This window comes from Amblyomma mixtum, chromosome 1 (genome assembly GCF_055824585.1).
Source record: "Amblyomma mixtum isolate Tamu chromosome 1, ASM5582458v1, whole genome shotgun sequence".
Taxonomy (NCBI): Eukaryota; Metazoa; Arthropoda; class Arachnida; order Ixodida; family Ixodidae; genus Amblyomma; species Amblyomma mixtum.
Window position 1 is genome coordinate 106,502,179 of NC_143012.1, and position 72,089 is coordinate 106,574,267.

At 48.4% G+C, this 72,089-nt stretch overlaps 1 pseudogene; it reads left to right on the forward strand.

Moving 5' to 3' along the window:
• The first annotated feature begins 6,290 nt into the window (after positions 1-6,290).
• Positions 6,291-44,953, forward strand: LOC149367450 (uncharacterized; annotated as a pseudogene).
• Positions 44,954-72,089: the final 27,136 nt, after the last annotated feature.

Genomic DNA, 72,089 nt, shown 5'->3' on the forward strand with positions numbered 1-72,089 from the left:
GCGGCAAGTATTCACCGGTGTTGGAAGCAACCGTCGTCAAGGAAGGCAGCCAGCGTGACGACAACAATACGCCGGTGACGTCGCGTCCACCAGGGAAGCGCCTGCTACAAAAAGGGCCGCGCTTCCACCGAGGAATCACTTGGCAGCAGCAAGGGCAGCCTGACGAGACCATCTACATCATGTCCGCTATCAATGCAGCATCAAGTGCGCGCCCAGTATTCACCGGTGTTGGAAGCAACCGTCGGCAAGGAAGGCAGCCAGCGTGACGACAACAATACGCCGGTGACGTCACCTCCACCAGGGAAGCGCCTGCTACAAAAAGGGCCGCCTTTCCACCGAGGAATCACTTGGCAGCGGCAAATGCAGTCTGACGAGACCATCTAAATCTTGTCCGCTATCATTGCAGCATCAAGTGCGCGGCCAGTATTCACCGGTGTTGGAAGCAACCGTCGGCAAGGAAGGCAGCCAGCGTGACAACAATACGCCGGTGAGGTCACGTCCACCAGGGAAGCGCCTGCTACAAAATGGGCCGCGTTTCCACCGAGGAATCACTTGGCAGCGGCAAGGGCAGCCTGACGAGACCATCTAAATCTTGTCCGCTATCATTGCAGCATCAACTGCGCGGCCAGTATTCACCGGGTTGGAAGCAACCGTCGGCAAGGAAGGCAGCCAGCGTGGCGAGAACAATACGCCGGTGACGTCACGTCCACCAGGGAAGCGCCTGCTACAAAAAGGGCCGCGTTTCCACCGAGGAATCACTTGGCAGCGAAAGGGCAGCATGACGAGACCATCTAAATCTTGTCCGCTATCATTGCAGCATCAAGTGCGCGGCCAGTATTCACCGGTGTTCGAAGCAACCGTCGGCAAGGAAGGCAGCCAGCGTGACGACAACAATACGCCGGTGACGTCGCGTCCACCAGGGAAGCGCCTGCTACAAAAAGGGCCGCGTTTCCACCGAGGAATCACTTGGCAGCGGCAAGGGCAGCCTGACGAGACCATCTAAATCTTGTCCGCTATCATTGCAGCATCAAGTGCGCGGCCAGTATTCACCGGTGTTGGAAGTAACCGTCGGCAAGGAAGGCAGCCAGCGTGACGACAACAATACGCCGGTGACGTCACGTCCACCAGGGAAGCGCCTGCTACAAAAAGGGCCGCGTCTCCACCGAGGAATCACTTGGCAGCGGCAAGGGCAGCCTGACGAGACCATCTAAATCTTGTCCGCTATCATTGCAGCATCAAGTGCGCGGCAAGTATTCACCGGTGTTGGAAGCAACCGTCGGCAAGGAAGGCAGCCAGCGTGACGACAACAATACGCCAGTGACGTCGCGTCCACCAGGGAAGCGCCTGCTACAAAAAGGGCCGCGTTTCCACCGAGGAATCACTTGGCAGCAGCAAGGGCAGCCTGACGAGACCATCTAAATCTTGTCCGCTATCATTGCAGCATCAAGTGCGCGGCCAGTATTCACCGGTGTTGGAAGCAACCGTCGGCAAGGAAGGCAGCCAGCGTGACGACAACAATACGCCGGTGACGTCGCGTCCACCAGGGAAGCGCTTGCTACAAAAAGGGCCGCGTTTCCACCGAGGAATCACTTGGCAGCAGCAAGGGCAGCCTGACGAGACCATCTTAATCTTGTCCGCTATCATTGCAGCATCAAGTGCGCGGCCAGTATTCACCGGGTTGGAAGCAACCGTCGGCAAGGAAGGCAGCCAGCGTGACGAGAACAATACGCCGGTGACGTCACGTCCACCAGGGAAGCGCCTGCTACAAAAAGGGCCGCGTTTCCACCGAGGAATCACTTGGCAGCAGCAAGGGCAGCCTGACGGGACCATCTAAATCTTGTCCGCTATCATTGCAGCATCAACTGCGCGGCCAGTATTCACCGGGTTGGAAGCAACCGTCGGCAAGGAAGGCAGCCAGCGTGACGACAACAATACGCCGGTGACGTCACGTCCACCAGGGAAGCGCCTGCTACAAAAAGGGCCGCGTTTCGACCGAGGAATCACTTGGCAGCAGCAAGGGCAGCCTGACGAGACCATCTAAATCTTGTCCGCTATCATTGCAGCATCAAGTGTGCGGCCAGTATTCACCGGTGTTGGAAGCAACCATCGGCAAGGAAGTCAGCCAGCGTGACGACAACAATACGCCGGTGACGTCGCGTCCACCAGGGAAGCGCCTGTTACAAAAAGGGCCGCGTTTCCACCGAGGAATCACTTGGCAGCGGCAAGGGCAGCCTGACGGGACCATCTAAATCTTGTCCGCTATCATTGCAGCATCAACTGCGCGGCCAGTATTCACCGGGTTGGAAGCAACCGTCGGCAAGGAAGGCAGCCAGCGTGACGACAACAATACGCCGGTGACGTCACGTCCACCAGGGAAGCGCCTGCTACAAAAAGGGCCGCGTTTCGACCGAGGAATCACTTGGCAGCAGCAAGGGCAGCCTGACGAGACCATCTAAATCTTGTCCGCTATCATTGCAGCATCAAGTGTGCGGCCAGTATTCACCGGTGTTGGAAGCAACCGTCGGGAAGGAAGGCAGCCAGCGTGACGACAACAATACGCCGGTGACGTCAGGTCCACCAGGGAAGCGCCTGCTACAAAAAGGGCCGCGTTTCCACCGAGGAATCACTTGGCAGCGGCAAGGGCAGCCTGACGAGACATCTAAATCTTGTCCGCTATCATTACAGCCAGACTTGAAGCTTTTACCGCTGCCCTTAAGCCTTATTACGAACGCTAAAGGACTCGAAGTTCGCATTCTACGTGTTTAATTTCATTTTAAAGCATCGAGACGATGCTTCTTTGGAAGGGGGGTAATGCCACGTATCATTGTAGTGTTTGTTCGTTCACCCTCAAGGCTGCAGGAAAGGGCTGTTATCATTTCTGTTCGTGACGCGAGAAGCGACCAGTCTAATCTCGATTGATCGCAGCCATGAAAGGCTGCATCTAGGTTTTTCCAGATTACTGTAGATGATCTTGTCCTGCTATCTGGAAGTTTCCTTGCCGGCTTTAAATTGAGGGATGCCGCGAGCGGCGGACATTCGTAGTTCGACGATTGACGAGCACGCTTGTTGCTTACGCCGCCACCGAGTGAGTTAGTTCTTTTGCGGGCGCAAGTCAGCCCAAATAAAGAGCTTCGTTTGCAAGTATTTCTGGGTTCTTCCTGACCGCTAGACTGCCGTCACTACAACGTGACAATATAATAGTTTCTTCCTAAAGAGACCTAATAAACAAGGTGGGGGGATTGAAATCCTCAGCAAAAGCAATCTAGAATGTGAAATCATTCCTGAACTGTCTCTGTTGACTGAGGATTTTGAATGCCTGTGCTTGAAATCGAGAAACTATATCTACTGGGTGATCTACCGACCACCAAACGGTCAATTCAATAATTTCATTTCCCACATTGAATTGCAATTCAACTACGTGAATGTAAATAATTTGGAATTATTACTTGCGGGTGATTTCAACATTGATGTGCTAAAATCTTCCTCTGCGCAGGAGACCTTTCTTTTGACAGTAGAAGCAAATGGTCATGGTATCTTTACTAAAACTGCAACACGTGTTACAATGCACACAGAAACTTTGACAGACCTTTTTATCACCAACATTGATGCAAAAAATGTAATATCAGGAATTATATGTAACGACATGAGCGACCACTTTCCCATATACCTTTTTGTTGAATGTGAAGATAAAAGAACGCATACGCAAACTTCGACGACAGTAATTGTCCAGAACATCACCCCTGTAACCTTGGAATCTTTCTACTCGAGTCTTGTGAATGAAAACTGGGATGGTGTATTCGACTGTGACACTGCAGATGAGGCGTATGAAACATTCATATGCATTTTTAAGCGAATTTACTGTGAACAATTTAGAGCAATTATTTTAAAGCCACATCATAACAACCGAAAGCCCTGGATCAGCCGTGAATGTTTAAGACGAATAAAAAAGAAGGCTAGATTATATAAAAAGTTTGTCAAAACGAGGTCACTTCTAGATTTAAAAATATTTAAGCAATATAGAAATAAGCTGAATTCCTTCCTGAGAAATGAAAAGCAGCGTTTCCTACAGCATGAGTTCCAACAGGAATCCTGTAAAGATAGTGCAGACGTATGGAAAAAACTAAACAAGTTGCTAAACAGAAACCAGTCGTCGCCAGTTATCAAAGATCTCGTTTTTCAGGGCCGCCGCATACATGGTAGAGAACTTGCCGAAGAATTTAACAAATTTTTTAAAGATGTTGTCAGCAGTTCTCAAAACCCTCAATCTCTGAGCAGCACAATTCCTAGGAATAGCCGCAGCATTTATTTTGATCCGACAGATGAACGCGAGGTATGCAATATATTCAACTCGTTGAAAAATAGCAAATCACGCGATATTGATGGCATACAAATTATTCCTGTTAAATATGTGCTGAACGTAATCGCCCCCTACTGACTTATATATATAATCTAGCGTTATCAACAGGTTGCTTTCCCAAATTAATGCAGATCTCCAGAGTAATTGTACTTTTCAAGAGTGGCGATAAAAACGATATGTCCAACTATCGACCGATTTCTATTCTGCCGATTTTTTCTAAGGGCCTAGAAAGAGTAATTCATAAAAGACTCATGAACTTCTGCAATAAACTTAACCTCATTAATCCGTCACAGCATGGTTTCCGCCCAAACAGGTCCACTGAAACAGCCTTACTAATGCAAAAAGAGGTAATCCTCGAGGCACTTGAAAATAGGGAGATGTGCATAGGTGTTTTTGTGGATTTCCCGAAGGCTTTTGATCGCCTAAACCATCAAATACTACTGAACAAGCTAGAAAAATATGGAGCCCGTGGCACTGCAGCTTGTCTACTAAAGCCCTACCTACAGCATCGACATCAATGTGTAACAATAGATCAGCATGTTTCAACTCTTCAACCTATAACCACTGGAGTTCCACAAGGAAGTATTTTAGGACAGCTACTGTTTATTGTATACATAAACGACATAACAAATATCAGTAACCTTCCAAAATATCTTCTGTATGCAGACGATACCAGTCTCTTATTTAGGGGCAATAACGTTTATGGTTTATGGCTTATGGCGTTTAACGTCTCAAAGCGACTAAGGCTATGAGAGACGCCGTGTGGAGGGCTCCGGAAATTTCGACCACCTGGGGTTCTTTAACGTGCACTGACTTAGGGGCAATAACATTCCATTGCTCATTTCAAACACAAACAGTGTGTTAGAAAAGTTGAAATCGTGGAGCGCAGCAAATTCCTTGATAATAAATAGTAAAAAAACAAAAGCGGTACTTTTTCATTGCCGGCAGAGTGTCGTTACATCAGATCTTAGGCTAAAAATAGACAATTCTATTATAGAGGTGGTAGAAAGAGTAAAAACGCTAGGAATTTTCTTTAACAAGAACATGAGCTGGGACCCTCACATTAGCTTCACTTTAACCAATTTATCAAAGTGCGTCGGAATGCTCGCGAAATTTCGCTCCTATCTAGCAGTATCGATTAAATTAATAATATACAACACATTATTCATGTCGTATGTTAACTACTGTTTCCTTGTCTGGGGCTCTACTACTCAAACTAACCTGCACAAGATGTACATGCTCCAAAAGAAAGCAGTACGTCATATAGCAAATGTTTACTACCTCGCACATACCGAAGAACTGTTTAAGAGATTCAAAATCATACCCGTTCATAAGCTATACGAATTTTTCTTAGCCATAAGATATAAAAAATCCATTTCTCACTGTGACAACTTCTTGACAGCATTGTCATCCCTCGAAACAAACTCAACGCCATACTCGTTTCGAAAACACGAACCTTGGACCATTCCCTTTTGCCGTACAGAACACGGTCGACAGATGATGCGTCATGCAGTTCCATGGTTACTAAACAGATTCATCTTTGAACGTTTTTTTCTTGAAACATCTAGTACACAAACTCTAAGAAATCATTTTTTGTAAGCCGCTGTATTCCCTTTGTGTGAAAAGTGTGACACGAATGACTTTTGCATCTATGTTAGCACCAATGTATTGCGTATTAATGAGCATGTACCAAGAGTTTATATCGATTGTTTGAAATTCCTGTATTATATTCAGTTAGGTAGCGTGTGTGGATTTTGTACTTTTTTTTAAATTTTTTGCCCTTGCTGTACGCCATGCAGGGGGGCTCGGGCTCCCTCAAGCGAAAATCGTTCGCTTTTTGCTTGAGCCTGCCCACATCATAATGATGTAAATAAAACTGACTTGACTTGACTTGTCTGTACAATTTTTTTAAGGAAGCTGCACAGATGAACTGATGGCTGGACCTCACTTTCTTTGTAATGCAATGCTTCAAATATCTGGCCCCATTTGCTGTAAATTCTTTGGAAAGAGACTAGTTTATTTTTCCTTCAGATGAAACATCAAGAGACCCCTTAACCAATGTTTCATCCGAAGGAGGCAAGATACGCATCCTAAACGCTGAATATCTGCACTGCTTTAGTTAATGGTAAAAATAACTTGCAAGATATACATTTCCAAAGGTAAAAACTTGCGCAAACAGTAGAAGAAGAAGGAGACGGTACAACATGACAGAGCGCAAACTTCCAACTGGTTTATTTAGGAAACTGTACCTACATATATAGACAGGTGAAATCATATCAGAGTGATCAAGCGTAAACACGTGTGCACACAACCAGCGAAGATCCGCTACCAAGCAGGGCAAAACTAATAAAATCTCATCATGTTATCACTGAGGCCAAAAGATGCTAGCTGTAAGAAGGCTGAATGAAGTATGCAGGGTAATACCAGCAACGCAGACAGATACACACACATACACATGCACGACTGCGCGCGCGCAAACAACACATGCACATACACACACACACACACAAATAGACAAGCACACGTAACCTTGTAACAACACATATCTTTGGCAAAGCCAAGTCAGACCTAAAAACAAAGTAAAACAGGCAGCCACAAACTAAAACCGATAAAACAGCCAAAAGGCTAAACCTGAGTGAATAAAATCAATTTTCTAGGCAAAAGCCGCGTCACTCATAAAAAACCAACAACAAAAAACCAACAACAAAAACAAGACGTATAGATTTCTAAGCAAAAGCCGCGTCAGTTATAAAAATCAACAACAGACAAGAAGGTATGTAACAGCAAGTAGCCCAACAAATCACACATGTCCTAAAAAGGCTAGCTCCTTATCAAGGAGTGTTAAAGAGGTGGAACTAATACATTTTTCACCGTTTTTCGTTATTAAAAAGGCCTCAGTGATCTCTCTCTGCATTTTGGTTTTGCTACGTGCGAGAATTATAGTGCCCTCATACACAGGTTTTCATTTATGGCAGACAATATGATCATACAGGTTGCCAGTTTTGTAACTTTCCACATTCCTCTTGTGTTCAATGATGCGGTCATTCACGCATCTACCCGTCTGTCCAATATATATGCACCCACAAGTGAGAGGCAGGCTGTACACAACATTGGTGGAACATTCGACGAACCTAGTGCCATGCTTCTTTTCACATCGCTGAGGTTTTTTGGCCAGAACGGTACATACGCTTGACAGCTTAGTAGGCGCGGAAAAAAGTACAGTCACATCATTCCTGTTTCCAATCTTCTTCAGGTTATGGGAAATTTTGTGCAGATAAGGGATGACTTGAATCTGCTGTCTTGGCCGAGGCACTGTCGAGGCTTCCTTACTGTCATTCCTTCGTGCTTTTAACCTCAGCGATGTGAAAAGAAGCATGGCACTAGGTTCGTCGAATGTTCCACCAATGTTGTGTACAGCCTGCCTCTCACTTGTGGGTGCATATATATTGGACAGACGGGTAGATGCGCGAATGACCGCATCATTGAACACAAGAGGAATGTGGAAAGTTACAAAACTGGCAACCTGTATGATCATATTGTCTGCCATAAATGCAAACCTGTGTATGAGGGCACTATAATTCTCGCACGTAGCAAAACCAAAATGCAGAGAGAGATCACTGAGGCCTTTTTAATAACGAAAAACGGTGAAAAATGTATTAGTTCCACCTCTTTAACACTCCTTGATAAGGAGCTAGCCTTTTTAGGACATGTGTGATTTGTTGGGCTACTTGCTGTTACATACCTTCTTGTCTGTTGTTGATTTTTATAACTGACGCGGCTTTTGCTTAGAAATCTATACGTCTTGTTTTTGTTGTTGGTTTTTTTGTTGTTGGTTTTTTATGAGTGACGCGGCTTTTGCCTACCTTTTGCCTAAGATATACATACATACATACATACATACATACATACATACATACATACATACATACATACATACATACATACATACATACGTACGTACGTACGTACGTACGTACGTACGTACATACATACATACATACATACATACATACATACATACATACATACATACATACATACATACATACATACATACATACATACATGCACACATACATACATACATACATACATTCATACATTCATACATACACACACACACATACATACATACATACATACATACATACATACATACATACATACATACATACATACATACATACATACATACATACATACATACATACATACATACATACATACATACATACATACGAGGGGGTACCCAAAAGAAACCGGACTAAATTTTTTGCTCGGCAAAACTTCTGTGGTACCGCGTTTTGCCACTAGGAGCGCATAGAACGAACATTCCAGAGTCAGTAAGCCGAGTGCCGTCGTTGAAGGAGGTCAGACTAGTTCAGGCAGAGTTTTAGAGTGACGACTGTTTTGTGTGAACGTCGTTTTTGCAATGGCTGATTTTCGTGAACAGCGTGCGCCGGTGACATTCTGATTTTTGCTCGGAAAAAGTTGAATGGAAACTCTTGAAATATTAAGAAAAACGTACAAGGACGATGCTATGGGGACAAGTCAAGTGTTCCTGAACCGAATCCTGAATCAAAGCAACAATCTTGCCAATGGACAACTTCAAATTCACCTCGCCTCAAGAAAGCTCGTCAGCTGAAACCAAACCTCAAACTAATGCTGATTTGTTTTTTCGACGTGAGAGGAGTCGTCCATTGAGAATTTGTTCCGCAGGGTCAGACAGTTAACCAGGCTTTCTACTTGGATGTTTTGAAAAGATTGGGCAACAGTGTGCGGTGGAAGCGGCCAGATTTGTGGCAGTCGGGCGGCTGGTTGTTCCATCATGGCAATGCCCCTGCTCACACAGCCCTGTCTCTACGACAATTTTGGACCAAAAATGGCATGACTCCTATTTCTCAACCCTCATACTCTCCCGACCTTGCCCCGTGCTACTTCCTTTGTTTCCTAGAATGAAAAAATAAGTGAATGGAAAGCGTCTCGCTGATGTTGCTGAGGTGAAGAAAAAAACGACGGAGGCACTGTCAAGCATCACAAAAGATGAATTTAAACAATGTTTTGAAAAATGGAATGAAAGATTCGACAAGCGTATCATTGCAAGTGGGGAATACTTTGAAGGAGATTGAAGGTCTGTGCTTAAAATGTGAAAAAATAAGTTCAAACAAAAATAAGTCCGGTTTCTTTTGGGTACCCCCTCGTACATACATACATACATACATATATACATGCATGCATACATACATACATACATACATACATACATACATACATACATACATACATACATACATACATACATACATACATACATACATACATACATACATACATACATACATACATACATACATACATACATACATACATACATACATACATACATACATACATACATACATACATACATACATACATACATACATACATACATACATCTTTAATAACTCTCACAAGGTTACATTAGTAACAGAGGAGAGAGGACGCAAGGCAAAAAGCTGCGTTGGTGCAGCTTGAGGGCCACCCTGCGCCCTCTGCCGGCGGTATCGCCTGGCAGCTAATCACAACAGCAGTGGAAGAGCGCACTCACAAGCGCAAAAGAAAATACAGCCACAAAATATATACATTAACATTTGCATGATGTTATGCCTCTATTATCACTCGACATTATTGGACAAAAGAAACTGCTCAAAATTTTTATGTACAGGAAACGCATTTATAATCAGCCGAGATACAAATCAAGTAGAAAGTAGATACACAAAGCTATATATATATGTTCTAATCATCATGTCAAAATGATGCACATTCAAACAAAGGAGCACATTCAAACACATTCAAACAAAGGAATAAGTGTTATTAATTTATGCCGTGAAGTCTTTTCAAGTATGATGTTCTTGTGCAGAATATTGAGGTAGTGTGGTAGACTATATGTCAGTTACTGCTTACCATACGTAGTGCGGCAGAAAGGTACGGACCATGACATTTTGTTCCGTGTGATATAAGATGGAATCGAATGAATGAGGTTGAAACTTGATAAGAGGAGATCATTCTTAGTTGAAATAGCATTTTTATACATAGAGATTAACTTGAATGGGAATAACTCTGAGATTTTCATGATACTGAACCTTGCAAAGTAGGAACCCGTATGAGTACACCACGGCACATTAGCTATTAATCTAATTGCTAGTTTTTGCGCCATTAGAATTTTCATTTGGCTTTGCTTTGTTGTTGTCCCCCAGACCATGAGACAATAAGTTATATGTGGCAATATAAATGCATTGTAAATTAATAATATAACTCTAGGCGGAAGTGTGTGCCTCTGGCGGCATAGGATGCCATTAATCTTGTTGATTTTAGCGCAGATATTGTCAGTATGTTTATCCCAATTAAGTGATTCAGTCCAAACAACACCAAGACATTTCACAGCTGGCACGACATCAATTTTTTTGTTTGCTAACCAAAGGTCAAAATTTGCACGCACAATTCTGTTTTTAGCTCGGAATATTATTGCTTTGGTCTTCGTGATGTTTACCCTTAGGTAGTTCTTAGAGGACCACTGACGCAGGAATTCTAAGAACTTATTGCAGTGTTCTAGCAGGTATGTTTCTGTGTTACCTGAGGAAAGCATTGTGGGGTCGTCTGCATACGCTATTACGTTGACAGGAAGGGGAGCAGAAAATATATCATTCATCTAAATATTAAATAAAAGGGGGCCCAGAATGCTGCCTTGTGGTACACCAGAGGGGATAGCTTGCGAGGTTGATATAGTGTTATTAAGGGAGACCATTTGTTTACGATATTTCAGATATGATTCAATTAAAGATAAGCTGTTACCTCTAATTCCATAGTTATTGAGTTTATGTACCAGTAAAGCATGATTAAGCAGGTCAAATGCTTTCGAAAAATCCACAGATATTCCTAGTACAAGGAGCTTTTCCTAAAACGCCTTTATTATTATTTCTTTTTGCGACTGTCTGATAGGACTGAATGTGTGACTAGAAAAGTATTGATTCTCACATAAATAATCTTTTCCAGACCTTTGGATAATATCGGAAGAATGAAAATAGGCCTGTACTTAGCCATAGCTGAGGTAGCACCACCTTTGTGAATGACAGCCACTTTTGCTACCTGCATTTCTTTTGGAAACACGCCAGATTCTATGGCTAGATTATGGATATGCATTAGTATTGGAGCTAGTATGTCAACTACAAATTTGAAGGGTTTGATCTGAAAGCCATCTTTATCTTCATCTCTGCTATTTCTTAGATTCTTAAACACTGTCACTATTTCAACTTCATCAGTGGGATACATGAACAGGGATTCCGGAATGCATGGTGTAATATACGCGTAACCCACAGGTGTGTCAGAGGGACAGCATAACGTTTTGGTTATGTTAACAAAGTAATTATTAAATTCATTACACAGTTCCTCCCCTCCTATTGGTATACCATCTTTCATTATTGTCGTAATAGTTGTCTTTGAGGTGCGATTTAGTAATTTGTTCAGTTGGTCCCACTGGTTGTGAACACTTCTATTGGACCCCACTGAAAACGCATTACTAAAATAGCTTAGCTTAGCAGTTCGCAATTCTCTATTCAGCTGGTTTCGGTACTTCTTATATTTCTCAAGCTCGCGAGGCTCCCGTGATTTCATGAATTGCGCAAACATTTTTTCTTTGGTCCTTATTTTGCGCAGCAGTTCTTGCGTAACCCACGGCTTCTTTGGATTGCGTTTGCGCGGACGGACTAGTGGAAAACATTTATCATAGACAGTTTTAACCTTGAACAAAAATGCATCATACGCCCTATTCACGTCTTTTAAAGACAGCACATCGTCCCAACTAGTTTCATATAACATATAACGAAAACGTTCAAGTGTGGTGATATCAACGCGTCGAAAATGTGGAGAGGAGCTGCGGGAACTCGATAAGGGTGTTCGGCTGGGACGAAGGCAAAAACAGGGAGATGGTCACTTAAGTCGGATAGTACTGTGCCAGCTTTTGTTTCGCATTTTTCGGTGTTCGTGATTACAATATCGATACAGGAAGATGTGGAGCACTTCGATAAGGTTTAAAAAGCCATATGCATCTAGTAGGCTTATGAATTCTTGTTGTGCTGCTGAATGACATAGCGTATCAACATTCAAATCACCCGATGAAAATAATACTTGCTGGTTTGTTGTTACGTAATCAAACAGGCTTTCGAGAACGTCTAGGCACCCTCTCAAATTTCCATCAGGAGGACGGTACAGAACGGCATATACATGATTCCCTCCTTCAACTGTCAGGATTTCAATATCTGCGGTAGAAACTGTGAATTGTTTGTTTTCTTTTGCATATATGTTTGTTCTATTTTATGCCCAAGTCAGCATTATAAAAATGGTGTGAAGTTTGTTTTAATTGCATCCTGCCATATTGTATTGAGATGCTCACTTGCCAATGCCAAAATCATTATAGGTCCTGGTTGTATCACAGTCGCTGCAGGAAATCAAATGTTACTTTTTAGCACATATCAATCTTCTCTGATATTGCATTACTTTCTTCGTTCAAATTGATGACAGAGCGCTTGCTTTCTGCTTATTTCTTATACTTTCAGGATATGATCATGAAAGCTTGGCAGCCTGATCAGAACTGAAATATCAAGTGAGGGCATTTCATTAGTGCATGCTCCCTGCTCTATTCAAGCAGTTCATTTAAGTGGCATGTGTAAGTTTGTTTTTGGCTAATAGTTGATTGTGTAACTTTAATGTTCTCACTTTTAGTAAATTCAATTTTCAGTTTAGGAGTTTGATAGGTCTTGTTTAATATGTTTAATATACTATGGATCTGCTGTGAAGCTCAAAGCTGTCAGCGAATTCCTCCAGGCAATTTTCCTAACCACTTCAAGCAAATTACCTAATAATGGCTGTATCACTTTTTTTGAGGGGCTGATTAGATTTTGATGTCAGTGAGGATAACTTACGTGATGAAAATAGTAAATTTGGTTGATGTGAAAAAGCACAAATAGCTGTCGGTAGGTCATACAAAGCTTCCATCAAAATTATTGTTGAAGTTGAGTAAACATAAACTGAAGCCTTCGAGTTTTGGTATGTTTCTATCAATAATCAACTTTATTCAGCATTTTTTGTCCTGAACAACAGAAAAGAAATGCTAGGGTAGGAGCAAAAAGCTACAAACTCAGTAGCTTGACGGGGTTCCCACCCCTAATTGACAAGGCCCAACAGACTGTCACGTTATTACATTATATATATATATATATACACACACACATGCAGGACAATTCAACGCACAGAAATTACGCACAGAATGTTTGATATGTATTTCAATTTTTCTTTTTCAATGGCAACACGTACAATCCTAAAAGAAATTGCATTTATAAAAGCACACAATGAGGTCATAATTTCATCATTTGTTCAGAGTGAGGTTGATGTTGAGGAGCCTGCAGGGCACAGTTACTCTTTGATGACTGTAAATGATGTGGAGGAGGTGGAGAAGAGCCTGAAAAATTCGGAGGCAGCTCGCATGCAACTACATCGGTGGCACCATTGTGCTCTACAGCAAATATGCTGAAGCATCTTCTCCATGACTCCGTGGGTGTTAACTACGGTTTGCATGGACAGAAGGGGAAGAAGGCTTTAGTGAGCATGGAGCTCTTCAAGGTTATTGTTGGTGAGTGTAGCGAGTCAAGAATAGAAAGTCGGTCTCAGCCATGCTCAGTTTAAAGAGAGTGTTTATCTGAAACATGAGTCACTATATTAAACATAGAAATTTGCATGCACTACCATGATTTGTTAAGACATCCCTGGTCGCATCTTGTGTAGCGGATAGTGATAAGGCAGTATGGTGCAGGTAATAAACAGAACACAAGTCCCAATAAACCTTTCTGGCAAGTGCACATTACATTTTAGCTTTGTGCACAAATGTTTTTAAAAGGCTTCTTGTAGGCTAGTTTATCTGTGCAATTGAGTTATTTACCTTGACAGCTGCTCATAGAAAGGAACATGTTATTTTATGGATATTAAGCAAGTTTTTACTGTTCACTTTGGGAGGTATAAAGCATTTTATGGATGGGAGCCCTACTTTCTATTAACCTGATTTAGTAAAAAAAATAGCAGGGTAACTAATCTAGGCTGAAGTATGCCAATTATTTCTGCAATATCTGACTACTGCAGAGTGAAAATGATTACGTGAGGAGCACTTGTTTCATCACTACAGATGCAAGAAGAGTGTAGCAGGACCAGCTAGTATTCCTTTTGTCTGACACTTGTGCAGTGAAGGTGAATAGTGGGCTTAGACATAGATATGGAAGAGCACAGCACAGCTGAGAAAAGTAGAATGGGGAGTTCATGACAGCTGCATGCAATCTACGTTTTGCCTGGTTAAAGCTGACTACAGGCATTTGTTTGTTCATTCATTCTTACTGTGGGGGTTAGTATGTTACACAAGTAAGCTAAACTGGGCTAGTCGGAGCAATTGCATCTTCGAAAAACGTAGCGCGAAACACAAGACACAGGTAAGGTGAAGACAGGACACGAGCGCTTCTCACGACTAAATTTTTTATTAGGAAGGATAACAGAATATATACCATAGATATGGAGGCGAAGAGAAAGAAGGAAAAAAAACAAAATAACAACTCAAAAAACAAGAACAAGACGAGGAGATAAGAGGCCGGCGATTGAAGAATGTACATAGCATAGCAACATAAAAACACGTGCACAGTTACTTGACAACCGATTGGAGGTAGACAATCTCACTTTTTGTTAAGGCGATCGATGCGTCACTAATACACTCCCCCCCCCCTTTCGCGATAGATATGGATATTTTATTTTGTTTTTTTTCCTTCTTTCTCTTCGCCTCCATATCTATGGTATATATTCTGTTATCCTTCCTAATAAAAAATTTAGTCGTGAGAAGCGCTCGTGTCCTGTCTTCACCTTACCTGTGTCTTGTGTTTCGCGCTACGTTTTTCGAAGATGTTAGTATGTTACGAGAGTAATCTGTCAATATGATTGGTTTTTCATGTTTATTTTGCCTTTCTTAAGGCAATATGAAGATATGTTACAGCTTATAATGTGACATACCTATTGTAGAGTCTGTCCGGAAAAATCCCAATACGTATTCAGCGTCAGACATGCGTGTTCGTTCTGCAGTTATGACTTGGCTCAAAAACTGCCAGGCACGTTTGAACACCCTAGCGAAGAGGTAACTGCTTCTGTGTATAGTGTTCAGGGCAAACCTGTTTCCAATACTATACATTTCTCTAAGTATGGGATATCTAGATAATTTATTATCTGTAATTACTGCAATCCCACGAGAAATTTTTGTAGGGTGGGGACAGGAATACAAGAAGAAAAAAATAGAAGTACAGGTGCCAAAGTTCAGGCACCACTCATTGGCAGTAAGCAAAGAAAAAGAAACATACTACAGCTACTACAACCAGTCAGTAGCAAATGCCTTTTAAACCAAATGAAAAATGTAACATAACACAGCAACGAAGTAGTTATTAGCAAAACTTAGACTTCTAGTGAGTGACGCCAGAGATTGCAGTAAACTGTGTTGTTGTTAGTTAACCAATTGCACTCTTTTATTGTGCTTGGAAAAAAGGAAACATTTAAAGCAAATATTACATGGGTAAACAGGGAAGGGAAAACTTTATTTACACTAACGGTTTTTCCTGCGGTTTGGGGGCATCTTCAGAGACGTCTTGGTTCTACCCCCAGGAGCCTTCTCTGTCGAAGTCGTCCGCCTCTAATCAGTGGTCGGTTGCCCTCAGTCCAGGGCTCCGCTGGCCACTGCCGCCCGTTGAGCTCGCTGTACCAGACCTTGTTGGTCTTCACAGCGGTCGCTGGACAGCAGAGTCTCCCACTGCTCCGCACTCGGGTTTTGTATTTTGGGGACCACGTCTATGTTTTGGCAGGCCCATGTGATGTGGTATAGAGTAGGTTTTTCGTCGCACCAGGGACATGCATCCGTGTATCGTAGGGTGCATTTTGTTTAGTATATGTAGGTTTGGGAAAGAGCCTGTTTGTAACTGTCTCCAAGTGACAGCTTCCTCTCTGCTGAGAGATTTGTGCGGTGGGGAATATCGCATTCTTCTGCCTCTATAGTTTTGTAGTATGGCCGAGTATTCCTTGGGTACTGGCGCGAGTTCCGCGGTCTCGTCGGATGCTCGGAAAGTAATGTATCCTCGAGCTATCCTGTCGGCCTCTCGGTTCCCTGCCACACCCGTGTGCTCCGGTACCCACATAATTTTGTGTCGGATCTTGTCGTTTTGTTCTTCCTGGTTTTTAATTCTGTCGCTCGCTGCGAGGAGTATACGGAGCGCGTAACGACCTATCCTGCCATTCATGTAATTTCGGCAGGCTGTTTGAGAGTCCGTGAGTATTGTTAGTGACCGCCCGGTTCTATAGCCCTCCGCCACCGCTAGAGCAACGGCTACTTCCTCGGACTCTGCAGCTGTGCAGCCTCGGAGAGACGCGCTGGTCATTTCGCGTAAAGACGAATTGACCGCAGCCGCTACAGAGATTTTGGTATCTCCTCCTCTCCAAGACGCGTCTGTATACACGGTCGTGGCTTGAGGAGAGTATGTTTTCTCGATGAATTCGACCCTCGCTTCTCTTCTGCCTCGATGGAGGTTGGGATCCATGTTTTTTGGTATTGGCGCTACCTTGAGGGTCTTGCGAAGCTCGTCGGGGATCGTTGCCGTCCTCGACATTTCTCGCATCTGCTCGCGGTATCCGAGCCTCTGCAGGCGCGCTCTTCCTGTCGTCGTTTTCAACAGCCTGAGTTTTTGCGACTCAAGCTGCGCCTCTCGTAGCTCCTCAAAGGTGTTATGTAATCCCAGGGCCATGCGTTTTTCTGTAGACGTGTTGCGTGGTAGTCGGAGCGCTGTCTTGTACGCTTTGCGTAGCAGGGCATCCGCTTGTTGTATTTCATTTTTGTTGAGGCACTGGTAGGGTAGGCTGTACGTGATTCGACTAACTACTAGGCTTCTGACTAGTTTTAGTGTGTCCTTTTCAAGCATGCCATGTCGCCTGTTGGTGATGCGGGTGATCATGCGTGCGACTTGTAGCGTTGTTGCTTTCAGTAGGGTCTGTCGTTGAAACGGCGTCGATGCTAGGCGTCGGCGTTGTCGACAAGGTTAGCGGCCCATGCTCTCACGATGTCGACCTGGGTGGCTCGTTAGGGTTAGCGGGCCGGCGCCCGCTTTATAACTTTCAAGTCCGGTAGAAAGCCGGAAACTGGTCCTACCGCTTGAAATTTCTATCCTGGGGATCCAGCACTTGAAATCTTTCCGTTCCGAAGAAAATCCGGTGGCGAGAATGATTCGGTCCGGTCGAATTTGGTCAAAATGTGCGGAACCGATGCGACGCGCGTCCGCTTGCTTGAACCGCCATGTAGCGTCTCCCCTGGGTAAACAGGGGTAATGAATCAAACACATCTCTTGTGTAGTCTGGTAAATAGACATTTATTTTCTTCGTGAGATTTCAACTTTATAAACTCAAAAAAGAACAATTGAGAAGGTAGGGTACCACATAGCACATCATTAAACTGCCATTTGCTACTGCATAAGAACAGGGTTAATACTGTTCACGGCAATTTAAGCGATTTCCAAAAAAAAAACTTTCTACACAAATTGTTGACTTTCGACTGCTCTCCGTCACTCCAGTTGTGTGCTGTACTACATTCTGATGAAGTAGAACAAAAGGCGGGTTTGCTTCTTCAAAGATGTTTCTTTTTTGTTTTGGTATAGGGAGCGTTTATTGAAGATAATTAAAAACGTGTCCTGGCTTTGTTTATTTTAGGTATTGCTGACTTAAAAAATAAACATCTAAAAAATGGCTCATTGTAAAATGAAATACAAATATAAAGAATATTACATCCAGTGCAGTCGTGTCAACCATTTAAACAGGGTGTCAGCAAAGCAAGATGCTTGTCTCGAGTTCCAGTTAACAGCAAAAGCTAGTTTGTGCGTGTATGATTAGCAATAATCAAGACCTGGCTACCTGTGATGCCCGCTGCTTTGCAGCTTCTGCCTGTGGGCTGTGCATACGAAACATCGCTTTGTTGAAATGCGTGCAAGTTGCCTTCCTACGATCATAAACACAGCGTTCCAACACAAAAAAAACGTGTCGGTCTAGTTTGGTATTTAATAAGTGTGGTGTTCGTTTGGGCTTTTTCAGTTTATTTTTAATTGCTTCCAGTTTCCAGGGGGAATAGGTGCCCGACAAAGATGTGCTGCAAGGCAGCGGCGTCACCGTTTGCACAAGTAGTGCGACTGCAATTCAGCATACTCTAGACCAAGTAGCACATTAATTGGCTCTGTTATTACCTCACATTCTATTCATATGTATGCAGGCATCTCGGTGAGAGTTGTGTCCTGCTCAAGGCCGAAGCAGAGAATGGCAGTCACGTTCATTGCTTTTCTGGTAAGCTGGTTCAAATACATTTCATTTTTATTTATTCCCACCCTTCCGCATCTAGGAAGGCATCGGGTTGCATAGTCGGATCTGTGCCTTCATTTCCCTGTGGCTAATGGTGGTCTGCACCATCGTACTGCTGTAATGAGGAGAGCTGCCTGCTAATTCTAATGAACATTTTATAACGATCCAGCAGTGAATGCGCAAAATGATAATCAAAATAGCCCTTTTTTTGCCACTTTGATATATGCTGTATGTAAATATTTGTTTGAGTGGCCTAGTGGCTGAACTGATTTTTCTGCTCTCTCGACCACAGATGGTTTTCCATGTGGTGTTTTAAGGTGTTTTAGAGTGGTGCTTTTCAGTTTCGTTCAGTTTGTAATGGCGTTTTTTTGTTGTCGTAAAACTTGGTTGCATAGTCAGTGGTCTTCATACTGAAGTTACAATAAAAACATTTGTGTAAGTAATTTATGGTACTGCGTTCTACATGTTACTGAAAGGGATTGGCAGTTTGAACTTTAATGCCATCGGCTTATTCTTAAAATTCTACTTGAGGTTGCTTTGGAAAGAGTAGGAGACGGGGGGGGAATTGGGCTTTTTAATCGGTACTAGACTTAGATACCATGTATTCAGAGGGGATTGGGGAAAATGGGCTGATGGTAGAGATAAAGCAGGACAAGATGTGGCACCCTCTGGAAAGTGGCGAAAATTCGTCTGCAAGTGATTGGGAACAAACGGACGTGGGAGAAGCCTCCACGAGGCGCCAAATGCGTCTGAGTGGCATGAGAGTGTTTGACAGCTGTCGCCATCTGTCGCATACGCCTGTCACTAACATCAACTGTGCATGCGCGATAGGAGCTGGTAGTTCATTTTCAACCAGTGGAGCTAGAGGAGGACAGGGGCGCATGCACAGGTCGGCCTTGTGAAAAAAGGCGGATTCCATCAGTGATTTCCTGCTTTAGATTTTTGTTGCGTCTGTTTGGGTTCCACCTCGTTACTGTGCGACTGTTGTCTATGACTATCGTGCCTATTTTTTAATGCAGGTATTTCGATTCTCCTAAGGCATTCCCTGCTTAGGACCATGCAGTGCAAGCCTCCAGGGTAATTCTGTTACATCGTGGACTGCTGGGGTGCCCAAGATACGAGCATCTCACATGAAGTGGAAGTCCGCATCTATTTCTGTTCAGGCTGGCTATTTCTACATCAGTGCTTTAAGTTAAAACTGCCGAACTTCTCCTTCTTGCCTAGTCTTTTAGGCAATAAAACCTTTGTTCACGGAAGTAAATGCGCTGTGTTAGGTTTCTTACACTCAGTCATGCATAGAACAATGGCTCCACTGGCTGTACAAGTCAAGTCATCAAGTTGCCATGTATTGGTCAAAGTTTTCAGTTACTTTGCATGTCTACATCAGTTGCGACTAAAGCTGTTTTCTGCCTTTGCCAGAAGCTCTCGTGACAACACTATTTTTCAGTCTAGCATATTGAAAGGCTCTTTGGCAAAATGATTTTAATTGGGTTTTTTAACAAGTTCCGATATTGTATAGCCACCCAAATCTAACTAGTTAACAGTTAACCTGTGAAGAGATCAAGACTAAGCAGAGGCTCACCAAGCTGTTGCCTAATTTTGACCTATCCACAAGTTTGATCCACGCAAAGGCGCAGCTAGGGCAAGGAAAATGGCCATCGTGCACGCTAGTTAGAGATTTGGGTGACTGTACGCGTGACTAAATTTCAAGGCGGAAGCCTTTAATGTCTCATCGTTGTAAGCAGCTGTTGTCGACAGAAATGTCACGCTTTTCAATTGGTCGAAACGGTCGTGACGTCACAGTGCGCGAATTTCAAACGGGGCCAATTGTACTTTGGCTAGTAACCATGCAACCAATTGAAGGGATCGTATAGTGATGCTCCAAGTAAGTGCGACTGAGTTTAGTTAATTGCTTAATTACCCAATTACCCTAATAAACATTTTCTAGTCGGGCCATATGAATAAATAAAACCGAGTAGGAAATTGGTCGAGCTCGGGAATCGAACCCCAGTCTTCGGAGTGCGAGACGAGCACGCTATCCACTCCGTCATGCCAGCTCAATGGTTTGGAGTGAACAAAGGTGCGTCTAGTGAATACGGTGTCTTCACTCACTTCCATCCTCCTCCCTTTCCTTCAAACAAGGTTTAGGTGTCCACCCAGTTATAAGAGACAGATACATTTCCTTTCCTCAAAAACCAGTTTACCGACGAGCGAGGCGTAGAACCGAATGGGCGATGGCGTTCTATGGACTTCCTAGCAGCGTTGCAAGACGCTGTCGCGTTCCACTCTTAGAGGCGAAGCTTAACATCTTAACCACACATCAGTGACCGCACATTAGGTCAAAAAAGTGCCCCCTTGAATTCTGACGGGTGTCCATCCAGATATGTGAGACAGTTACTGCGTAATTTCCTTTCCTCAAATAGAATTTTCATTTTCTTCATTACGGGCCCTCTTTGTCTTTCTTCTTTCACTCCTACTTCCTCCCTTCCTCTACGCTGCGGTTCAGGTGTCCGCCGAGATGACAGAATTACTGCGCCATTTCCTTTCCTCAAAATCCGTTGCGTTCAAAGGTCAAATCGCGTTCCGTGGACTCCCTGGCAGCGCTACAACACGCTGTCGCGTTCCACTCCTAAAGGCGAAGCTTAAGGTTTGGTTTATGCTTGCGGCGGCTAGAATTTCTTTGGAGGAGAAATTCTAGAGGCCCGTGTACTGTGCGATGTCAGTGCACGTTAAAGAACCCCAGGTGGTCGAAATTTCCGGAGCCCTCCACTACGGCGTCTCTCTATAGCCTTAGTCGCTTTGGGACGTTAAAACCTCATAAACCAAACCAAACCGAAGCTTAAGAGTCATTAATAAGCAGTTAATTAGTATTCAGGCATTCATCAGTAATTAACCATTAATTAGTGATTTGTCACCACTTAGTGAATTTTTATTAGTCATATGCCTGAATGGCCAATATTTATTTATTTATTTATTTATGTACTTATTTATTTATGTACATACTGCAGACCATTGTTAGCTCCAAGCAGGAAGGGCAGGTTCACAAAAAGCCAAATTATAGCAACAAAAATACAACAATACAGCAACAATAATGTAGTAAAACAACAATACAGCAGTGCAAGACAAAGCATAAAATACATAATACGCAATATCAAACATGGCTGAGGAACGCGTCTGATTTTTCATAGGTTCGGTTAATGAGTTCCAGTCGGATATGGTGAGTGGGAAAAAAGGAAAACTAGTACGAGTTAGTCCGGGCAGAATGTGGTTTCAAAAGAGCTTTGTGATAGTGTCGTGTATTCCATGTTGGTATTGGGGAAAGATAAGCAGAAGGGTCAAGTCTGAATTTATTGTTGAGAAGCAATGAATTAAAATCTAAACGAAAATTTCTTCTTATCTGTAGTTCTTCAATACCGTTAGCCCGCATCAAGTCTGAGGGGGAGTCAATGGGTAGATATTTTGAATATATGAATCTAATTGCTTTCCTTTTATGCAAGCATATTCAAGCTTGGGTCTAATTAGAGGCAGCAGTAGTGCACCAAAAGGTGTATGCATGGCTTACTGCAGTGATCAGGGATAGATTTAGCAAAAAAACTAATTCTAGGGGAGGGCTTGAATAGGGCTTCAAATGTTCTTGCAAGATGTTTTGTAGCCAACTTTTAGCGCCACGTTAGCACAGCTACAGAAAGGCTTCAGGCTTTCCACAGTAAATAACATCTTCAACTAGACTTTGTTAGGGATGACCGAAAAGGGAAGGGGGAGCGAGTAAGAACACTCCACGCACACACAATTTTTTGGGAATAAAAACGGATATATTGTAGTTACAATTCAAGTTCGCGCACTTCAAAAGGGTTCGCTCTGTCTTACGTCCGCTCAGGATAGGATAACTTTATTCGGCTCTAGCACAAGGTTTTTTTATGTGGTCAGATGAGTCCATCCGCAACGGTCGGTTGCCCCTATTCCAGGGCTCCGCTGGATGCTGCCGTCAGCTGAGCTCGCCGTATCAAACCGATCTGGTCATCGCGGCAGTCGCTGGAGAGCAGACCCTCCCATTGCTCTACACTTGGGTTTTGTATAACTGGGACGATGTCGACTTTTTGACATGCCCATGTGATGTGATACAGTGTAGGTTTTTCATGGCACCACGGACAATTGTGTGCGTAAAGTGTGGGGTGAATTTTACTTAGTGTGTTTAGATTTGGATATGACCCCGTTTGAAGTTGTCTCCATGTGACAGCCGCTCAGATCGCTCGCGCACCTCACACTCTCGCTGCGCTTCCTGCCGCCGACGCTGATGAGTCGACGCGCCGCTCGCGAAAACACGAACATCACAAACACAAACGGCGTCCTGACGGCGCCGGGAAGAAATGGAAGAGGATAGGCAGGCGACGCGGTGAACACCCCGGACCGACCAACGCACCGAGCCAGATTCACTGAGCCTCTTGAGTCGAGGGGACGACTGCCGCCGTCTCGACGGGGGTAGGCGCCCATGAGAAATTGCGTCGTACGATCGCTTACAACTTCTACAAGACTTGCGCATGGTCTTGCTGAGAGGTTTATTAGACCTTTCTACACTGCCTGCCAAGACACGAATTCTGTTTGAATACAACGGAAAATTTGTGACGGACTCCGCTCTGAACGGTTTAATCTGTGTGCAACAAAGCACCAAAGCTCCGAACTCCAACGAAGCGCACAGGTGCAGCAAGAATAATACGGAGCACGCGAAAGGCGGCCAAGCTACCAGAAACTGCATCTAAGCGCCACCTTTCAGCGCACCAGAGGCTCCCCTGGCTATCCGCGCGCAGCGAGAGTGCCTGCCGCCGAGCCCCCCTCTTTGCTGCAACCCTGCCGTTATCAGTGTTCGAAGATGCTGAGCTGGTTCGGGCAACACGTAATGCCAAAACGGCCGTCTTGCGCCCATTTACAGTGCGCGCCGCTCCTCGATGCGAGAAACAGGGCCACGCAGCGCATGGCGCTGTCAGCAGAGTATCAGCCGATCATAGAGCAAGGGATTGCATGCTGATGAAAAACTGTAGCGCTCGAGACGAGGACACAACGAAGACGACAACACATGCGCTAACTTTCAAATGAATCTTTATTCAATGCACAAACAGTTTTTAAATACTGCGCAAGCATCAAAATATCTTCCCACGAGCCTATCACACCGCAAGTCACTTTTCACATTTTGTACAAGCCATCAAGAAAAATCATCTCCTTTGATAAATATACAAATGGGATGCTTACACAGTACGGATTTGTCATCTTACATAGTTTTGCCAGTTTATCTGGGGCCGAAAACACTACCTGAACGCCTACTCGCTGACCTATCTTTTTTAGATTATGGGATATTCTGTGCATGTACGGAATTACTGCTATTTTCATACATTTCTCAGGCAGAGTTTGACATTTGGATTTATTCTTACGAATCATCCCCTCAGCGACTGACACCAAAATGGCGTTAAGATACCCAGCCTCTTGTAACCGTTTTACCTGTTCCTGAAAACTACTGTTCACCTGGTGCCCACCTGGTGAGGAATGTAAACCAGATGCCTGCATGCCGAAGTTCGATGAATGCCTGGTGATTAACAAAAGCAGGAAACAGCTAACACGGGAGATTGTTGAAGGAAGACGAATAAAAAACTTAGAAGATAGGTGTGTAAGCATCCCGTCTGTATCTCTATCAGAGAAAGAGATGATTTTTCTTGATGGCTTGTACAAAATGTGAAAAGTGACTTGCGGTGTGATAGGCTCGTGGGAAGATATTTTGATGCTTGCGCAGTATTTAAAAACTGTTCGTGCATTGAATAAAGATTCAGTTGAAAGTTAGCGCATGTGTTGTCGTCTTCGTTGTGTCCTCGTCTCGAGCGCTACAGTTTTTCATCATGAGCAACCAACTCGCCCAAACATCCACCCTGATTGCATGCTGCATGCTGTGATGTTGATAGGCCTGCGGAAAAAGTGGGTCCGTGCTACCGGCGCCATCTCGCCGCGTCCAAGCGGCAGCCAGGCGTTCCTCTCCTCCAATCAGGTCACGCCACTGGCCAACGTTCGGATTGGCTCGAGCCGACGCTAGTGAGGAGGAGTAGGAAGGGTCTGCGCCGGCGAGCCAGGATGACTCGTTGCAAGCCGTGCCATGGCGGCGAGTCTGGGCTTGCTTTGCGCAACGGCGGGCACACCTCTCCGGTTTCCAGAGAGGCCAGCGGAATGAGGGTCCAGGCACAACAGCACCCCCGCCGCCAGACAATGCGCCACGAAGACGAGCTGCTTCCGCGTGGCTCGGATGCGGGGCGCGCTCGAACACCAGGCCGCTCCAAGTTCTCGTCCAGCATTCAGCCGCAGGTGGCTCCAGGCTGCTTTCCGTGACCAGGCCCCGCTCGTCAGGACAGGTTCGCTGTTCCTCCGCCTTGTCGCCCAGGTGTCTGGACCAGCTTCGCTCACTCCTTCAGAAGAGCTTGCTTCTCAGGCAACACCCAACACGAGCAAGTGCCCTCTGTCACCCGTCAAAACACCAGACTTCAAGGTCACAAAACTCTGCTGGCTATATTTCTGGCCTTTTTTTGCTCCCTCTCCAACAAGAGACGTATGTGGGATACCAGAACTCTAAAGTAATAACTCAAACAAGTGTCAACCACACGTAACACACGGAATGAAATGTATTCAAAATAAATTTGGTCCCTTGAGATCACTGGGGTAGAAAAACACTCAGCTGAGGCCGCAAATGACAAATTTTCTCCGATCTACGAGCGAACATGACAGCTGTTCGCTAAGTCACGAGGAGGTAGAAAGGCTAACTCGCTTCTAACGGACGTCAAACAATACTAGCTACCTCTGTCTCTCCTCACTTCCAGTTTCTACGGGAGGGAAGACAAGAACGAGTCATTTTCTCTCACGGACAACTTGTCCCTCTCCTTACGCTTCTCACGCCGGTCGCGGCGTTCAACTGAGAGTGCGCAATGCTTCCGGTTGGACCCTCCTTTCGTTTTCTTTGCTCGTGGTAGCAAGTGAGACCTTCCACGAGTCTTTAATTCCTTGCGCGCCCATTTTCCTTTCAGCCCGATGTAAGATTCGCTTTTATCCGGCCTAGTGAATAGCGTTAACTCGACTCAGGGCTGTCCATCGCGATAACTATGCTTGGCCGAGCGCTTATACGGTTTCTCTTTGCCAGATCTTGGTGCGATGCCACTACGGCACCGCACTATCTTGCGCTCCATGAGCCATACACACGTTTTCTCTGCGCGCGTGTGCCGCTTTCTGTGGAACCGCGGTTTGTCTCCAGCGGCTGCAGTGGAAAGTGAGAGCCTTCCTTAGAGCGCGTGGCTTTGCGCGTCATGCTCTCTGTGTACTGGCACCAAGATTCACCTTTGTCCCTTAATTTTTCGCCTCCTGGGCAACGCTCTCTTGTATCCTTCCTTGATACTCTTTCCCCCGCGAATGCTTGCACGATTTCTTTTTCCCGTTTATCCTATTGCCCGAATTGATCTGCCTAGGCAGACTTATGCGCGAGGCGTCGGACTTGGCTGCAGTCATTTTGCCGGTGACGCTGATTCGTCCGGTAGCGGAAAACCATTTTCGCGCGCTTGCCCTTTCTCTCTCTTCGGCGGCATCACTCTTTCTTATGCCTGCCTCTCATCTTTCGGTGGCAACTCTCTTTACTGTGCTTGCCTTTCCTCTCCTTTCGGCAGCACCACTGTTTCACCTGTTTGTCGAGAACCTTGTGGTGATAGTTCACTTTCCTCAACCGGCGCTTCCTTTCCTTCAGGTAGCAGCTTTCTATCTTGAGCTTTCCTTTTTCTCCCGTGGAAGCGCATGCTGCTACTGTCGCCTAGGTTGCTGCTCTCTCATAATATTGCTCTGTCAGCCGATTCACGAGCACTACCTGGCTCACGTCTGTCTTTGGAGCCTTTACTACATTCTTCTTCTTCACCATATGAAAACGGCACATACCCACGCGGGGGGATTGGCCAAGATACGGTGGTGAATGCCAAGGAAAAAAAAAACAGGAAAAAAAAGCTAAGGGAAACAGTAGAATGTTTGAAATTAGAAAATATGTATGAATTGTTTAAAATCTTTAATAAAGAAACAAATTAGATATTTCAGGAATAAAATAAAATACGCTTTTTGGACATTCGGTGGAATTTTATATTTAACAGGGTAACCGACCAGTTGCGAGTATGTAATCATGAAGGTAGCCGCAAATAGTGCTTAACGAGAATCCCGTGTTGCTCGCACCAAACGAGAGTAGAACGGGTAGAGGAGTCCTAACCTCGAAAGAGGGACTTCCAAATACTGTTTTCTCTGAAATGCGAACCGCCAGCAAGAGAGGAGATAATGGTCAATTGTTTCAGCTTCTCTGCATGTGTCAATAAGGTTTGTCGTAGCGAACCCGCATCTGCATAAGTACAAGTTGAGGTGGGGGATTCTGCATCGCAAAAGCGTCATGGACACTTCACACCGCCTTGTCTTACATGAACGGGCATTGCATCGGAACTTTAAATGTTGAAAGTCCACGGTATTCAGCAACGGATCACCCAAGCTGGCTGATATATGTTGGAATCGCTGGAAACGGGAGGTCTCCAACATAATAAGGTGCGGTACGGGATATATTACAGGGGCAGTGAGAGCTGACCTTGCCAATAAATCGGCCACCTCGTTGAAGTAGATTCCCGAATGACCAGGTACCCAAGACAAAGCGGACCTCCCTTACTGTGCGCGGAACAAAAAACCTAAGGGAACGCATCAATAGAGAGGTGCCGGAAGTTTGGAGTGAGACTAAAACTGAAAGGCAGTCTGCAAGGATGAGTACCCGTGCTACATGCGACGGAATTTTAAGAAGAGCCAAACCAAGTGCCAAAATCTCTGCAAAGAATATGTAATCCGGGATACGAACGGAATAGCTGAAAGCCAGATCCTGTGAATATATCCCAATTGCCGCCTTCTCACAGCTCCCGGAAGCATCAGTGGAGAGAACAGCATGATGAGGAAAATGCTGTAAGCGCTCAGCCAGAAGACCATTTAGGATATTTGCGGTCATGTGTTTTGCAAGGGACGGAAAGATATGGTAGTAAAAGAAGACGGGATCAGCTTGCGTGTCAGCAACTCGTTGCAAGGAGGTCAGATCGACCTGAAGCGGGGCCAACAGGTTCTGCGTAAACCTAACTTGAGGGAGCTGATAACGTGGCCAATGAGAAGAGAAAAACAGGTGTGGGTGGGATAGGAAAATGGGAGTATTAACACCGCGGGCCGGGTCAAAGTACCTGAGGAAAGTACGCACCGTGAGTAGTTGGAAGAGGGAATATAGATCGGGAATACGGGCTTCCAGGTAAAGGAGAGCATTGGAAGGCGATCTTGGGAGCCCTAGGCATAGCCGTAGGGCACGCCTTTCCAGTAAGGCTAAAGGCTGCAGCTTATAGTTTGCGCCGACAGAGAACAAGACGCAACCGAACTCCAGAATTGGTCTCATATAAGCCTTATAGAGAAACAGTAAGGTGTCGCGACGCATGCAAAAATTTTTATTGCCTAGCCGTATCAGCCGGCCTAGAGAGCACGTTCGCCTTTAATAACAGTATTTATTCTTAATATGCTGGCGCCAGTCAAAACCTGGGTCGTAAGTGACACCTAGGTATTTAACCGACTCCACCTGCGGAATTGCGGTGGAACGGTAGACTAGCGAGATGCACAAAGGGGTGGACATTAAGTGATTTCAAGAGCAGACAGGTATGCCTGCAAAGACTGGTAAAGAGCATGAATATTCTTTTCTGAGGCGAAAAAAGCTATGTCGTCTGCGTATACAAATACTGTAATGTTGGGATGAATGGGAATGTCTCGAACCAATATGTTAAAAAGCAGCGGTGACAGAACAGATCCTTGCGGCACACCTCTGGATTCGACATAGGTATTAAAGAAGGACCGTGTGTTCCACGCTGTCATAAGCCTTAGCAACATCAAGTGTCACCAAGGCCGATACTTCCCTCTTGCGCATTGAAAGTCTGATTCGGCTTTCTAGATCCACATGCGCGGTCCAACTGGAACAACCCCGACGAAAGTCAATCTGCGCAGAGCTGAGGCCATTTACGGCATTGACATGTTTTGTGAGGCGACTATGTACTACACTTTCGATCAATTTGACTAAATTTGAGGTTAAAGCAATTGGCCGTATATTGTCTAATTGAAATCCTCTGCATTCTTCAAAAGCAAAATTATTTTCGCAATCTTCCAACTCTGAGGAATCCGCGTGTTTTCCAATGACGCGTTGACGATATCTAGAAGATGAGTGGTGAAGTCTTGCGCTAAAAAATCTTCAACATACCCACAGTAACCTCATCAGATCCCGGGGCAGCAGACTGCATTGAAGAAACAACTGGTAAGAGCTCCGACACATCAACCTCAGTATAGTCCGAGCTTGGGGCGAGTGTGTGTAACGGTTCTGTTTTCTGCATCTGAAAACGCAAAGCCAGCCCCTGAGCGATTCGCTCAAGGTTTTGCTGAGCCTCCTGAGGAGACACTATTGACTTAGTGCGGTTGGCGGCCAGAAAGTTCTTAATGAGCGCCATGAACCTATACAGAGCCTTCCTATTCTGGGGACTTGAGAGATACGTATTTAAATTCTCATTATATACCTCTTTGGCTTTTTTGACAGTTCGTGTGAAAAATGCAGAGAACTTATAATTTATCCAATTAGCTGGGCTCTGATTATAGGAAAGGCTTTTCCAGGCAGCTTTGCGACGATGATAAGCTTCTCACACTCCTCCGTCCACCATGGAGACGGCTGTCTGTCAGGGGCTGTAGTGTACACGGAGAATACAGAATGCTCAGCAGCATGTTGCAGAGAGGAAATGAGCTACTGAGCTCTTTCTGCTCGACTCGAGCTAACTATAGGAAGTGAGGCAGACATTAATTTTTTGTACGAAATGTGATTACCAATTTCATTGTCGCCCCACTTTTTCTGAGGGGAGATGTTAGAATGTTAGAAGTTACTGGAAAGTGGTCACTATATGTACCCGAGTCCTCTGTTGACCATGCAGATACCCCAACCCCACGAGTAACTAATGTTAAATCTATGACTGAACGATAAACTCCTCGCATAAAGGTTACAGCTCCGGAATTGCAGCAGCGCACTGCATGCGTGGCCATCCATGACCAAAGAAGCTGGCCGCAGGAGTCTGAACTATTACCCCAGGTACTGTGGTGCGAATTAAAATCTCCTGCGATGACTATACTGTTTGCGTTGCTAAGTAAGCTATCTAAACTATCTGTCCTGTGAACGCCTACAGAGAAGTAGACGTTTGCAATAGTACTTTGGTGCACTGTGGAAGTGAGATGGCGACCGCCAACAGTTCACAGTCACGGAGCATAATTTTGTGCGAAATAGAGGCCCGGTGACACATTTTGCTAGAGACCATAGTTACTAACCCGCCGCCCCTGACGGTAACGCGATCAACTCTGAAAACACTGAAGTTTTTCATTGAAAATGATTCAAGTGGAGAGAGCCACGTTTCTTGCGAAAGAACTATGTCTGGATTATGTTTACGAAGAAGTAGTTCAAGATCTGGAAGGGAAGAAAGAAGAGAGCGGCAATTCCACTGAATAACTTTGAGACCCGCCATGATTATTGACTGAGGAAAGAGGCAGCAACAGCCTGTTCCAGCACATCAGACCGGGGGATTACTTTTGAAGGTCCTTTCTTTGTTTTGGGTTGCGGAGCAACAGTCTTCGAGGGTGAGGAAGGAGCTCGACGCTTCTGGGTAGGGCATAGCATTTCAACATCCGTGGAGCAAATATCGACGCTAGAGACACTGCCTGGAGCGGTGGTGGCAGCACAAGTTGGGAGAGATGCAGACGTCGCCGCCTGAACAGATGATTGAGGAAGCGCAGATTGGCCTGCAACTAGATGCGATAAAGCTTCAACAAAAGTGCTCAGCATTCGCTCGACGACCACAGAAAGAGCCTGTTCTGCTACGGACACTATAGAAGCAGTCACACTTGACTCGAGTTCTGCAACAGAAGATCGCGCACGGCTAGCGTATGAGTTATTCTTGCGGTCAAGATGTGCATAAGCATCTGCTCTCGAGCATCGCTTCACCTGGATTATATCTAGTAGGCTTTGCTCGTCAGCGCGTTTCGAACAGTTTTCATCATCAGCTGGGTGGTTGGAGTTGCAGAGGCAACACAGGGGCTGATCAGAGGCGCAGTTGTCAGCTGAATGACCTTGACCACAAAGACGGCAGCGCATCGCTGATTTGCACGCTTTACCACTGTGACCGAATTGCCAGGTACGCGCGAACCATTTATTTCTCTACTGCACCTGTAGACAGCAATAACCCCCACACCTGCATCTTGAAACTCTTCAAGTATTTCCTGCGGGGAAGATGCCGGGTCGACGCCACGAACAATGCCTTTGGAACAAGCGAGCTGTTCCGGGATGAAGGCTTTAACCGGCAATGAGTCAAAAACTTTTGCACTGTAGCAGGTCTGTGGCGCAAGCAATGTCAGAGGACTTGCAGACAATGCCTCTACGGCCGAACGGTCGCACCTCAGAGATCTGTAAATAGTGCTTGGTTAGAGACTTGAGCTCCTGCTGAAGAATTTTAGAGCTTTTAATCTTGATCATGCCCTCATCGATCGGTACGAGAGCGACAGGGATGACGTCAACTCCATTTTTCTGCAAAGATTCCAGCGGCAAGCTTTGGGTGGGCCAGCTGGAAAACCAGGCTGCCGACCGTCCGCCTGGGGAGGTCAGCGACATACCTGAGCCAAACGCGCCCTCAAATGCGCATTTACCACGCCTACAGTCCTAACCTTAAACCTGGCCAAATCCCCCCACGTAGAAAGGCCTCACCAGTGATGAACACGCAGGCACCACCAAGACACCACAATTGATCTCGCAGCCAAGCACCAGACGGTAAAAAGAGCACCGCATGCTCAAAGCTGCGCTCTTCCTCCTCAGCGTCCCTCAGTGCACAACCGTCGTCATCTTTCTCGGATAGAATGACGTCTACAACCGCCATGTCTTCTGGATTGTTCTGAAGCCCACTGCCGTCCAGCACCCTAGCTTCATAACGCGCAGACGAACCAGCGTCCTCTCCCGACATGAGTGCTGGCACGCAGCTCTCGTCATGCTCCTGACGCGTTCCACCCTATTGCAGATGACAGTCTGCCTTGCACTCAGTTGCGGCGTTTCCGCTACTGCAGCTGCTTTCTGGAATGTGACTAAGCTCACAGCGCTGCGAAAGCACGCGACTCGTTTTCCATCAATCGCCGCAAACACTAACGTCCAACTCAGCGTCCGCAAACTCTATACATACGTTGACTGAAAGTGTCAGGTTTCTGCGTTTCTGCTGAACGCCATGCTCAACACGGTGTGTCATCCTCTTTGACTTCGAGTCATCAGTATGGTAAAACTAACCTGTCTCACGACGGTCTAAACCCAGCTCACGTTCCCTATTAGTGGGTGAACAATCCAACGCCTTCGCAATGATAGGAAGAGCCGACATCGAAGGATCAAAAAGCGACGTCGCTATGAACGCTTGGCCGCCACAAGCCAGTTTATCCCTGTGGTAACTTTTCTGACACCTCTTGCTTAAAACTCTTAATGCCAAAAGGATCGAGGGGCCCCGCTTTCAAGGTCTCGAATCGTACTGAAATTCAAGATCAAGCAGGCATTTGCCCTTTTGCTCTACGCGAGGTTTCTGTCCTCGCTGACCTCGCCTTAGAGCACCGGCGTTACCGTTTGACAGATGTACCGCCCCAATCGGATGTTGAACGGTTTCCATGTTAACGATCCCTATGGAGGGAAACCGTTCAACATCCGATTGGGGCGGTACATCTGTCAAACGGTAACGCCGGTGCTCTAAGGCGAGGTCAGCGAGGACAGAAACCTCGCGTAGAGCAAAAGGGCAAATGCCTGCTTGATCTTGAATTTCAGTACGATTCGAGACCTTGAAAGTGGGGCCCCTCGATCCTTTTGGCATTAAGAGTTTTAAGCAAGAGGTGTCAGAAAAGTTACCACAGGGATAAACTGGCTTGTGGCGGCCAAGCGTTCATAGCGACGTCGCTTTTTGATCCTTCGATGTCGGCTCTTCCTATCATTGCGAAGGCGTTGGATTGTTCACACACTAATAGGGAACGTGAGCTGGGTTTAGACCGTCGTGAGACAGGTTAGTTTTACCATACTGATGACTCGAAGTCAAAGAGGATGACACACCGTGTTGAGCATGGCGTTCAGCAGAAACGCAGAAACCTGACACTTTCAGTCAACGTATGTATAGAGTTTGCGGACGCTGAGTTGGACGTTAGTGTTTGCGGCGATTGATGCAAAACGAGTCGCGTGCTTTCGCAGCGCTGTGAGCTTAGTCACATTCCAGAAAGCAGCTGCAGTAGCGGAAACGCCGCAACTGAGTGCAAGGCAGACTGTCATCTGCAATAGGTTGGAACGAGTCAGGAACATGACGAGAGCTGCGTGCCAGCACTCATGTCGGGAGAGGACGCTCCTCTTCCCAGCGAGGAGGAATACCTCCAAGACATGGTCCGCGTATGGCGCGGACGCAGGAAGACTAAGGCCTCCAGGGACGCCAACACGGACGCCGGCCAGCAACGGGTGGCGGGACGCTCTGCACATGTGCAGGGCGAGAACGCTCAACATGCAGCTGTGCAACAAGCAAAACAGCCCCGGTGGCGGCCGCAACACACGCCCCGCATCGGGAAAGACGAAATCATTGTGGTGCTTAAGCCACGAGAAACCATCGACCTGAAGGCCACCTTAGGTCCCGGACAAGCCGGCGCTGCCGTTCGCAGCATCCTCGGGGACGCCGCAAGTGTGGGGCTTGCAGTGTGGCCCGTGTGGGAGCAAAATGTGCTCGTGTGCACACTGAAATCAGTGGAAGCTGCGGAGAAGCTGCTCCGGGACGTCATGCTGCCGGTCGGAGGCCGCACGCTGCTATTCCGGGGCCACCCTAAGCTCTCCGGCGAATTCTGCAAGGGCGTCATCACCGTCTCCCCGGACGAGACATCTGAGACTGTCAAGAAAAAACTCAGTGAGGACCCCAACGTACTATCCGTGCGCAAACTGGGCAAAACGCAGGTTGCTGTGGTCACCTTTGTGGGGACAAGGGTGCCGCGGACCGTGCTTTATAGTTGCGAGCGTCTCCCCGTCCGCTTCTATAAGAAAACGATCCCTGCCTGCCCTCGCTGTGGCACGGTGGGGCATCGGGCCGACGCCTGCCCGCGGCCGCAGCCTGGACGCTGTGAACGCTGCGGGGCTCAGGTTGCTGCTGCTCCTGACGGTGGCCCATCTGAACATCAATGCTCCCCGTGCTGCCTCATCTGCGGAGGCAGCCATCCCACCGGAGCGCCTGGCTGCGCGGGCAAGTACCGCAAGGTCGTCAAGCCGGGACGCCCACACACCCCAAAGCAGAAGCAGACGCCGGGACCCAAAAAGGCCCAGACGCCCACGGCCGGACCCAAGCAGGCCCCGGGGCCCAAGCCCGAACCCAAGAAGGCCCAGTCCGGATCGCCAAAATTTGTGAAGTCCGGGAACCCGACGAGGCCACCGGTCCTGAAAGCCGAGGATTTCCCACCTCTGGTACCGCGCCAAAATCAGGTGAGCAGTTGGAGTGGGTTAGTCTCTGGGCCCACCCCCCCTCCCTCCCCCACCGAATCCGCCCTACAGCGGCAGGTAGAGGAGCTCAGGCGCCAAAATCAAATTCTCGCCCGTAAAATTCAAGAATTAGAAGCTAAGCAGGCCGGGCAGTCCGAGCCCATGCAGAACGCTGAGCCCGAGGATAGTGATGACGGATCCTCAGTATCATCTTGCCTAACTAGCGTCTCGCGGCAAACCGCGGACACGGTGGTCGATTCGGCCCCCGCGGACGCCGGCCGCTTCGAGGCCCTGGAGCGTAAAGCCGAGCAGTTGGAGGAGCGGGTGGCAGCGCTCCCGAACCAAATTATGATTGCGGTCCGCGAGTCCTTTCAGGACATGTTCAGTTCCGCATTTGCTACAATGCTTCCCGACATTGCGGCCCAGGTGACTGACTCTGTCCTTAAGGCGGTGCAGCCCTGGGTCAGCTCCCAAATAAAAAATTATCTCTCCTGCGACTCCCCGCAGCTAAAACGTAAAATAGCTCCTCGACAGGCAGCGGAAGAAAGCTGTTCCGGGCCGATAGCCGCGGCGTTGATGCAACCCCTACCTGGGGCTGCGCTGGCCTCCGAACCGAGTGGCTACCCAGCACTGTAAAATAAAAACATCAATATGGCTGGCAAACCTTCTCAGAAAGCTAAAAAATTAGACCAATTCGAAATCATTCAATGGAACTGCAGGGGTTTCAGAGCCTGCAAAAAACGGTCACATCTCCAGCTCTACCTGCAGTCCCTTGGTGACATGCCGGCGCTTCTTGCTTTGCAAGAGCCCGGCAATGATGCTAAATTCTCTGGGTATAGCTCGTTTCAGGGGGGCCCCTCGACCTGCATCCTGGTGCATAAAGCATACACCGCGATTCAGGTCGATCTTGATCTGGAGACTGAGCAAGAATACACCATGGTGAGGGTTCTGCCTCTCAGGCGCCGCGACCCGTCAATACATGTGCTTAATGTGTATTGCCCCCCGCATAAGCCGCGTGTTACTTTCAGCGAAATTTTCTATCGTGCTCTCAAGTCGGCTGACAATGAACCCCTGGTGATCATTGGGGATTTCAACGCACCCAGTCTACATTGGGGCTATCACTTCGAGAAATCCAGGGGACGCAAGCTGGCGGAGCTCATCTCCACCCTTCGTCTTACGTTGCTCACGGATCCGTCTTGCCCCACACGTGTGGGCAACTCGGTCACCCGTGACACGTGTCCTGACTTATCTCTGGTTAGGAACACTACAAACGCCCCATGGGAGAACCTGGGGGATACCCTGGGCAGCGACCACTGCCTTCTCCGCATCACGCTTTTGGCGAAGGCAGCCCGTAAAAAATGGGGCCAGGCGAAAATAACCAATTGGCACCAATTTCGAATTCAGGACGTCCCTCCGGTACTATTCTCTGACGGCTATGCGGAGTGGGCAACACAGGTCACCAACATACAGAAACAACACACGCAAACACTTCACACCACCGACGAGATCCCCGCAGTGGACAATCACCTCCTGCATCTGTGGGAGGCGCGCCGGAGCTTAACAAAACGATGGAAGAAACACAAGACGAATCGCAAGCTTAGAGCTCGTATTGCACAACTTACGGAGCAGGCTGCGGCATATGCTGCCCAGCTCACAGACGCCAATTGGATAGAACGCTGCAACTCGGCAGCGCTCAGATGAGCTCGAAGGGGACTTGGCGTCTCTTGCGCAGCCTCATCGACCCTTCTCAAACGAAAGGGGAGACGCAAAAACAGCTCCGGCGGGCTCTACACGGGTACCAAGGTACGACGGTGCAACTAGCGGACACTTTGTGCGACAGGTATCTCTGCCGCACAAACGACCCGGTTGGGCCCGAGTACACGTACTCCGGCAAGCCAAATCAGGATTTAGACGCCCCTTTTGAGTTGCATGACCTTAAGGCGGCCCTGGCTAAAATGCGCCGAGGTGGGGCACCGGGTCGGGATCGCATAACAGTGAAACTGTTGGCGAACCTCTCCGACTGTGCATATCTCCATTTGCTACAATACATAAATCAGATCTGGGATGGGTGTCCGCTCCCACTCGAATGGAAAACATCCCTTGTAACGTTCATCCCCAAAGCAGGTAAAGCCGTGACTACGGACAACTTGAGACCCATCTCATTAACCTCGTGTGTGGGAAAGCTCATGGAGACGATGGTTCGGGATCGCCTCTCTCCATACATGGAGGGTAAGGGCCTCTTTGCAGACACTATGTTCGGGTTCCGCCCGCGCATGTCTGCACAGGATGTCCTACTCCAACTACACAGGGACATAATACGACCCACAGCCACGCAACAAAACGACAAGGCCATTCTCGCCCTCGATCTTAAGGGGGCGTTTGACAACGTTAAACATGCCACCATACTCTCTAACTTGAACACCACTAACTGCGGGGCGAAGGTCTTCGCCTATGTCAGAGACTTCCTCTCTGCGCGTCAGGCACTCCTCCGGATCGAGGACGAGGAGTACGGCCCGTACTCTATGGGTACACGAGGTACACCACAGGGGGCGGTGTTATCACCGCTCCTTTTCAACATCGCCATGATGCACCTGCCCGGCCGACTGGCTCAGGTAGATGGCATAAAACACGCACTCTACGCAGACGACATTACAATCTGGACCACCGAGGGGAGCATTGGGGAGATAGAGGACCGACCGCCTTCAGCAGGCCGCCACCATAGTCGAAGCATATGCTGCCGACTGTGGTCTCCAATGTGCTCCCGCCAAATCAGAGCTTCTACACGTCAGGACAAACCACAAGGACAACACGTCTCTACACATAACTCTGTCAGGCGGTCCCATCAGAGAAGTGGCGGAGCTCCGGATCCTGGGTCTGTTCATCAATAACAAACTTAGGCCGGACTCTACTATAGCGAAACTCAAGAGCATAGGTGAACAGGTAGGGCGCATGATCCGCCGTGTTTCCAACAAGCGGGGTGGTCTGCGGGGCAGGGACGCGCTACGGCTCGCCTATGCCTTCGTGACCAGCCGGATCCTCTACGCCGTGCCGTACCTACGCACCACCAAACAACAAGACGAGCGCATTGACGCCATCATCAGGAAGGCAACAAAGCGAGCACTGGACCTTCCGGTGGCTACCTCCAACGCCAAACTGAAGGCGTTGGGAGTGGTAAACTCCTATCAGGAGGCCCACCTCGTGAACCAATATACGCGGCTATCGCAGACGGTGCCTGGGCGCCGCCTGCTAAACCGCTTACACATCCAACACACATGCATACCAGAGGGGACGGAGAACATCCCGGTGCTGTGGCGCCACATGCTCTTGGTCGCTCCGCTCCCGCGTAACATGGACATGGCTTCACATGAAGGCAGACGACAAGCGCGGGTTCGCACGCTTGAGAGGCAATATGGGTATAAAGAGGGCGTCTATTACGTGGACATCACAGGGCCGTCGCCCTCAGGATTCTTCACGGCGGCCGTAGTCCACCGGGGAATGAATGTCGATGGGCTATCTTTTCGGGCCCCAAATTCAACACGAGCGGAGGAAGTCGCAATAGCTCTCGCTGCCGCCGATCCAAAATCGGATACGGTTATTACAGACTCTCGCCGGGCCTGTGAACATTATCTTGCAGGCGAAATATCACCTCTGGCCTCGCAAATTCCAAGACGCGCTCTCGCCGATCCAACTCGCACAAAAGTGATCTGGGCTCCTGGCCACCAGGGTCTACGAGGCAATGAGGCCGCTGATGCGGCCGCCCGAGCGCTCACACACCGGGCTCCTCATCCTAGCTCTCATGGCTCAGAAGCTCATAAACCGCTTCTGCGGTTCCGCGAAATCCTAATTTATTATTGCGACAGCCACCGTCTCTACCCGGCACCTGCCAAGGGGCTGAGTAAGGCGGAGGAGCGAACTCTGCGGCGCCTGCAGACAGGAACCCTTCTCTGTCCTGCAATAGCAAAACACTTCGATCCGAACACAGATGGGCGCTGCCCGCACTGTGGAGAGATCTGCGATATCTTTCACATGGTGTGGGCATGTACTCAGAATCCTCACCTTCCCCCCTCCCCCACCCCCACCCGAGAGGCATGGGAGACTGCCCTCCTCAACTGCTCCACACTGGAGTCCCAAAGGGCTCTGGTCAAGCGGGCGCGAGACGGGGCCTCGTCATGCGGTGTCCCGGACTAAGGATACCGACCATGCAGCAGGGTTATTTATTTTTTTTTAACCCTCAAGCTCTCTTGATTAAAGTTTTTCACCACCACCACCACCACCCCAATCGGAGTCTCATTCCATGCTGAAATCGAAAGTAACGGCAAAAATAAAGCGGAATGAGAAAGAGCCTCCACCTGCGGAGCATCAACAGGCTTAAACCAATCAAAAATAAAAGAACAGGGTCAAATTGGCCAAAAAAGGAATTTAGTGGAAAAAGCCAATTGGTTTGGTTTGGTTTATGGCGTTTAACGTCCAAAAGCGACTGAGGCTATGAGAGACGCCGTAGTGAAGGGCTCCGGAAATTTCGACCACCTGGGGTTCTTTAACGTGCACTGACATCGCACAGTACACGGGCCTCTAGAATTTCTCCTCCAAAGAAATTCCAGCCGCGGCGGCCGGGATCGAACCCGCGTCTTTCGGGTCAGCAGCCGAGCACCATAACCGCTGAGCCACCGCGGCGGCAAAAATTGGAAAAATAAAAAATGGGCACGGTAACAATAGTGGCCTAAGGGCTCAGCGAGCACAGAAAGATGACAAATCCTCGGTGAGCTTCTTTTATTTCCAAAATTCGATGAGGGTGCCAAGGAAAAAAAAAAGCAGGATGAAGATGTAAAAAATAAATAAATAAACAAATACACACATATTAACAAAATATTTACAGAAATATTTAGAAACACTGAAATAATTAGAAATGAAAACAGAAGAGAAACAAACAAAATTAGAAACAAAATCAAAAGATTGGTTTGTTTTGTTGGGGTTTAAGGTCCCAAAGCGACTGAGGCTATCATAGACGCCGCAGTGAAGGGCACCGGAAATTTCGACCCCCTGGGGTTCTTTAACGTGCACTGACATCGCACAGTACACGGCCTCTAGAATTTCTTCTCCAAAGAAATTCAACCGCCGCGGCCGGGATCGAACCCGCGCCTTTTGGGTCAGCAGCCGAGCGCCGTAACCACTGAGCCACCACGGCGGAGCCAGAATCAAAAGACAGAAGTGAAAAAGAGAGAAAAGGAAGGAGAAAAGGAATGCAAAGGAAGTAGAAAGTGAAAGTTATGAAAAAAAAAAGAGACAGAGGACGAAGACACAGGAATGTTATTTCACTTCAAATATTCTTCTGTCGTTTTTCATGAATACATTCTTCAAAATTCACTTTTGGCTCCGATATTTTGTCGTAATCCTATGAAAATTTCCTTATTTGTACCCCTATACCTAGGTCAATCCCCCCACGTGGGTATGTGCCATTATCAAGAGGTGAAGAAGAAGAAGAAGAAGGAGCAGGCAGCAGGAGGCAGAAGAACTTGTAGACAGGGTGGAAAGAGGAAATCTGAAAAAAAAAGCATAGACGAGTAGCAGAGAAGTGTGCCAATGTACAAATCATATATTAGTGTGCCTCTCCTGTGTAAATGTGTTGAGAGAGGCAAAAAGTAGAGGGAAAAAAGACGAAAAGGAAAAGAAAAGTATACACAGAGAGAAAGGAACTGTTAGATTGCTAGGTAGAGTAGGTGCATTGGAAGTGATATGGGAAAAGAGAAAAATGTATTATGTAAGAGTGCAGAGTGGCTGCGACTCGCCGCCACAGAAGGGAGGACACTGGAACATCCACCCATAATTGGGCAGAATGTCCCCCCTGTGGATGCGTTACACAGTCGTGTGTGTGTGGGTGTGTTTGTGGGTAGGATGTGTGTGTAATGTCTTAGTTATGGTGGGAATAATTGGGGAGCGACTGACTGATTAAGGCAACGATTCGGAGGAGCAAGGCGACGGTGTGGCGGTCATCCAGCCATGACCGCCACACCGCAGTGGTATTTTTTGGGTGTTTGAAGGTGGCAAACGGGTGACAACGTCTCGTGTTATGGGGCAATGTGATGACAAGTAATGGGAAACGTCACCGTTGGGGTGACCGCACGGACATGCTGATGATGATGCAAGGCCGAAGCGATGAAAGTTTGAAGGAAATCGTCCATGTCCTGTGAGTAGTGTAGTGAGAGGCTTCGGTGGAGAAAATGCGTCGGGAATGTTATGTATACTTGGAATCCAATAATATATTCCTGTTCCCTCATTATGTTCTTGCCACCACTCGTGCCAACGCGCGAGCACTGTGGTGTGTGTTTCCTGACAGATGAACGTGTTCATGTAAAAAGTTCTGATGCGCGTGGATCGGCTGGCGCGAGACGCGATGAGGTCGGCGAGCTCGTTACCGAAAACTCCTGTGTGAGATGGAACGTGATACAAATGAAGTGGTCTGATTTGTGACAGTGAAAGTAACAATTTCTTAATGTGGTATATTCGTTTGTCTGTTGTGATGTAGTTCTGTAATGTTTTCAAAAGCGATAAGCAGTCAGTGTAGATATGTACAGGTGTTGTACCGGGCAGTGTCAATGAATATGAGAGGGCGTCGTGGAAGGCAATGACCTCGGCACCGTAGGCGCTGAATGCCATCTCCACCCTGAAGCGGCCCACTGAAATGAGATGATCCATGGAAGTAAATGCGAAGTATGAGGCGCCAGCCGATGTTGTGGTGTATGAACCATCTGTGTATATGTGGTAGCCGGGTAGATGAGAGTGGGTGTGTAAATGTGACAGCAGAGGCCGGGTGCTCAAGCGTGTCATCAAATGGTGCCGCCACTTCGGAGGCGCGGTACGTTCTAGAACCGGACGCGACATCCAATCGGCGTGCGAAGAGCGCAAACTCCACATTCAACCGATCGAGGTCGAAATGCAGAGGAGGCGCCCGCAACAGAATTCGGAGCGCCCTCGTGCTCGTCGTGGAGTACGCCCGGACCAACGCCAGAAGCGGGGCCCGTTGGACGGAAACCAGACGCGCATGTAATCCTGAGTGAGGACTCTCGGTCCACCACACAGGGCACGCGTACGTGAGGGCCGGCAAGACTACCTGGGTGTGAAGTGCCCTTAGCTGGCCAGGAGCCGGCGTGCCACTGAGCCGCAGGAATGTGCTGAGGCGTGCAGAGAGCATCTCGGCGCGCTCCTTGAGCAAATCCCCGTGAGCTATGAAGGACAGGGTGCGGTCGAAGACAACGCCTAGCACTCGAACGGATGGCCTGAATTGCAGGCGGGCTCCATCGAGGCGAATGGCGGGAGGTGTCCCTCCCATACCCCCTCTGGGGGGAGAAATGAGAAGGCACACCGTCTTCTCCCTGCTGATGGAAACTCTCGCCCCTTTCGCCCACGAGGCTACTCGGCTGAGTGCCTCCTCCGCAAGAGCCGTGAGCTCCTTCCTACAGCGACCGGGCACAACGACGACAACGTCGTCTGCATAGGCCTGAAGCGACATGCCCTCTGGCATCGGCAGCTCGAGCAAACCACGCACAACTATATTCCAGAGGAGCGGTGTCAGCGGAGAACCCTGCGGGCTGCCCAATGTGGGACGCGCAACCGCGTCGCCCGCATTAGAGCGGACCACCACCTCGCGGTCCCATAGAAAGTACCGGAGCAGTGCGCGAAGGTTTCTCGGACATCCCCATTGTGCGAGAGAACTGAGCACTAGGGGATGCCATACACTGTCGAAGGCACCCCTGAAATCGATGGAAATTAGTATGGCGTGGAGGCCGTCTGCTCGGAACCCTCTTAATTTTGAGACCAAAGCGTAAAGCGCCTGTATGGCACTCCGTTGCCTGGTGAATCCGAATTGGTTCGAATGAAGCAAATTTTTGGTGGGCCATGAAGTGGTAGAGGCGACCATAGAGAAGACGCTCGAGCACCTTGCCTAGCACCGAATTCATTACTATCGGACGGTATGATGCGGGTGCGTTTTGTGGTCTGCCTGGTTTGTGGATGAAAATGATGCGACCCTTTCACCACGCCACCGGGAAATGACCGAAGCGGAGAGCCGACGAAAATAAAGTGATGAAAAAATTTGGATGTTGTTTCCAAAGTGTTGTCACTAGTGGTGTGAGGCCGTCGAGACCCGACGCCGTGCCCTGCTTTATGCGAGAGACCGCCATGTCGATCGCTCCGTAAGTGAAGGGCACGTCGTCAGGGCCGCCCAGCGCGGTGTCTCTCGCCAAAACTCTCGTGTGTGTGTGCTGTGGGAGGTCTGCTGTAGTGTCATTGGTAGCAACGTGCCGCGAGGAGAGTGTGCGGTGTCGAGTAGTGACGTTGTGAGTGTTGCGTCTGGCCTCTGTATTGGTGGAAGTGTGAGTGGTGAGCGGAGTTTTCCAAATGCAATTTTGAACGGCCTACCAAATACTCCACTCCTAATAAAATCGCGGGCTAATGACTGTGTATCTAGGTGGTGCGCCTCGTAAATGTGTTGGCTGAAGATGCGTAGTGCAGTGTAATAAAGGTGTCCGTAGTGTTGTCTGATGTGATTATGTTTGGAGCGTTGATATCTTCAGCGGAGAGCGCGCACTCGCGAACGCTGCGTGGCAAGGTCTTGAGTCCACCATGACGCAGGGAGATGTGTTCGTGTCGGTGTGGGTCTGAAAGATGAGTGTTTTTTGCGTGATTTTTCAATGAGGTAATGAAATTTGTTTATGATTGTGTCGATGGCGTCCGCCGAAGCCAGACGGACGCCGGCCACCGCATCGAAGAATGGGTCGTGTGACATGTCATTTAATAATCGTGTAGTGCCTCTGTACGTTAATCTGCGCTGTCTGGTCGTAGAGTGTGCTCCGAATTTCACTTCAATGTGTTTGTGTTCTGACAGTGTACTTGTTTCAGAGACTAGCCATGTGTACGGTAAAGTAAGCATGTTGTTAGTGGCTAGTGTTATGTCTATCCAGCTGTCAGTGTAAGGTGTCGAGTACGTAGGAGGGGATGCCGGATCGTTTAAAGTTAACAAGCCTGAGGACATAGCGAAATTTAGTAATTCCCCCACCCCTGATGTCACAAATATGTGGTCCCCAGGCCGTGTGTTTGGCATTAAAATCGCCCCCCAACACGACCCGCATCCCCTCTGTGAGGATGAGTGCTTCTCGTATGTCGTCAAATGTTCGGGTCATTGGAGTGCGCGGTGGTGCGTATGCCGAGATTAATAAAAAAGATGCGGTGGCCGCCGAGCAAATGACAGCTACTACCCGTGTGGTGACTGTGATGGGGAACATGTCGTAATGTTGTTGGCGTGCAATTATAGCCGATCGCGGTCCCGACTGGGCGGCGAAGACGGTCCACTCCGGGGTATACCTGTTATGATGTCTGCTCGTGTGTATGGATCTGATATGAGTGCAAAATGAAAATCTCCCTCCCTCAGTCTCTCCACTGGCGCCGGGGTCGCATTCCTGCAGTGATCGAGATTAACTTGGATGAATGAAAAGGTTAAAGGTGTCATTGCTGTTTTAAAATGTGAGGGGTGAAAGTGTGTACAAATGAAGCAGGAATGGCCCGTGCGGAGAAGAGGTGAAGCGTGGAAAATAAACACGATGAAAGCGAAGTGATTGGTTGGTTTATTGGGGTTTAACGTCTCAAAGCGGCTGAGGCTATGAGAGACGCCGTAGTGAAGGACTCCGGAAATTTCGACCACCTGGGGTTCTTTAACGTGCACTGACGTCGCACAGCACACGGGCCTCTAGAATTTCGCCTTCAAGAAATTCAGCCGCCGCGGCCGGGATCGAACCCGCGTCTTTCGGGCCAGCAGCCGAGCGCCGTAGCCACTGAGCCACCGCGGCGGGGCAAAGCGAAGTGAGGCAGAGGAGGAAATAGAAAATAATAAACAGTGATAATGGGAGGGAGGGAGTTGGGTAGTGCAAGAGTGTTTGACTAAACAACCGTGGATCGTGCCCCGCCCAGGTGTGTTGTGATTCGTGAGTGTAACAGTGTAGTGTACGTGTTTGGAGGAGCGGAGGAATCGTGGCTTCGCTTTGTAATGAAATAACGGACCGTATATGCGAAAGTGTTGCGAGAAAAGGGGAGTGCAGGAAGGAGAGAAAGTGAAAAGGGAACATGGGTAAACCATGTTCCTCGAAACAGAACGAAAGAAGAGGATTTTGATAGGTTGGGTGAGATGAAGGTATACGATCTGAAAAAGAGGAAAGGGGAAGAAGTGGCTGATGGAAAAATTGCCGGCGCCGTAAGCAAAGTGCTGGGCGCCGAGCAAGTTCCGTGGTTATGAAAACGTGCACGGTCCTCCGCCCCTCGTAGTTTGTGTTGGTGTGTTTAACTTGTCTCATGATCTGTCCTGAGCCTCATCCTCGCAATGCGTTCAGCAAGGATGGGTCACTCTTTCGCCCCGGCCCTGTGAGGAGGAACCTCCCGCCCCTCACGCCTGCACACCGCACAAGCCGCAGCGGCAGCGCCGCCAGAAGCAGCACAGGCGGTCACGACATGCGCTCCTGCGCAGTTTGTGCAGGCCGCCCTCGCCGGATCGGAGGCGAGGCGGCAGTTTCGTCTAGAGTGTCCGTATTGTGCACAGAATGTGCACAAGGGAACGTGAAGGTCCTCCTCGACCTGGGCCGAGGACCATATAGTCAGTCGCCCCTCTTCCTTATTTTAGTGAACGTCTCCGGGCTCACGGAGAGGACGTGTGTTTTGGCACTGTTACGAGACCGGAACGTGTAGCGCCGCATCATCGATGACGCGTCGATGCCGAGGTCGGCATTCTTTGAAACAATCTGCGCCACGACGGCGTCATTCGCTACATCAGGGTCGACGCCCCACACGCGAATGTGGGGCCTACGCCGCTCTGCCACCCGCACCGCCATCGCATTATTGGTGACCGCATTATTGCGGACCGCAGAAGTTAAATTACGGAGCGTGTCGCGATGTTTTGAGATCACCGTCACTCCGGTCGCAGTTTGTTTGAAATGGACGGGGCCAATGCCCTCGTCCTCCGGGATGATGTTGTTCTTAACGGTTTGTATTAGCTGTGCCGGTGTGGTCGCAGGTGTGATGGGCGTCAGAAAAGCGACATGGCTTACTGACTGCAGTCGCCGGGCGGCAGTCGAGAGTGAAGGAGCCATCGCTGACGCCGGCGTCGGTGCGGGCGCAGGTTGAGGGCCGCCGCGCACGACGTCTGCACAGCGGGCACAGCGGGTGGAGGCGGCCCAGCGCGCAGCCTTGTCTTCGCCACGGAAGCCATGGGACTGGGCCTCAGTAGCGTCGCGGCGCTCCGCGCTCCACATGGTCCGGAGGACCTCTGCCCGGCCCCTGGCGTCAAAGCCAGCGCCCGGTACTCGGCACAACGAAGACAAACTCGCCGAACATCCTTGAGATGCTCGTGCCAGCGTGTACGGGCACCTTGTTTTTCTCGGTGTTAAGGAACGCCGTGAGGCGCTCCTGAAGGGCCGTGACGGTCGCAAAGTCCGGCATTGCGGCGAACGCCAGGTCGAGCCTGGCCTCCGTGCTCGCAGGTTCCTCGGGAGAGAGACCCAAGTCGTCCGGTAGGGTCCCCGGCCCGGCACCGTCCGGGCGGGGTACCTCCAACGGTGGAACATCGCCCGAGGTCGGCGCATCGTCAGGAGCACCGCGCGAGCTCAGGACGGCCGCAAAATCGTTGTCGCCAACCGGAGGTGTCTCGGTCGGCCGCAGATTTTCTTCCGGGACCCCTGCAGGTAAAGTGTCTCCGGCATCAGAGAACTCCGAGCGGGGTGTCGTGGCACCCGCGCCCGACCGCCCGGAGCCGGAACTGGGGTCCGGAGAGATGCGGTGCCACAACAGGTTGATCCCGCCCTGAGGGCGAGGCAGCGGGAGACGCCCCCAACGATGACATCCCCGCGGACGCGGGCGACAACCAGCCCTGTAGCCAGCGGGATAGGGCTGGGCCGAACCGATGCCACGCTAGGACGAAGTCCGCGCGCAAGCCGCAAGGTCCGGAACAAATCCAGACAGGGCCACGCCCAGATGAACGGCCCGCGGGACCAGGGCCACGGAAGGAGTCCCGAAATCGCGGGGCCTCCGCAGGAACAGGTCGCATCCGCAGCGGGAGCGACCGGGACCGCGGGCCGCAGGCGGAAACCGCGACCGGAACAAGCCCGGGGCAGCAGGGCGGCCGAGATGATGATGATGTCCTCAGGCTGAATGGCACATACCCACGGCGGGGGATTGGCCAGGGTGCATAGCGGATACAAACGCACTCATGTACAGGGAATGGAGTATATTAAAATTTAAAATTTATGAACGCAGAGCTAGAATTTGTACAAAGCAAAAAATACGGAGCAAGAAAAGTTGTGAATTCACATTCTAGCAGAGGAATCTACCAGATGAAATTATATAATCGTGAATGGAATCGAACACTGGTTTCAGGGCATATCCCCTGGCGCTTGCCCCGAAGGATAAGAGAATCGGAATAGATAGATGAAGCCCAAGCCGAGCGAGGGGGATCTCCAAGTAAATTCTACGGAGATCTGCGAGCCGCCGGCAGGAGAGGAAAAAATGTTCTATAGACTCAATTTCGCCACAAGACTCACAAAGTTTGGATATCGAAAGCCCCGGTCGGCATAAATAAAGATTTAGCCGCGGTATCCTGCAGCGCAAAAGGGTCATGGACACCTCACATTGCCTCGAACTGCATATCCGCGCACTCCAAGGAAATGCCAGATGTTGAAAATCCGCTGCAGCGAGGAGAGGCTCATGGCTCAAGGTGTGGAAACGCTGGAATCGCTGAAAGCGTGCTAGAGTCAAGTAAACAGTATTTGGGACGAAAGGGACAATAGGACCATCAAGGGCAGACTTTGCTAAAAAATCAGCCCTCTCATTAGAAACAATACAACAGTGCCCAGGGAGACAGTGAAAGCGTACTTCTGTAACATGTGGAGGAATAAAAAATTGAAAGGAACGGCTCATAGGAGTATCACTCGAGGTTTCGAGCGCTGCCAAAACAGAAAGGTTGTCTGAGAGTATAATAACCCGAGTGATACTGCAGGGAATCCTTATTAAGGCCAACTCAATGGCCAGAAACTCAGCTACAAAAATAGGGGTATAGTCAGGGGCCCGAAATGAGTAGCTCCAATCAAGAGCCCTTGAGTAAATACCAATAGCGGCCTTTTCATTTTGCTGGGAGGCATCTGTATAGACGGCAATATGGTTAGGAAAGTTGTCTAGGTACTCCTCTATGAGCCCATTTAACATATTGGCGGGCAGGTTCTTAGCATTCCTTGGGAGGGTGTTGTCAAAGAAGACTGCCGTGTCAGCCCGCCTGTGGTTGACTAGTACTAAAGATCTCATTGATACAGAAATATTTGACAACAGTGAACACCACCTGAGGGAGCTTATACCGAGGCCAGGGAGTACCAAAGAAGAGAGTTGGGTTCGTTGTAAATATAGGGTTAGCCAATCCAGGAACAGGCTCCAAAAACCTTAAAAATGTCCGCACAGTGATCAGCTCAAACCGGGAATTGAGATCAGGTATCCGCGCCTCCAAGTACAACACAGCATTAGCTACTGATTTAGGCAGACCTAAGCAAAGGCACAGAGCGCGTCGCTCCATAACAAACAGGGGTTCACGCTTGTACTTTGGGCACCCAGAAAAGAGAACAGAGCCGAATTCAAGGATTGGCCGTACATAGGTCTTATAAAGCAGTAGAGTGTCTCGTCGCATACCGAATTTTTGTTGCTGATCCTCACCAACCGGCCGAGGGCAGGCTCACCCTTAAGCGCAATGCTTCTAATGTGTGGCCGCCAGTCTAAATGCGGGTCATATATTATACCCAAGTATTTTGTTGAATCAACTTGCGGGATGAGGATAGAGTGATACGACAGAGAGATGTAAAGAGGGGTTGCTTGTGGGAAAACAAGGACGGCACACTTGTTGACATTTAAAGTTAACTTTATGCTGTCTAGGCAAACTTCCAGAGCATTTAAGTACTCTTGCAGTAATTGGTACAGGATATGAATGTCTTTGGCAGAAGCGAAAAAAGCAATATCATCGGCATACACATAAACTTTGACGGCTGGGTGAATAGGGGTATCACGCATTAGTATGTTAAACAATAACGGTGAAAGAACGGAGCCTTGTGGGACACCTCTAGACTGGGCGTATGTTGTAGAAGTTAACGTACCCTTAGAACAAAAGAACGCTCTATTCTTTAAGAACTCTCCTATCCACGCAAAGAGGTACAAAGGGGGTTGTACATTAGCCAGTTTATGAAGCAAAATGCTGTGTTCAACGCTGTCGTAAGCCTTTGCAATATCTAAAGTAACCAGAGCTGATACCTCATTTTGCCTCATAGCAACCTTAATACGGCTCTCCAAGTCTATGTGCGCGGTCCAAATCGAACACCCCGGCGGAAGCCAATCTGAGCCTCGCTAAAACCTTGAAGACTCAGAATGTGACTCGTGAGGCGGTTGAAGACTACCCGCTCTACAAGCTTAACCAAATTTGACGTGAGAGCAATCGGCCGAATATTGTCGAGATCAAAACCCTTCCCCTGCTCTTTCAGCAGTAAAATAATTTTCGCTGTTTTCCAATTTTGTGGAATCCAGGCTTTTTCCAAAGACCAGTTCACAATCTGCAAGAGGTACGGGGCAAAGTCTTGCATTAGGATTTTAAGCATGCCAACTGTTACTCCGTCAATCCCAGGGGCAGCAGAATGCAGGCAATTAACTACAGACGCTAAATCAGATACAGATACCTTAGTGAAGTCACCACCTAAATGAAACGGGGTTGAAGGAAAGGTAGTGCGAGCACGAAAACGCACAGCAAGGCCTTGAGCTATGGACTCTAGTTTACTAATCTCTTTCGTCCCGAGGTGGCAATACTGTGGACTGAGAGATGTGAGAAGAGAGCAGCACATGAGTACGTTCCATGAATCTATAGAGAGACTTCCGGTTGACAGGATTAGAGAGATAGGTGCTCAGGCTGGCATTGTAATCATCCATAGCCTTAGATATTGTTAGATATCCAGTTTTTTGGGCACTGGTTGTGCGCTAGACTCTTCCATGCAGCTTTCCTTTGACGATAGGCTTTTTCTCAGTCGTCATTCCACCAACTGGAAGGAGTCTTATTTTCAACGCTTGACCGGACTGTAAAGACTGCTCGCCGAGAGGCGTCTAACACAGAATTTAATACTTGAGGGCCCCCGTCAGATTTATCGGAGGGGGCAACAGACGAGAGGGCCTTACCTAGAAGATTCTTGAACAGTGTAGAATTTATAAATTTTTGTGGCGAACAAGTCGCCCTGACTGGACTGCACGCAATAGTGAAAGTGATTGGGGAGTGGTCACTGGACGTGCCGCAGTCAACTGTACACAACGAAGATACCGCTGTACCATTAGCTGCTAACGTTAAATCAATAGCTGATCGAGAATTAGCCCTCATGTAAGTTATGGCGCGACTATTGTAACAGCACACGCCGTTTGCTGACATCCAAGACCAAAGTAATTTCCCGCTAAAGTCTGATCTTAAATCCCAAATTACATGATGTGAATTGAAGTCCCCAGCTAGAACTACTCGTCTGCTGTTGCTCAGTAACGCATCGAGCTCATCCGTCCTAAGGACTCCTGCGGGGAAGTAGATATTTGCCACCGTAACAGGGGCGCACTGCGGAATAATGATTTCAACGGGAAGTATCTCACAATAAGGTCTCATAATTTTGTGAGACACTTTAGCACGATGATACAGTTTCTTTGAAATCAATGTTAGTAAGCCCCCACCCCTGCCGTTTGGGCGATCATTTCTAAAAACGGAGAAGTTTTTAATTGCAAATGGGCGATTAGGATTGAGCCACGACTCCTGTATTAAAATAATGTCTGGACTATGTTTTAGTATAAGCTGCTGTAAATCGGGGAAAGATGATGATATACAGCGACAATTCCACTGGAGAACAGATATTCCCGCCATGATTATTGCTTTAAAAACGTTGCCGCAGCAGCCTCTTTCAACACATCTGTTTTCTTTGAAATTCCAGGCGAACTTTTCTTAGTCTTACCATGATGATGGTCAGATTTCGAAGGAGAAGAAGAAGCACGACGCTTCTGAGATGGAGTAGTCATTTCAACATCTGACTCACAAGCGTTAGAGAGGGGGACTTGCAGCCTGCGCGGAAATGACCTGGGACAAGGCATCGCTGAACGTACTGATCATGCGGTCAAGTACGCCAGCAACAGCCTTCTCCACCGCAGCAACAACAGACTTAGTTAAGGCTGCCTCCACATCAGCAGTGGTCGTGCGGGCAATACTTGCGTATGAGCACTGCCGTCTGTCAAGGCGGGCGTATGCATCAGCGCGCGAGCACCTGTCACGCTGAATAATGTCCAAGACGTTCTGCTCATCGGCACACTTCGGGCAGGTGGGGTCGTCAGCTGTGTGATCAGAGTGGCAAAGGCAGCAGCTAAGCGACTCAGAAGTGCAAATGTGGTGTGCATGATCACTGCCACAAACGCGACAGCGCGTTGCGGACTTGCAAGATTTGGCACTGTGACCGAACCGCCAGCAATTCTTACACTGTAAAGGACGGGGCTGCAGTGGGTCCACACGATACACAATAGGCCAAACTTTGATGTCGACGGACAATAGTACCCTGCAAATGTTGCAATAACCGACTCCGTTGGTGTTCGAGAGCCTCCAGCCTCTCTGCTGCAGCGGTACACTGAAAGGATGCCAACACCGGCGTCATGAATGTCTGCAAGAATTTCCCCTGGTGTAGCGGAAGGATCCACACCGCGGATAATTCCTTTTACGCAGGCTAGCTGCTCAGGAATGAATACCTTCACCGGTAGTGAAGCGAAAGAGGTGCACTGCAGCAAATCGGCAACGCAATACAAGTCAGCCGATTTGCATAGAATTCCTCTCTTGCCAAATGGTCGCACCTACGAAATCTCAAGATAGCGGCTGGTGGCTGCCTTCAGCTGCTCCTGGATCAATCGAGAGTTTTTTATTTTAATTACGCCATCTCCTACAGGGACCAGAGCCACAGGGATTAGCTTGACACCGTTTTGGCTAAAATATGTTAGCGGCAGATTTTCAGCCGGTAAACTGGCGAACCAGGTTACCGGACCTGAGCCCGGAGAAGACATAGCCATGGCGGAAACCTACAAAGCCTTCGAACCTACATCCAAAGGGGGAAAGACCTGGCCAAATCCCCCACCCACGGAACGGCCTCACCAAAATTTGAAGACGGCCAGAAGACGCAGAGGCAGGCCGTGGAACAGCAGCACCAACGGGGAGGAGAGCGAACAGCAGGACTCCGTGCAGCCGTGGCACACGATGCACACGATGTCACAAGATCTTCTCCGAGCCGAATGCCAGCCGTCTTTTGCTCAGTCCAGGTGCAGCTGGGCGGCTCCTGCGGCTTCTCGAGAAGGCCTTCTTCTTCTTCTTCTTCACCTCTTTATAATGGCACATACCCACGTGGGGGGATTGGCCAAGGTGTAGTGGTATACATAAGAAAAATTTCATAGGATTAAACGTGAATTTAGGCCGGGAGGACGACTTCCTCTTCCTCCTCCTCGACCGCGGCAAAAGGCTGCCGCGGCTAAGTCCGGGTCCGCGAAAACGCGGTCAAAATCGCAAAATGCGGTCGAAAATCCTCCGGCGGCTCACCCGGACCTCGATGGGGCGGTCCCGGATCTCGAACGGGGCGGCCGAGGGCAGCCCCGAAGTCGCAGGGAGGTGTAGGGACGAAAGCAATGGCCAGAGGCCAGCCCCACCTCCCAGCTGGTCGAAGACCGCGAGGCAGCCGCAGGAAGAGGTCGCGGCAGGTCCGGGAACGTCCGCGTCCGCGGGCCGCAGCAAAAAACGGCGCACCGAAGGACCCCGAGGCAGCAGGGCAGCCCAGGCAGCCGGTAGAAGAACTTTTTGAAATGAAATGAAATGAAATTTATTGAAATGAAATTTATTTCAGCAGAATCGGGGTACATATACTTGGGAATTTTTTGTTTTTATATCTGCTGAGGTTCACGAGGCAAAAGGCGTCCATATGGCGCCTGACGGGGCCTCGTGACCTTCACGCACGCTGTGCGGCGAACAGTGCCAGTATTTGCTCGAGGAGACCTTGTACATTAGAGAAATAACACCACATTCAAGCGCAGTCTTTTTCAATTCAAAACAAAAAGAAATAAACATAAGTAATAAAAGCAAACAGAGCATCGACAAGAAAACAGAGCATCGACAAGAAAAAGCCAATAAGAATCAAAACAAAAGAAAGATATATACATAAGTAATAAAAGCAAAAACAGAGTATCGACAAGAAAAAGCTAACAGCACAAAACAGTTTCACACATTCTTTGGTGACGTCTCAGGTAACATCAGGTTGAAAATGTTATCAGGGTATAACTCGCCAACAACCACGATTGAAGGCCAGTCCTGGTTCTGAGTTAACATTCGATATGAGCCAGCTCGTATTGGTTGCCTTTTTTGTTTTTTATTTCAGGTTTTTCTTTTGAGGTCACGATAAAATGAAAATATTATCGCGACATTTGATAATAATCTGCAACCTTCAGCAGTAGTGCTTCTTTCACTTGTTTCTTTAAAAGAATAGCGTGTTTTAGAGTCATTTGCGATGGAATGCAGTTCTGGAAACGTGTTTAGTAATAACGGTAGCTGATAATCTATTGACTCCTCGCCGTAGGTTGTTCTAGCGCGTTGTTTCACGTATTTTTCCTCTCTTAACATATGACCACAGTCTGGTCTTCTATATCTCTTAACGAAATTTTTTCCGTGTGCTTTTATTTTTAAATACAGGTAGTTTGCCAGACTCTGTTGGAACACATAAGTAATGGGTAATACTTTATATTTTAAAAACAAAGGGAATGCATGTTCATACCGCGATTTATTTGCTATAAATCTAATACACTTCTTTTGCAGGCCGTACAGTTTTTCTAAGTTACCCTTACCAGTGCTGCCCCAAACTAGTATGCAGTAGTATAGGCGGGAGAAAATCATTGCGTAATAGAGTTTGTTTAAACCAAGCTGGCAAAATAAACCTTAACCTGTTGAGGAGACCAAGTGTTTTTGAAACGTTTTTCCGCAGTTTTGATACGTGATATGTCCAGCTCAGATGTTCATGGAAGTACACGCCTAGCAACTTATGTACATCCACTATTAATTTGATGGCCCTCAAATGTTAACTTTATATTATTGTGAATTAACTTATTCCTTGCTCGGAATATTATATAATTGTTTTTTTCTACATTAAGCGCTAGTTTGAGGATAACCATGTCGACAGAATACAAAGCCACTCATTTGCCGTATCCATTACTTCCACAAGATAGGGACCACTGAAAAAATTCAGGGGGCACTTTGACTGTCTAAAGTGGGTAGAGGCGGAAGCGTTTCCCGCACCACCTTCGCTGTTTCTGTGGCACTGGTGGCGTCACATTGCTAATTAATGACGCTTATGCTTCGCCTTTAGGAGTGGAACGCGACAGCGCGTTGTAGTGCTGCCAGGGAGTCCATGGAACGCCACCACCCGTTCGGCGCGATGCCTTGCCCTTTGAACGCAACGCTTTTTGAGGAAAGGAAATGGCGCAGTAATTCTCTGTCATCTCGGTGGACACCTGACCGGCACCGTAGAGGAAGGGAGGAAGTGGAGTGAAAGAAGAAAACGGGGCCGTAATGAAGAAAATGAAAATTGTATTTCAAGAAAGGAAATTACGCAGTAACTGTCTCACAAAATTCAGGGGGGGCACTTTTTTGACCTACAGTGTGGTCACTGATGTGCGTCTCTCACGCCGAAGACCGGGGTTCGATTCCCGAGCTCGACCAATTTCTTAATCGGTTTTATTTATTTATATGGCCTGACTAGTAAAGCTAATTAGGCGAATTGGGTAATCAAGCAATTAACTAAGCTCAGTCCCACTTCCTTGGAGCATCACTATACGATCCCTTCAATTGGTTGCATGGTTACTAGCCAAAGTATAATTGGCCCCGTTTGAAATTCGCGCACTGTGACGTCACGACCGTTTCCACCAATTGAAAAGCGTGACATTTTCTGTCGACAACTGCTGCTTGCAACGATGAGACATTAAAGGCTTCCGCCTTAAAATACATTTGTGTCATCTGCGTACAAGATAATGTTAGGTGCCTGCGGTATCATTACAATATCGTTTGTATAGAGAAGGAACAGTAATGGTCCTAAGATCGAACCCTGTGGCACACCATATTTTATAACTTGCAAACTTGATTCAACGTTACCAAACCCAACGTACTGGAGTTGATTCTGCAAATAACTCTTGATTAAACGTAGCGAAGTTCCACGAACACCGTATCTTTCCAGTTTATAGAAAAGAATGTCATGCTTTATGGAGTCGAAGGCCTTCTTGAAATCTAAGAATATGCCTACTGTGTAAAGTTTATTTTCAATGTTTGAAATGATTTTTTCGTTCTTGTGTCAACAAAGCAGACTCTACTGATTTACCGTTCTGGAACCCGTACTGCTGCTGTTTGATGACGCCCTTGCTGTATAAGAATCTACCCAATTTACTGTTCAGTACGTGCTCCGCTATCTTTGAAAACACCGGAAGTACGGAAATAGGATGGTAGTTCCCGAAAACGTTCTTGTCGCCTCCCTTGTGTACCGCGCAGACGCGGGCAATTTTCGTTTTTTCAGGAAACAAACCATCACGCAAGATACAGTTACAGATGTGTGAAAGAGGTAAGCTTAGCAGGTTAGCCACCGCTTTCACTGTACGAGCTGATATTTCATCGTACCCGATAGCACAGTTGTCCTTGAAACCTTTCAGCACGGATTCAACTTCATACGGCGTAGTTGGAGATAAAAATATTGTATCTGCCAACCGATCATCAAAATACAATTCAGAGTGGGCGCTATCACAATTATGCGTACTGCCCGACGTTAGAAAATGAGTATTGAGTTTTTCAGCCAATGTGGAGCCTGAATAAGCAATGCCATCAATTATGAGTTCTTGTGGGGCAGTATGCGCATTTTGCGAAAGACCACTCCAATCTGTATTTGATAGCATGCTACCGAAAAGAATCATTCCATTTTCGCTAATGCGTCGTCGATGAAGCAGAGTTCGAGGCGTCTGATTTTCAATAGGGTGGAAACAGAAAAAAGGCATGTGGTCAGTAATACCAGTTGCTAGGACACCTGCACAGACATCTTTTAAACAGCTAGTAAAACACAGGTCAATGAGCGTTTCACTTCTGGCGGTCACACGAGTGGGTGCATCAATAACATTTTTCAGTCCAGCTGAATGCGCTGACTTCTTTGTCCTTCACGACCGCGGCGATGGTAGGCCGCGGTTGGGAAAAAAACCGCAAAAATGCGGCAAAAACCGCAAAAAGCGGTTAAAAAACCGCTTGCGGTCGTGGAGGACATCGATAGGGTCGGTCAAGTAGGGCTGCAAAAAACAGCCCCGAAATCGCAGCAGGGGCCTATGGGCCTGGTGGGTGGGGCTGGGGTGGGGGGGGAGGGGGGGGGGGGGGGGGCAGGTGAACCCTGGCCAGCGGGAGCTCCAAAAAAACACGTCCGTTCGCTCCGAGCGGCTCGGAGCGAACCTGCGTTACTGTTTGACAGATGTGCCGCCCCAGTCGGAGTCTCATTCCAAAGGCAAAAATAAAGCGGAATGAGAAAGAGCCTGCATCTGTGGAGCGTTAACAGGCTTAAACCAATCAAAAATAAAAGAACAGGGCCCATTTGGCCTAAAGAAGTAATTTCGTGGAAAAAGCCAATTGAAAAAATAAAATGTGGGCACGGTAGCAATAGTGTCTTAAGGGCTCAGCGAGCACAGAGGGTGAAAATAGCCTCGCTGAGCTCTTTTATTGTGAAGAATAATGATAATGTAGCAGTGGTGGTGCCAAAAAGGGCAAAAAAAAATTGAATGATGAAACGTAAGAAATGTGACAAGGAAGGAAGGAAGGAAGGAAAACTTTATTTACACTAATGGTTTTTCCTGCGGTTTGGGGGCATCTTCAGAGACGTCTTGGTTCTACCCCCAGGAGCCTTCTCTGTCGAAGTCGTCCGCCTCTAATCAGTGGTCGGTTGCCCTCAGTCCAGGGCTCCGCTGGCCACTGCCGCCCGTTGAGCTCGCTGCACCTTGCTGGTCTTCACAGCGGTCGCTGGACAGCAGAGTCTCCCACTGCTCCGCACTCGGGTTTTGTATTTTGGGGACCACGTCTATGTTTTGGCAGGCCCATGTGATGTGGTATAGAGTAGGTTTTTCGTCGCACCAGGGACATGTATCCGTGTATCGTAGGGTGCATTTTGTTTAGTATATGTAGGTTTGGGAAAGAACCTGTCTGTAATTGTCTCCAAGTGACAGCTTCCTCTCTGCTGAGAGATTTGTGCGGTGGGGGATATCGCATTCTTCTGCCTCTATAGTTTTGTAGTATGGCCGAATATTCCCTGGGTGCTGGCGCGAGTTCGGCGGTCTCGTCGGATGCTCGGAAAGTAATGTATCCTCGAGCTATCCTGTCGGCCTCTTCGTTCCCTGCCACCCCCGTGTGCCCCGGTACCCACACGATTTTGTGTGGGATCTTGCTTTGTTCTTCCTGGTTTTTAATTCTGTCGCTCGCTGCGACAAAAAAATATCTACATATATATGTACATATATATAAAAACAAATAAAACTAAATGAAAAAAAAATAAAAAAGAGAGAGGGAAGAAAACGACAAGTGCACCATGAGGAAGCAATGAGGGATATGATGTGAAGGAAAAAAGAAACAGGAGAAATAAGATGGATGCTTCCCAGGCTGTGTAGTGCAGACAGTATCATGATCCTGAAAAGAAGCGAAAGAGGGAAAAGAGAGGAAACAGAAAACAGAGTAGGAAATAGACAAACAAAGGAAGCACAGCGTGAAGAGATGATGAGGCTCGTGAAAAGATTAAGTGTGCAGGAGGGCTGATAAGTGGAAATTGTGATGCATAAATGGTTACGAAGAAAATAAGAAAATGATGAAATGAGTATGGAAACACCGAAACATGCATTGTACTCAATCAGTGGTGGGGCGGACAGAAAGTATCCACCTCGTTTGGCCAGACAGGCCCCACCCACTGAATGAATACAATGAGTGATGGGATGATCGTGTGTACTTAGGGAGTAAGGAACTGACTGTGGATACTATACGTAGAAGTAAGGCGAAATGGCGAGGATTATCATGCCACTGGCGCCAGTGTGCGGTTGAAGTATATGTACCGGTGCATGTGAAGGAAGCTGTGTTGTTATGTGTTGTGTTAGTGGACAATCTGTAATGTAATGATGAACGTCTCCGTTTGGGTGACCGCACGGACATGCGGGTGTATTTGTAAAGCCGAATCTATGAAAGTATGCAGGGAATCGTCCGTGGGCTGTGAGTAGTGTAATGAGTGGTTTAGAAGGAGGGAAAGTTTTAGGCAAATTTAGTGTGTCGGGTACCCATGTAAATATTCCCGTGCCCTCATGGTTGTTTCGCCACCACGTGGCCCCAGTGGACTCGAGCCACGCGGCGAAATGATGTGCGTATTGTTGTTCTGGAGATATGAGAAGTCCGTACTCTGGGTGAATTATGTGCGCGAAAGGCAACAATGTCTGCTAGTTCGTTACCCCAGAGGCCGGCGTGTGCAGGAACGTGAAATAGAGCGATATTTCTGACTGTGTTAATGGAGTGTAAGAGCTGTTTGATGTTGTGTATTGTGGTGTCTGTAGCGAGGAGTGAAGAAAGAGCAGTGAGGAGTGAAAGTGAATCTGTGTAAATATGTATGGGTGTCGACCCGGGTAAATTTTGGGCGTGGAGGAGGGCCTCCCTGAAAGCTAGAAGCTCGGCACCGAAAGCGGACGTAGGGAGCTCCACCCGGAAACGGCCAACAGATGAAATATGGTGTGATGGAGTGAAGATAACGAACGCGGCGCCTGCAGCCGTCGGTGTGTATGAGCCATCCGTGTAGACGTGGAACACCGGAGACGACGCCGCCGCCTCCGCCGCCGAACGAAAGCACCTCCGACGGATGCTGGAGCGCATCATCAAACGGCCGCGCCACATCCAATGCACGAAAGGAATTTTGTCCGAATGTTGTATCTAATCGTAGCAGAAAGCCTAAACTCCGCGTTCAACCTGTCGAGGTCGAACTGGCGAGGGGCTGCGTGCAATAGAATCTGCAGAGCCCTAGTGCTAGTGGTGGAGTAGGCACCCGCCAACGCCATTAGCGGGGCCTGCTGCGCAGACACCAGCCGGGCTCGGAGACCCGAGTGGGGACACTCAGTCCACCAAACGGGGGAAGCATAGGAGAGGGCGGGTAAAAACCTGCTGGTAGAGCTCTCTGAGCTGGGCCGTTGCCGGTGCGCCACTCAGCAGAAAGGTCCCGAGGCGCGCGGCAAGCAGCTCGGTACGCTCCTTGAGGTGGTCGCCGTGTGCCAAAAACGAGAGGGTGCGGTCGAAGAAGACGCCGAGTATTCTGGCGGCAGGCCTGAATTTCAGAACCGTGCCGCAAGACGAACGGTGGGAGGAGTGCGCCCCATGCCTCCCCTGGGAGGGGAGACAAGGAGGCATACCGTCTTCTCCGCACTAACGCTAACCCTCGCCGCTCGCGCCCACGTCGCCACCCGGCCGAGTGCATCCTCTGCCAAGTCCTGTAGGACCCTCCTGGACGGACCAGACACAAGAACGACAACGTCGTCCGCGTACGCCTGGAGCGACACACCCTCTGGCATCGGCTGCTCGAGTAATCCACGCACCACGACGTTCCAAAGCAGGGGCGACAGCGGAGAACCCTGTGGACTGCCCAGGGTGGGACGCGCAACCGCGTCGCCCGCTCTGCAGCGGTAGACCACCTCGCGGTCGGATAGGAAAGACCGCAGCAGCGCACAGATATTTCTCGGGCATCCCCAACGGCCTAGTGAAGCCAGGACCAGGGGGTGCCAAACGCTGTCGAAAGCCCCACGAAAATCGATGGAAACGAGCAGTGCGTGGAGACCGTCTGTCCTATAACCCTCTAATTTTGGTGACGAGAGCGTGAAGTGCATTCACCGCTCCTCGCTGTTTAGTAAATCCGAATTGGTTGGTGTGAAGCAGGTTCTTTCGTGCGAGGAAGTGATACAATCGACCGTAGAGTATGCACTCCAGCACTTTGCCCAGCGTTGAGTTCATGACGACGGGACGGTATGAGTGAGGCAAATCGGGTGGTCTACCGAGCTTGGGGAGAAAGACTATTCTCCCCCGTCGCCAGACCGTTGGAAAATGACCGAATTTAAGGGCCTCATTAAATATGAATGGAATGAAGTGAAGATGCATGTCCCAGAGGGCCCGAACAATCCTAACCGTTAATCCGTCCAGCCCCGACGCCGCGCCCTGGCGCAACCGGCCCACGGCCAGAGTTATGTAACCAACGGATAACGGCGGGTCATCGGGACCCCCAAGACAGATGCCGACGCAGCCGCCCGTATGTGTGTGTGATCGTTGTCATCTTGTGATGTGTCGTCTGTTTCTGTGTGTCGAGTAATAGTTGAGCTGTTTCGTTTGTTGATGATGTGAGCTCACCGTCGGGCCTACGAACGGGGGGCAGCACGACTGGTGATCTTAAATTTGAAAACGCAGATTGAAATGAACGACCGTATATTGTTGATCGCAATGATTGTCGTGCAGTGGTTCGAATGTTTGCGTCGCGGGCGGCTGGAATGTTGTTTCGATATGTTCTGAGTGCGTTGTAGTATTGTGTGGTGAAATATTTGCGGAGTGTAGGATCTGTAGTGCGTTGGTATCGGCGACGCATGGCTCTAACTTTGGAGCGCTCAGCAGTCAACTCTGGCGTCCATGTGTTGTGTCCGATGATGTACATGGAGCTGGATGTGTAGGAGTGTTTGTGTCTGAGGCGCTCGTATATCATGTAAAATTTTGTGACGACGTGTTCTAATGAGGATGACGAAGCCAGGTCCGCACCGACCACTGCTGTGAAGAATGATGAAGAGGCTAGCCCATTTAGCAATCTTGATGTACCGCGGTGCGTGAGGCGCCTCTCCTGGCTCGACGCATCCGCGGATTCGAAGTGAACGATGATATGTTTGTGTTCCGAAAATGTTAGTGTATCGGACACCTCCGACTGGGTCACCACCAACGCCAAAAGGCGGCGACACCAGTGTGACGTCTATCCAGCTGTTTGTGTATGAAGTGGTGTATGTCGGAGGGGACGCAGTGTCATTTAAAATTATGAGGCCGGAAGACATGGCGAAGCGCAGGAGCTCCCCCCCCCCTCTCCCCGCGCATCGCACACCTCCGGCCCCCAAGCGGCGTGCTTGGCGTTAAAGTCTCCCGCCACCACCGCTGGGATCCCCTCCATTAGTATGAGTGCGTGTCTAATGTCGTCTAAAGTGGGGTTCATGGGGAAGTGTGGCGGCGCGTATGCGGTGACAAGAAGAAATGAAGCAGTGGCCGACGTGCAAACCAACGCAACAACGCGTGTGGTAACCAAAATGGGAAAGAGGTCGAAATCTGGATGACGAGCAATGATGGCGCATCGTGGTTTTGATGTGGCGTGAAAGATGGACCATTCTGGAGATATCCCCTGCACTGTGTCCTGCCTTGTGTATGGATTTGTGACGAGTGCAAATGTGTGGTTGTTTTTACTGAGAGTGTCCACTAATGCTGGGGTCGCGTTCCTGCTGTGATCGAGGTTTGCCTGTATGAATGAAAATTTAGGTGTAGTGGCCATGTTTGTATAGGGAAGCCGATCGTGCGAGTGATGACAAGATTTCTGTATTGATGCGAGTATTGGAAGCGACCCCTGTGAATAATAACGTGTCAAAAATTGTGTTGTGGTTTGGGCTAGGAGAGGTGAGTGTGCAAGGGATAGCCGAACCAGCGATGGGCGAATTTTGTGGGATGTGTGAATTATGAATGTTATGTATGACTTGTGTGGCATTTGCAGCACGTGTTGTGCGTGTTGTTTGTGTGACACATGTGACTCATGAAACGCATGTGGCGTGTGCGGAGTATGGGGGGAGCCGGGTTGGAAAAAATAAGTGTCGGTAGGGTTAGTTTGGAAAAGAAAAGGAAGAGAAGAATGAACGTGAACAGGTGGGAGGTGATGATCGAATTTAGCGAAAAAGAAAGATGTAAAATCATGCAAGAGAGGGTAAGAAGAAAGGTGTGTAGCGTGACGGCGGCATGCCCACGTTAGAAAAAGAGGCACAGCACAGTACAGAAAAGTAACAGTGAGAAAGGAAAGTCCGGCTCCCCCCAGGAGCGCCCAAAAGGTGACGGTGTTAAGCGGCGCCATAGTCTGTGCGGGAGCGCAATCTAGCCAGCCGTGCAACAAGGACAGGGCATTGAGGCGATCCTGCCCTGTGAGGCGGGCCATGTCTCCCTGCACGACGGCAAACCGCACACGCCACCGCCGAATTGTCCGTCGACATGGGGCAATCGGCCACCGTGTGCCCTTCTGCACACTTGGTGCAGACCGCCCGTCCGGCGTCCTCACTCGCTCGACAGTGACGGCGGGAATGTCCGTAGGTGGCGCAGTAAGTGCACACTGGGACGTGCAGGTCCTCGGCCACCATTGCCGAGGACCAGCCGATGGTGAGACGTCCCCGCGCCAAAACCCTTTTAAAGGCCTCCCCGGGCATGGAAATGATGTGTGTCTTCGTGCCGTCCCTAGATCGAAACGAGTAGTGGCGGACGGTCGTCTGTGGGTCGAGGTTTAAATCGGGATTTTTTGCCATGATGTTGCGGACCAAGTCGCCGTCCGCAACGTCAGGGTCCACACCCCAGACCCGCACGTGCGGGCGACGACGCTCCGCAACCCGCACAGCAAGAGCGGCGCGCGTCACCGCATTGCCCTCCACCGCCGCGCGCAGGTTTGTGATAGAATCCCTGTCGCGCGCCAGTACCGTGACCCCAGCGGCCGTGGTACGCAGCGTAACGGGCCCAATGCCCGCCTCCTCAGGTATTATGTTGGATTTTAATGCGTGAATTAATTGCTCGGGTGAAGTTGTGTTAGGTGTTGTGGAAGTAAAAAAAGCCACGTGGTTGGCCACTTGCCGTTCTGGAGGCGTGAGCCGCGGGCCGCCGGGGTCAGTAGCTCGAGAAACCACACCGGACCGCGCGCCAGATGTCCCGCCAGAGCCCGCAAGGACCTCTGTTTCAAAGGTGGGTCGCGCCGCCGGTGGTGGGGCGACGTGCAGACGAGCGTCGGCTGTCGAGGCCCTCTCCCGAGCGTCAGCGGACTCCCTTCGCTCCGCGAACCACATCGCGCGGACGCGGCACGTCCGCGCGCATCCGACGCAAGCGCCTGGTAGCGGGCGCAGCAGGAGATCACCTCGCCGAAGATGCTGGTTATGGCCACCCTGTGGGAGACCGGGATCTTGTGCTCGGCCGCGTTCAGGTAGTGGACAAGCTGATCCTGCAGGGCGGTGACCTCCCCGAAGTCGGGCATCGCCGTAAATCCCAGGTTGAGCAGCGACCGTTCGACAGATGTACTGCCCCAATCGGAGTCTATTCCATGCTAAGATCGAAATTAACAGCAAAAATAAAGTGGAATGAGAAAGAGCCTGCACCTGCGAGGCATCAACAGGCTTAAACGAATCAAAAATAAAAGAAAAGGGCCCAAGTGGCCAAAAGGAGAATTTGGTGGAAAAAGCCAATTGAAAAAATAAAAGAGGGCACGGTAGCATTGTGTCCGCTACCGAAGGGCTCAACGAGCACAGAGGGATGATAGTTCCTCGGAGAGCTTCCTTTATTTACAAAATCGATCATGGTGCCAAGAATGAGGAAAAAGAAAATATATGTACAAGGAGATATGTACAAGATAATTACAAAAAAAAGATATGTACAAGAAGGTATGTACAAGTACATATGTACAAGGAGATATGTACAAGATAATTACAGAAAAAAAAAGAATTTAACACAATCAAAAGAAGTGAAAAGAGAGAAGGAAGGAAAGGGAAAGAAAAGAATATAGAAAATCGAGACGGAAAAAAAACAGGAATGCAGGCAGCAGGAGGCAGAAGAACTTGTAGACAGGGTGGAAGAAAGAGGAAATCTGTGGAAAGAAAAGCAGATAGACAAGTAGCGGAGAAGTGTGCCAATTTACAAATCAAAAACGTGCCTGTCCTGTGTGAAAGTGGTTAAAGAGGCAAAGGATAGAGCGAAAAAAGAAGTGGAATAAGGAAAAGAAAAGTATACGCAGAGAGGAATGAAGTGTTAGATTGCTAGGTAGGAGAAAGAATGTAGAAAGGAAAGAAGGTAAATGTAAGGAATGTGTAAGTGTAGTGTAGGTGTGTTGGTGTGTTTAGATGGGAGAGCGGAAAAGAGAAAAATGTATTTGGTAAGAGTGTACAGTGACTGCGACTCGCCGCCACAGAAGGGAGGACACCGGAGCATCCACCCATAATTGGGCCGAATGTCCCCCTGTGGAAGCGGTACACAGTCGTCTGTGTGCTGGTAGGATGTATGTGTAATATTCTAGTTACGGCGGGAATGATTCGGGAGGGAGCGACTGACCAAGGCAACGATTCTGAGGAGTAAAGCAACGGTGTGGCGGTCGTCCAGCCATGAACGCCACACCGCAGTGGTATTTGTTTGTGTATTTGATTGCGGCAAACGGGTGACAATGTCTCGTGCTATAGGGCAATGTGATGATAGATAGTGGGGAACGTCACCGTTGGGGTGACCGCACGGACATGCTGGTGATGATGCGAGACCAAATCGATGAAAGTAGGAGGGAAATCGTCCGTGTCCAGTGAGTAGTGTAGTGAGTGGCTTCTGTGGCGGAAATGTGTCATGAATGTTAAGTATGCTTGGAATCCATATATACCTGTTCCTTCGTTATGTTGTGTTGCCACCACTCGTGCCAACGCACGAGTACTGTGGCGTGTAAGTGTTTCCTGACCGATGAACGTGTGAGTGTAGATGTTCTGATGCGTGTAGATCGGCTGGCGCTAGACGCGATGAGGTCCGCAAGCTCATTTCCGAAAATACCGGCGTGAGATGGAACGTGATACAAGTGAAGTTCAATTTCTTAATGTTGAAAATACGCGTGTCTGTCGTGATGTAATTTTGTAATGTTTTTAGAAGCGATAGACAGTCGGTGTAGATATGTACAGGTGTTGTACCGGGCAGTGTCAATGAATATAAGAGGGCCTCGTGGAAGGCAATGACTTCAGCACCGTAGGCGCTGGATGTCATCTCCACCCGGAAGCCACCCACTAAAATGAGAAGATTCATGGAAGTGAATGCAACGTATGAAGCGCCAGCCGATGTTGTGGTGTATGAACCATCTGTGTATATATGGTAGCCGGGTAAATGAGAGTGAGTGTGTATGTCCGCAGCGTGTAATTATTTGTGAGTGAATGTGACGGCAGAGGCAGGGTGCTCAAGCGTGTCGTCAAATGGAGCCGCCACTTCGGAGGCGAGGTACGTTCTTGAACCGAACGCAACATCCAATCTGCGTGCGAAAAGCGCAAACTCCACATTTAACCTGTCGAGGTCAAGATGCAGAGGAGGCGCCCGCAACAAAATTTGGAGCGCCCTCGTGCTCGTCGTGCAGTACGCCCGGACCAACGCTAAAAGCGGGGCCCTTTGTACGGAAACCAGGCGAGCACGTAATCCCGAGTGGGGACTGTCGGTCCACCACACAGGGGACGCGTACGTGAGGGCCGGCAAGACTACCTGGTTGTAAAGCGCCCTTAGCCAACACCACCTAGAAGACTGAAGGCCCCCGCGTCGCCTCCTCGCACAAGCGTCTACGTCACCAAGCTCAGATCCTCACTCGGATCGACGGCGACAGCCCTCGCCCAGCAGCTGCATGCGAGGGAGCAGAGTGGACAAGCCCAGACAAGAACAGCTATGGATGGCTCGCATTGGCTTCAGTCGTGACTTTCGCCAGAACACAAACAACTGATTTTTTTTAGTTTTCTGGATAATTAGTGCCCAAATATTACCAAATACCGTAGCAATGAGCTAATCGGTTTTAATTATACAACTATATTTTGAATGAATATCACACAACATCGTTAGGCAGCAACATTTTCATGCGCCTCTGTCGGAGTTTTTTTTTTTTTTCACTAGTGCTGGCCACAGTGATCGGAGCTGTTTGCAGTCGTTTGCATCGGATGTTACCGGATAGCGAGCGTGTAAGCGTGCGTCCTTTTTACGTCTGCAAGATGCATATTTTCGATTCTGTGCTGTGTTAGTGCTCGTGAACAAGCTGTGAAAATGCCGGGCTGCTGTTGCGCTCCCAACTGCAAGTCCAACTATGCAGGAGAGCCGAGTGTGCGCGTGCACATGTTTCCCAACGACCCGGTGCGGCGGGCGGCATGGACAAGAGCGGTTCCCCGGAAGGATTTTACTCCTACGAAGAACACAGTGGTAAGCTATCACACAGTGGTATATCATATGACTTGTGAGTCGATTCGGAGGCTTTTTATTAACGCAATGTGTATTTTTCCGGCTGAACGTATCCAGCAAGAGCCGAATCGGAATGCTTGCGTTGTTGGAGCCTGAAACGTGCTCATTCTTCTTTTTGTAGTATTGAAAGCCGAACGGAGCCGTTTATGTTTCTGGCGGTACAAAACGTGTTCGTACATAATTTCTTTTTGTCATTTCAGCTCTGCGAGAAGCATTTTGTGGCAAGCGATTACGTCAAAACATCAAAGTACACAGATGTGAAGACGGGGAACGTTATTGAAGTGCCGCTGAAAGTCTTCAGGCTGAAGACGGGGAACGTTATTGAAGTGCCGCTGAAAGTCTTCAGGCTGAAGCCGGATGCGTTACCAAGTGTCTTCCCGAATTGCCCCCAGTATCTTTCTCGGCAACATGCATGCACTCGGGAGGCTCCGGAGGAGAAAAGAAAACGTGTTGAGGACGAATCACTCCGCATTGCCATGGAAAAATCTCTGGAACCAAAACAACAACAAGACAAGCAAACAAAGTTACAAGCTTTTCTGAATTCCTTCTTGCTCTACCAAGCTTTAACACTTCGCCGTTTTGGTCTGTGATCAAAATGGAGTCCAAGGTCCTATTCCTGGATTTGACTGTTGAACAAGGCGCCTCTGTACGTTCATCGGTGGTAGTTTGTGACAACATGTGTGTGGAAGTGTACTATGGGGAAACCCGCATTGTGGAACTTCGTGGTGTCACTGTACCTGCAGAGTTGCAGGATTTGCGACAACTAGGTGACATCCATCCTTCAGCATGTTGAGTGTCTGCGCACTCCTCATTCTTCCAAGAATGACCAGCGGACTCAACATCTGCTTGCAACTGTGGCGGTACTGTTGGAAGAGTTGATATGCAATGATCAGCCCCAGCTACACGAATGGCACATGGAAGTCGTGAAGTTCATAAAATCCCAAGTAGACCTCATCCTCAACAACGCAGCACGCTACTCGTCAGACCTGCTGGTGTTTGCAAGTCTCCTTTACACCATTTCGCCGCATGCGTACAGATTCCTCAGAAGTTCACTGAAGGTGAAGTTGCCTCATCCAGAGACAATAAGACGTCTCTGCTCCGCTCAACAAGTTAGCCCAGCCATAGAACAGCAAGGCTCCTCTTTCCTGTCATACGCTAAGAAGGTTGCTAACACATTGGAAGAGCATGAAAAGATAGTAACTTTAATGATGGACGAAATCCACATTCAGTCATACTTTGATTTTAAAGCTGGGTCAGTAGCAGGTGCAGCAGTCAACACTGCTAGCCCGGCAAAAACAGCGTATGTCTTTATGACTCAGAGTCTGCTTTCAAACAACAAGTGGCTACAATTGATGCAAAATGCTTGCATGTTTTTCTGCGAATGCTGGTCGTCAAGCTTGAAGATGCAGGATTTAAAGTGATTGCCATCATCTCCGACAATAATTCCATCAACAGAAAGACGATGTCATTGTTTTCAGATCCTCCGAGACTAAAGATAGTTTATCAGCATCCAGCTGACAAATCCCGACCTTTGTTTTTTGTCATAGACCCTGTCCACGTGTTGAAATGTGTCAGAAATAACTGGTTAAATCAACGCAATGCAGGAAGGTGCATGTACTTCCCTGATCCAAAAAGTACAGACCCCAAACCCAAAATCTTGGCAGCATCATTTAACACTTTATGTGAGCTGCATGAGTCCGAACAGAATGAGCTTTTGAAGATTGCTCCGACATTGTCATTGAAGGCGTTGAATCCTTCAAACATGGAGAGGGAAAACGTAAAGTTGGCATTGAGAATATTCAATTTATCAACTGTGGCAGCACTTCAAAATAGCAACCTTCACCTTGCTGATGGCACGGCTCAATATATCAGCATGGTGCTAACGTGGTGGAATATTGTTAATGTTAAAACTCCCCGAAAAGGCCAGCGGCTTTCAGACGACCTGCAGAAACCTATAACGTTGACACCTTGTCCTCAGTTAGAGTTTTTGGGGAAAATGATGCAGTGGCTAGACTACTGGGAAAGTTTGAAGCACGATGCAGGACATTTGACAAGGGAAACGCACTCAGCTTTATGTCACACAACTCATGCGCTCCATGAGATCACTATCTACTGCCTTGAAGAACTTGGTATGCAATATGTTTTCCTAGGCAAATTTCAGACAGATTCCCTCGAGGATCGCTTTGGTCGGTACCGTCAGTTGTCTGGTGCCAACTATCACGTGTCCATCAGACAGATTTATGAATCCGAGACAAAGCTGCGGTTGCAGAAAGTGCTCGAGTTACCAGACATTGACATGGTGTGCGATGTTCCTGTCATTAGCTCCAACTCACTCTTAAGCCAGTTTGATGTCACAGTTAGTGACAGTGATATTGAGAGGAAAGTGGCAAGGCTTCCAGCTGTGGTTACTGCGCTCATGCAGCTCTAAAGAAACTGTTGTGCCAGTCATGTAAAGAAAGTCTGGTAATGGATGATGCAGAGATAGACATTGCTAGGAATGTCCTTATTACCAGCATGACTAGGGGTGGGCTGAAGTTTCCACGTGAACTTGTTGTGAATGCTGTGCTTACCACAGAAATAGTGCTCGACAAGCTTAGGAGTCCACGCTTCGCCAAACAGTTCTTTGCACTTCCTAAGCAGAAAGAAGTTCTAGTGGCTCTTGTGTACGGCATCCTCAATGACAATGATGACCTGGATGTTTGTGTTGATGGGTATGCTCCTCAACAAGTCATGCATTACATTTTGAATGCAGCAGCAAACACCCTTTTAAACAACTTGTGCAAAGCAGCAAACGACAAGTTAGCAAATGACAAGTTGTGTGCCGCAAAGGCAAAGCGAAAAATTCAAACTGTTAAAAGTTGAGCTGTCATTTATGCAGTTTTTTTACACGGTATGGTTTGTAAAAAAAATACCTTTTTCTCTCATCAATGTCAAATAAAATGCCCATCATCCTACCTTCATTCTCAAGATGGTTTCTCGTGTTCTAATCTGTTTCTGTTCTGTGTCACGAAAAATTGTGCACGCCTGGTTTTGCAGGCTTGAAGCAATAGTATGTGCGAAAGCAGTGAAGTGTATTCGCAGAAAAGTTACTCTACCAACTTTTTTCTGACACTGACGTGTATCACATTTATGTGCACTTTTACCAAAATGTATTCTTGTACACCGACAAGACTGTCAAGCTGTGTATAATAAACGACCCTGTATTGCTGCTGAGCAGAAATGAGTGTCATTTTATGAGTGTTCATTTCTTCCACCTTGAACTCTTGACATTGTAGTTTCGTGTAATGTCAAATTTTGCCATTTTCATAACATCCCTGATAGGGCTTTTGAAACTGTAAGCAAAAAACATCTGAAAGTGTTAACTATATTATAATCGTGGCGGTAGGTTAAAAAGTGAATAGCTTATACTTACGTGACAAAGAGGTGATCCCCAACAGTGATGATAAAATTTTAATCTATCGCATCTAATCAGTCAGAAAACTGTTTCTTGCATGTGTAAGCATACAAAACGCCTCCTTAAGGCGCGAGGCTACAAACCGTGGCGATTTTTCCCGTCCAAGCTTCGTACATAACTGTAGATACGGCATTTTAGTCAGTTCCTACGGGTAACAAGAGCCAGCGATTTTGTTTTGTTTTGCGGCAACGCGCCGCTTAGTGGAGTATCGGGCGAGGTGAAGCCCCCTTTCAGGACGATCTGACCTGCGTGACGTCACGCCGCCGTGTGGGGGCCTTAAGTCTTCTAGGTGGTGTTGCCTTAGCTGGCCGGGAGCCGGTGTGCCACTGAGCCGCAGGAATGTGCTAAGGCGTGTAGAGAGCATCTCGGCACGCTCCTTGAGCAAATCCTCATGAGCTATGAAGGACAGGGTGCGGTCGAAGACTACGCCTAGCACTCTAACGGAGGGCCTGAATTGCAGGCGGGCTCCGTCGAGGCGAATGGCGGGAGGTGTGCGTCCCATACTTCCTCGGGGAGGGGGGGGGGAGGAGAAATGAGAAGGCACACCGTCTTCTCCCTACTGATGAGACCCTTGCCCCCTTCGCCCACGAGGCTACTCGGCCGAGTGCCTCCTCCGCGAGAGCCGTAAGCTGTCTCCTGCAACTACCAGGCACAATGACGACGACGTCGTCTGCGTAGGCCTGGAGCGACACACCCTCTGGCATCGGCAGCTCGAGCAATCCACGCACAACTATATTCCAGAGGAGCGGTGACAGCGGAGATCCCTGCGGGCTCCCCAATGTGGGACGCGCAACCGCGTCGCCCGCATTAGACCGGAACACCACCTCGCGGTCCGATAGAAAGGACCGGAGCAATGCGCAGAGGTTTCTCGGACATCCCCATTGTGCGAGGGAACTGAGCACTAGAGGATGCCATACACTGTCGAAGGCGACCCTGAAATCGATCGAAATTAGTATGGCGTGGAGGCCGTCTGCGCGGAACCCTCGTAATTTAGAGACTAATGCGTAAAGCGCCTGTACGGCACTCCGCTGTCTGGTGAAGCCGAATTGGTTTGAATGAAGTAAATTTTGGTGGGCCATGAAGTGGCAGAGGCGACCAGAGACCATAGGATGAGTGTTTCTTTCGTGATTTGTCAATGATGAGGTGTAATTTGTCAATGATTGTGTCAATGGCGTCCGCCGAAGCCAAACGGACGCCGGCCACCGCATCGAAAAATGGATAGTGTAACATGTCATGTAATAGTCGTGTAGTGCCTCTGTATGTTAGTCGGCGCTGTCTGGATGTCGAACGTGTTCCGAATATAACTTCGATGTGTTTATATTCCGAAAGTGTACTTGTTTCTGAAACCAACCATGTGTAAGGTAACGTGAGCATGTGAGTGGAAGCGAGTGTTATGTCAATCCAACTGTCTGTGTATGGTGTGGAGTACGTCGGAGGGGATGCCGGATCGTTTAAAATTAACAGGCCTGAGGACATTGCGAAATTTAGCAGCTCCCCACCCCTGATGTCACAAATATGTGGTCCCCAGGCCGTATGTTTGGCGTTGAAATCGCCCCCCAAGACGACCGGCATTCCCTCCGTGAGGATGAGTGCGTGTCTAATGTCGTCAAATGTCCGAGTCATTGGTGTGTGCGGTGGATCGTAGGCTGAAATTAATAAACACGATGCGGTGGCCGTGGAGCAGATGACGGCTACTACGCGTGTCGTGACTGTGATGGGAAACATGTCGTATTGGTGTTGTCGTGCAATGATGGCAGAACGGGGACTGGACTAGGCGGCGAACACGGTCCACTCCGGGGGAATGCCTGCGATGACATCTGTGCGTGTGTATGGATAAGAGCGAAATTGAAGTCTCCCTCCCTTAATCTTTCGACCAACACCGGGGTTGCGTTCCTGCACTGATCCAAATTTGCCTGGATGAATGAAAAAGTTAAGGGAGGCATTTCGGCGGGGTATTGTGGGGGATGAGGGAATTTACAAGTGTAGCAGGAACGTGGCGTGCTATGGAGTGTAGTGAAGAAGACAGGAAAGTTGAACGCAAGAGCATGAAGAGGAAGAAGAGGAAAGTATGTAACTGTGGGAATGAGAGGGAGGGAGACGGGTAGTGTAGTATAAGTTGTAGGAAGAGCAATGGACCGTGTTGCGCCCGGCGTTTGTGTGACGTGTGTGGGTTTCTAAGTGGACACAGGCCACCAACCACCGCGGGTTCGAGCTTCGCACGAGCCAAGGGCCCCGATCAGCCGTCACCACACACACACTGGGACACCGATGCGGCGCACTCAACCTCCGCTGGGAGGATAGCGATTCGCCGCAAAGAAATAGGCCTCCAAGTTCACAAAAGACACGTTTATTCACGTCGTCCTCCAGCTGATACACACACACTCAATAGTCACCCCGTCCTGGGGGCGCGCGAGGAGCAAGGCTCCGCTGCGCGCACGAAGCGACTCGAGCAATGCGCGCCGCTAGCACGCCGCTGCAGGAGAATGTCCCCGCGGCAGTGCTGTGATCTCTCTCTCGTGTCGACCGTTGGGCCGGTTTCGAGAGAGAGAGTGGGCAAACAACGCAAGGTACGCCTGTCGGAGGTCGCTGGAGCCCGCTGGACAGGCTCGAGCCGCTGCAGGTCAGAGGACACGTGCGGGCGAGCTCGAGTAAGCACTGGATCGAACAGCAAAGGCCGGCACGGACAAACAGTAGCGTACGCACCTTACGCTGTCTCGGAGAGATCTCTCCCTGGGCCCCGCTCGGACGGTCGCGCGGTCCGCGGCCGCCCCAAGCGGGTCCCGAATTCACGCCAAAAGGCACCAATGGCAAAGGCCGTTGGGGAGCCGGGGCGGAGCTGTGGCCAAATGACAGTGATTAGTCA